General features: G+C 43.0%; 1 protein-coding gene across 1 annotated transcript; it reads right to left on the reverse strand.

Annotated features, from left to right (window-relative positions):
* Nucleotides 1-6,325: 6,325 nt before the first annotated feature.
* TNFSF13B (TNF superfamily member 13b) lies at nucleotides 6,326-45,184 on the reverse strand. The gene is made up of 6 exons (XM_058670512.1): nucleotides 44,545-45,184; nucleotides 44,333-44,423; nucleotides 30,821-30,877; nucleotides 14,670-14,782; nucleotides 14,433-14,583; nucleotides 6,326-7,389 (listed from the first exon to the last, which is right to left on the reverse strand). Exons 1-6 carry the CDS (start codon nucleotides 45,109-45,111, stop codon nucleotides 7,277-7,279), a joined length of 1,092 nt encoding a protein of 363 aa, XP_058526495.1. The 5' UTR covers nucleotides 45,112-45,184; the 3' UTR covers nucleotides 6,326-7,276.
* Nucleotides 45,185-63,996: the final 18,812 nt, after the last annotated feature.

Consider the following 63,996-nt stretch of genomic DNA (forward strand, 5'->3'; position numbering starts at 1 on the left):
TTGCTTAGCATCACATTCCTGCCTATCAGAATGCCAGGGACCTTCCTTTGCTTCCCATCCAGCCTCCTGCTCATGTGAACCCTGGGTGGGAATGAGTAGCAAGGGCTCAAGTAGTCATTGTCCTGACCGCCCGTATGGGAGACCTGGCTCCAAACTTTATCCTAACCCACACTTGGCTGCTGCAGGCCGCCAGCTGGGGAAGTCTTGGAGGGCATTTGGCTATAAGGGCTGGCCATCCACTGCTGCTGATGGCTTTGGGGCTGGAGACGGGCATGTGGTCAGGAGGTGGGTATTTGTCAGCTCAGAAGGGGCTTGGTTCCAGGAGTCCTGCTTCTATCCTGTCTCACATGAGGCTTTACCTGACACCTCAATGGGCTGTCCGCCAGACAAATGTAATGTTCCATTGGGCTGTGCCTTTCAGTCTTTTCTTGTTTCAGTCATGTCTTAGGTGTGATTGTCATTCAAATCACTCTGAATAAAGCTTGGGATTTCCCAGATTTCCTCTTTCTCTTCCTGAATCCTCGTGCCCAGAGAATTGACAAATACTTCGGGCTACACTAACAAACTGACCCAGAATATGGTCATTTTCAACATTCCTGTTGTCCCCACCTATCTGCCATGTCTTTCACTGTTCTGCAGGCTGGCGAGTCATTTCCTCCTCTGCTGTCCCAGGGGCAATCTGTCTCTACCTCTGCCGGCATCTGGGAACGCTTGCTACTCCTCGGCTTTTAGACCCATCTCTGCGATGGCTGCCTGGATGCTCCAGTGCCCCTCCCACTATGTGTGTGTCTGTGAGTCTCAGAGGGATGGCAGTCATTGGATGAGTGGCCCACTTGACTTCAAAGTGACCGACTTTAACATACATCTTATTTACATTTGTGAAGATCCTATTTCCAGATAGGGTCAGCCTGACAGAACCAGGTGTTGGCACCTGAATGCATGTTTTTTCGGAAATGTAGTTCAATAATAACAATAATACACACACACACACACACACACACACACACACAACCTATAAGTGAAAACATGATCAATGTCTCCTACAAACTTGAACAAGGCTTTGGAGCAAGTGAGACACAGAGAAACCCATCACCATGTTCTGTGGGCACCAGGGCTCCACTGCCTCTGCTGCCCGTTGGATCCATCACACAGAGTCAACTATTCTACTTCCACCCATTTGTTTCTGTCTTTGTGCTTAGCTTTACACACTGTGTATGACTGAAGGAGGATCTCAAAAACTAGATGTGATCAAGATTAGGTAAGCAAAACCAATGTGTTGAACATTTACACATGCACAAAAATAATTGTGCAAAAAACCCCACTATTGTATGTTCTAAATATTTGCAAGTATTATACTGGCCTGAGAGAGTAAGCAGACCTAACTAAGCAACTTGTCTGTTAGGATGTTACTGCTAGTATACTTCTATTTTTTATTTTCAAAGTTATGTAAGACATGATTCCATTTCTTGGTTTTAAACGATGGACGATTCAGTCCACTTGCACAGTGGCAGTGACAAAGGTAAGGAAATCAAGACAAACTTCACCCTGAGTCAAACAGAAATATTTGATCCTTGATCACCTGTGACAGGATTCCAGCCCTTCCTCAGCATTTAGAATTCCAACCTGCTTGGGCCAGCCCCTCATTCCTGAGCTTGGATCACAGGACAAGGGGAGTTCTGAAAGGGAAACTGCTCTGAGGGCTCAAGCCCCCTTGTCAACTGTGATTAAGTTATACGGTGAATCCAACTTCCATATGCTTCCAAAATTGATGTAGATAGATTGTGTGTCTGCAATTAATTAGGACTACATTCAACTTGGCAATCCCCTGGAGAAGCAAGCATGGCCCAGATGCTAACAGGTGTACTGGACAGGGCAGCATTCACGTTGTCCCAGATGCTAGCAGGTGTACTGGACAGGGCAGCATTCGCTTGGTTGGAGCTGACTGATGGTGATCTGTCCCTTCAAGTTTGTTCTGCAAAACCTGATTCTATTACATCTTGTACAAACTGATGAGCATTTTTGGCAGTCTTCCCGGAATTTGAACATAAATGCATCTTACGTTGCAGCAATTCTGCTTCCAGATATAAACCTAGCAGAGATATGTGCACAGGTTGGGTTCATCCAGCTATTTTAAGAAAGTACGCATAGCCATATTATCCAGAGTTGTTCCAAACTGGAAACACTTCGGAATCTTTTCAATAGCAAAATGGAGAGATGTGCTGTGATATAGTCAGTGAACAGAAAAGCACTGCAACTCCATTCGACAGCAGGGAAACTTCCACAGATCAACTGCTGTACAAACGAAGGCAGATGTCATGGACAATGGAGCCTTCTCATCTGTGCCAAAAGGGAAACAGGCAAAACTATTGCAGAACAATGGAGGTGCTCCTTAAAGATCCGCAGGAACTTGAATCTATGAGATGCTTTGAGTTTAAGCAAGATTACAGGAGCCTGTTCCCTTAGTAAACACGCAAGAATGCGCATTTAATTTAACTTAGGTTACAGAAGGATGTGTACGTTCTTCTGTCAGTAATGACCAACAGAAGGATGTGTACGTTCTGTCAGTAATGACCAACAGAAGGATGTGTACGTTCTGTCAGTAATGACCAACAGAAGGATGTGTACGTTCTTCCGTCAGTAATGACCAACAGAAGGATGTGTACGTTCTGTCAGTAATGACCGGATCATACCAGGTCGTGCTGGCAAGACCTTCTCTTTCCACAGTCACTCCAGGTGCCAGTTACAACTGCAGATTATGTTATACTGAGTGTTCTGTGAACCTGTTGAGCGACAAAACGGAATGATCTATAGCCTAGAATAGGTATCCACAGCACAACTTTGGATTTGGACTCTAAGTTAATATGGCGTCTGGATTGGGTTCATTCACTTAAGTGCTTTGTTAGAGGAAATTCAAGTATGGTGTCTCTTTCCCTAAAAAGCAAAAACAAAAACACACAACAAAAAAAACCATCGAGGTGTTCAGTGTTGTGGCTTAACAAGCAAGCCGTTGCCTGTAGTGCCAGCATCCCTTATGCATGCCAGTTCAAGTTTTAGTTGGGCTGCTCCATGTCTAATCCAGCTGCCTGCTGATGCACCTGGGAAAGCAGCAGGGACAGACGAAGCAGAAGACGCTGATGCAGCTCCTGGCTCCTGGATTTGGTCTGGCACAGCCTACTGCTGGGGCCATTTGGGGAGTGAGCCAGTGGAGAGAAGATTTCTCTCTCACACATTTGAAGAAATAAGTTATGTCTTTTGAAAAAATCAAGGACATGGGCCCGGCGGCGTGGTCTAGCGGCTAAAGTCCTCGCCTTGAAAGCCCCGGGATCCCATATGGGCGCCGGTTCTAATCCCGGCAGCTCCACTTCCCATCCAGCTCCCTGCTTGTGGCCTGGGAAAGCAGTTGAGGACGGCCCAATGCTTTGGGACACTGCACCCGCGTGGGAGACCCGGAAGAGGTTCCAGGTTCCCGGCATCGGATCGGCGCGCATCGGCCCGTTGCGGCTCACTTGGGGAGTGAATCATCGGATGGAAGATCTTCCTCTCTGTCTCTCCTCCTCTGTGTATATCTGGCTGTAATAAAATGAATAAATCTTTAAAAAAAAAAAAAAAGAAAAAATCAAGGACAAAGTTTACAAAGAAAACTCTGATAACTGGTGTTGCCAGCAGGCATGGTCACATGACTGCTGTATTTCTCTTATCCTACATCTATTTCCAGATATTCAAATACACGTCACTTAAGCAAAGGCTGTTTCCTTCCCTGTCTCACATATAAGGAAATGGGACTCACATTGTAATGCTGATTTAAGTCAACAGTAAATTAAGAGAGTTACATGGCTTTATTCTGTATCTGCTTACAAACACATTAAATAATCTGAAAAGAACTGTTTTGCAAGCTGTACATTATAATAGCTTTGTGTGCCAGGCAGTTTATAATGTGATGATATATGTGTATATATATATACATCTGGTATATATATGGTCATATATACTTACATATATGCGCTTAGTTGATCAAGACGGGAAGGATTGAGGGTCAGTGAAAAGTGGGTGTGATCATTGCTTCCAAGTGTTCCATTTCTTTTTCCTGTATCTGTATCTGGGTGGAGGGGAGACAAGGGGAGAAACCACACCCAGCCTCCCAACTACCCCAGCACCCAGACCTGAGGCTTCAGCAGTTCCGGCTTGCGTCCTGCAACACCCACCCAGCCCAGAGGCACAGCGAGAGGCTGTCGTCATGACGGTGCCCACAGCTGTCAGGGTAGCTGGGAAGCGACATTGGATCCATAACAGCAACTGCAGAAGGACTCCGCCCAGGAACCAGGTGGACAGAGGGCCATCCAGGAACTGATGCCAGACCAGGACCTGCTTCACCTAAAAGATCTATTCTGTTCTCCATGCTTAACTCCCTTGCTCACTGCCCTGGCCACATCTGTTGCCCTGTTCCTGCTGGCCCTCCCTGTATTCTGTAAAAATGACTGATGGTCATTTCCACCAGGTGTGACCCTCTAGACATGGATGAGTCCAAGACTGGACTCTGTAACTAAAACCAGTGGGGAACATGACAGCCTAGACAATAGAAAATGGTGACAGTAAGGCTAGGTCTGCAGAAACCCTTCTGGGACATGTCCATAACCTGACTTGTGAAATAACCTTGGGTTCTTGGAAAGTCCCAAAAGAGAAGTGAGAGGATGAGATCTTTTCTTTTGCAGCTCAGGCGGGAAGCAGGAAGCTGACCGACCAAACTGTTTTCTGGAAACAGAACTGGAAGGATCTGTTAGCTTGCTCCCACTGTTCCTGTGAGGTGGAATGCAGCTCTTACTGACTGCTAAAGTGCATGATGTTTGATGTTTGTGTCTCCAGGTTCTGCACCACTGTTTTTGGTTGAATCCATGAGTCCTCCCATATGCCAACGTTCTCTTCGCTGATTGGATTACTGATGCTTAACTCTTTCAGTTAAACAAAGTACAAACAGAAAAACTTTAGGCTTTAAGAAAGAATATTTTATATAGACAAATATAGACAATAATATATTCCTTTTCAAATATGAAAAAATTCACATATTTGCAAACTCTTTATTATTAAATTCCAGCAGGTATTATTTTATATTTTTTCACATTTCATTGTATGTTTTAAAGATGCATTTATTTGAAAGGCAGTGTTGCAGAGGGAAAGAGAGAGATGGAAATCTTCCATTCGCGGTTTTATCCCTCAATGGCCACAAGTGTTGGGCCTGGGCCAAGCTGAAACCAGAGCCTAGAACTCCATCAGAGTTTCCTCCATGGATCGCAGGGGCCCAAGCACTTGGGCTAACTTCCACTGCTTTCCTGGGTGCATTAAGAGAGCTGGGGGCCTGGCGTGGTAGCCTAGTGGATAAAGTCCTCGCCTTGCATGCACGGGGGTCCCATAAGGGTGCTGGTTCTGCTCCCAGTGGCCCTGTGTCCCATCCAGCTCCCTGCCTGTGGCCTGGGAAACCAGTCAACAACGGTGCAAAGCCTTGGGACTCCGCACCTGCATCGGGAACCAAGAACCAGCCCTGGCTCCTGGTTTTGGATGGGCTCAGCTCTGGTCGTTGTGGCCACTTGGGGAGTGAATCAGAGGACAAAGGCTTTCTTTCTGTCTCTATTCCTCTCTGTATATGTAGCTTTCAATAAAAATAAATAGATGTTTAAAAAGAAAGAGAGCGAGCTGGATTGGAAGCGGAGCAGCTGGGACTGGAGCTCCTACAGGGTTCCGGTGTTGCAGGGAAGCTTAAGACACTGGCTACAACACTGATCCATCAGCAGAGTTTTGAAGTGAGCTTTAATTGTTTACACCAAACCAAAAGATAGGTTGACAGACAAACTCAGACAATGAGGTCAAAGGCACTCTGTTTCTTTATTTGACATTCACATTAGCAGCAACACAAGGAAAAATACTAACCATTCCTTCATTATCCAAACCCCACTGCATCCATTTCGATCCTTTATGTATATCCTTGTAAAACAAAACACATTGCAAAAAATATATTCTATTTGGACTAAAAAGCAAGAATTAGAGAAATCAGAGATTTAAACAAGTTTAATTTTGGATGCAAAATTTAAAGCATGTTCTTTGTTTCGAAAAGTCTATCTTAAAAATGTGTTCGGGTAGACGGGAAAATTAGTGTAGACTGGAGTCTATTCTTGCATCTACCATTTAAGGCCAATCCTGCCGACATGAGCAACGAAGGCAAGCACGTCGAGGAACCCTGAAGGCGTGAGAGGCCAGCACGGCGGCACGCGCAAGTCCAGCTTTTTCAAAAAGGAAATCAGGATACTGTCTTCTGAGACCTCCTGATCTTGGCCTCTGCTATACTTTAGGATGCTATGACGTTGCACTAACCTCAGCGCCTGTCGAGTGAGTACAGAATTCTCTACCAACAGGCTGGGCTATGTGAACTACAATAGCAGCAGTTTGAAACAGAAAAACAGGAAATAAAGCAGAAACCATATTGCCTTCTCATCGGCAGAAGGGCAGTTATAGCTCAGTGTCTGCGTTCTGCGCATGGATCAGAGTTGTCCTGTATGAGCTGTGAGGGCAGCTGGCTTGCATGGCAGAAGTGCACAGAGGCACAGATGAATAAGGAAGACTCTTCCCTCCTGCGAAAATTATTTGGATAAACTCAGACATAAAAATTACAAGTTAAGTCCCAAAAGATGTAAACAATATCCTGCTTGGAGTATAATAGTTAGTATTTAAATTGAAGCCTGCCATTATTGGCTCATGTGGCTGATGTAAGATTCCTAGCATTCTTGTTTCATTTCTGTAATGTTCGCTGAAATGAAAAGGGGCCTGTTTAATAGAAAAGGAAACAGCATAAACCAAAAATTGCCCATCCTGTGCCAGATGCGAACACTCCAGGTGTGGCCAGTCACAGAGCCTCAGGTCTGCAGAAATCCTACCGCCCCGTTGAGCTGTGTGCTTCCTCCAAAGATAGGAAGAGCCAGTTGCTCAATGCGGAATTAGAGTGACACATCTTTCTAATTCCATCTTTCCTTACATGGACTTTATTTCTTGTAATTCACATGATAGTCTGTGGCCGTCTGTTAAATTTCCTGTTTCAGACTAGTTTCAGCAAATGAAAAGAAATAGCTCACAGAGAAGGCCATGGTGACTACTGTTTGTTCCTTTTGCTAAGTGTTTCCCCGGAGAGGTTACACCCGGGGTAGGGAAGAGCCGTGGGTGGTGTAAGCAGCAGGTCAGATTCCCCAGAGAGGTGACCCCGGGGTAGGGAAAAGCCGAGCGTGGTGTAAGCAGGTCACAGCAGCTTCAAGGCACCAAAGAAGGTGCCGTCTCCATCTCGTGAGATCTGCGCATTCTCTCGTGGTATTGCAAGTTGAAGTTCGTCTCCCTCCTCCAACTTCGCAATGCCTAGGAAAGAAGCATTCACAATAATGTAAGTGAATGCTTACAAAATTCTTACAAAAAGCTATGCTGTTTTGGGAAACATTCCACATAGCTCTTCACCCTCCCAAGTATACCCGATGGCCTCTAACACAAGGACAATCCGATTCGGCCAAACCCCAAAGCAGTAAGTAGAGAGTTACAACTGATGTAAGCACTTCTATCACAACTTAAAGTAAACCACAGCCCTTTGTAGAATCTTGCATACTTAAATATTGATTTTGCCTAATTTTATTGACAAGGAGACACTTTACAACAATGGACAACAAAAATGGGAAAAATTATCTACATAATAGCAAAAATACAAAAATTGTACTCATTCCTATATAAAAGTTCCAAAGTGCGGAGCATGACACCCGCACATTGGATAGTCATGGTCCTATCTCACCTATGCACATGGAATGATAAGCACTGAAAGTGAGAGTGACCGCTTAGCAGCCGAGCAATGAGGCAGCCTGTGACCCGCGGCAGAGGACTTGGCTTCCACAGCCACGCCCAGGCCCTGATTCCAGTGTCCCGCCTTTGCAGACCCCGGGAAGTAGCAGGTGACCACTCGGTGACTGGGCTGGATTCCTGACTCCTAGCTGTAGTCTAGCCCAGCTTCAGCTGTTGTAGGTTATCTGGAGCGTAAACCAGCAGGTGGAAGCTCTCCTTCTAGCTCTGTGCCTCTCAAGCAATTTTACAAACATCCTTTATCATCATAGAACAATTTTAAACACAACTGATCGTTGCAATCAGGACTATGGATTTAGGTGTCATGTAGATCGCTTTTTAAAGCCTTTCACATTTTGTTTGCTTAAATGTTTCCTATGATTAAATGTACTGAATTGATTATCTCCTTAAGAATTATCAATGCATGTGTATTAATCTAAAATGAGGGATAAATCTAAGGATCGGGAATATAAAATAGAATTCAACTACACTGAGGAGTCTTAGCTGATTTAGAGGATAATTTGAAGAAAGAAGAGGAGCAAGGGAGAAACACTATCAAATAAAATCACAACTCAACTTACAAAGTAATTGCATTGTTTCTTTCACATGTAACGAAACGTCCTTACGTAAGCCTGTCTATGCCCATCGATGCCTGCTTTATCCAAAAGCCCAAAAGCACCCGGACCTTCTGGGGCCAGAAGCAGCCACAGGTGATGGATTGCACTCGCTGTGTGCGCCAGACACTTCTGGAGACCAGCACACAGGCAAGAACTGGAGCACACAGGATCCTCTCTGCCGCACTGGTGGTTATGCCTAGCTACCCAGAATGGCAACAGACAGAAGGGTATGTTTCAAAGTATTGTTACAGGTAAAGGCTACACTTTCTGTCATTGGCACAGTATCTGAAGACCAACTTCAGTGCTTTTAGAAACCAATATTTGTCTTTATCACAGACATTAAGGCAACCCACTGTTTTAAGAAAAGCTAGAGAATGTAGAGAATCAAGTCATGTTAGTGCTACAAATGAAATGTTTTGAACCTGCTGATTTTATGGGCCATTCCTACTCCGAGTTCCTGGCTCTTTCAACTTTCTCTGTTGACAGGAATCAACAGGAAACAGCTAGAGTGTTCTCTACAGTGAGCAAATCACAGGATTCTGCTCCATGTGCAGCAACTACTCCTTAATTTGTGTACCTTAAAAATGTTTACATATTGGAAATGCAGAGAGAATCAAGATGGCGGAATAGGCTCCCTGCTTGTGGCCTGGGAAAGCAGTAGAGGACGGCCCAAAGCTTTGGGACCCTGCACCCACGTGGGAGACCCGGAAGAGATTCCTGGTTCTCAACTTTGGATCGGCGTGCACTGGCTGTTGCGGCTCACTTGGGGAGTGATTCATCGGACGGAAGATCCTCCTCTCTATCTATCCTCCTCTCTGTATATCTGACTTTGGAATAAAAATAAATAAATCTGGGCCTGGTGGCGTGGCCTAGCGCCTAAAGTCCTCGCCTTGAACACGCCCGGGATCCCATATGGGCGCCGGTTCTAATCCCGGCAGCTCCACTTCCCATCCAGCTCTCTGCTTGTGGCCTGGGAAGGCAGTCGAGGACGGCCCAATGCTTTGGGACCCTGCACCCGCATGGGAGACCCGGAAGAGGTTCCTGGTTCCCAGCATCAGATTGGCGCGCACCGGCCCGTTGCGGCTCACTTGGGGAGTGAAACATTGGATAGAAGATCTTCCTCTCTGTCTCTCCTCCTCTCTGTATATCCGGCTTTCCAATAAAAATAAATAAATAAATAAATAAATCTTTAAAAATAAAAAGAAGATGCTCCAGGACTATCAGCCATGGAAAAGGGAGGCGCATGTTAGGAGCCTGCCCTTTGGAGAATTTGGAACTTTTTCTTTGTCACTGTCATTGTGATTTTTATCTGTCTTCTTTTGAGAAAGGGGAAGTTCCCAAATCAACTGTAAGAAGGTAATGGGATGATAGGCAGTTAGGGTCTCTGGTTCCTGGTAAAACTGACTTGTACACATAGAGCATCTTAGCACTAAGAGACTCTTGAATGTTAGTATTTCCAACAATACTTGTACATTGTTAATTGTATTACTAAGTGCATTAGTAAACCAAAGATTTGATTAGCTATTAGAAAGAGGGGGAATGAAGAACCTACATGTTTTCTGCTTTTGTGATTCTGCATTACCTGCTTGGCTGGGGCTGTGTGAACCCTGGCCTGACACCCACCCTGCAGGACCTGGCAGGTCACGTACATAGACCACACCTCAGGAAGGAGGTTCCCGGACTTTGCTGATGTTGTGTTGTGGCTTTTAATTGATCGAGATGATATTCTGCCGGCTCTACCTTCAGACCAGAGATGGTCTCCCCAAGAAACTGTTGAACTTATCTGGACAATAAGATGCTAGATTCTGTGCTTGGTATATGCTTACAATGAAAGAATCTCAAATGATCTTGAACTGTGGTAATACAACAAGGTGGAGGAATCCACCATGGGGGGAGGGCTTGCGGAGGGATGGGGGAATCCCAGTACCTATAAAGCTATGTCACATAATGCAATGTAATTAATAAAAAATTAAAATTAAAAAGATAAAGGAAAAAAGTGTCATCACAAAAAAAAATTTATGTATTGGAAATGCAGCCAGAGGATGTGATATCCTCCATTTGCTGGTTCTCCTCCCAAGTGGCCACAATAGCTACGCCTGGCCCAGTCTGCAGCCATGAGCCCTGAGCTCCATCTGGGTCCCCTACATGGTGACAAGGGCTGAAGGCCTCCGGCCATTGTCCTCTTCTTTCCTGAGCATGTCAGCAGGACACAAACAAGAGGCAGAGGAGTCAGTATTGGTGCCAGCTGTCCACGATAGGATGCTGGTGTCCCAAATAGTCGCTCAACCACTTCTACTGCAACAATGGCCCAGTATTATTTTAGGCTTCTGAAGTTGGCCACTTAGTTTTCTCAGATTTTTACAGAAACGCTTTGTGCACTTACATGCTAATGTGACTTTTAACGATTTTAAACAAAATTTGTCCCAGATGAATTTGCAGACCTGCAATTTAATTAAGACAGATGGTTCTCACACATGACACTGAATTCTTAAGATCAACTAGGGCTTCTTGAGGAGGAAAGCACCAAGAAAGCTGGCAGGACTCTACTAGGAACCCCATGCGAGGGAGCAGCTGAGCACCAACTTTAACAGGGTTGTGAAACTCTAAGTACACACAATCGGATAAACAGCAGATTGGGGTGGCCATGCCATTTATGAGCATTTTGCAATACCAAATTGCTGGTCAGCACTGGGCTCAAGAAGACTTTCTTTATGAAAATTAGGGAATTCCAGTTTAATGAACTTCCCCCTCATCCCAGTGATTTCCGCAGATCAAGAACGACATCATCTCCTATCATAAACCCGTTGTTTTTATTTCTAGCTGATTCTCTGGGCATGTGTTGATGCAGTGCCTTGGAAACCCAGTGCAGCCCAGTACACGGGCAGCCCCTGGTCCTGAACCAGTACTGCCCAGCACACGGGCAGCCTCTGGTCCTGAGCCAGTACTGCCCAGCACACAGGCAGCCCCTGGTCCTGAACCAGTACTGCCCAGCACACGGGCAGCCCCTGGGCCTGAACCAGTACTGCCCAGCACACAGGCAGCCCCTGGTCCTGAACCAGTACTGCCCAGTACATGGGCAGCCTCTGTTCCTGAGCCAGTACTGCCCATATACAGGCAGCCCCTGGTCCTGAACCAGTACTGCCCAGCACACAGGCAGCTCCTGGTCCTGAACCAGTACTGCCCAGCACACAGGCAGCCTCTGGTCCTGAGCCAGTACTGCCCAGCACACGGGCAGCCCCTGGTCCTGACCCAGTACTGCCCAGCACACGGGCAACTCGTGGTCCTAAGCCAGTACTGCCCAGCACACGGGCAGCCCCTGGGCCTGAGCCAGGGCTGCCCAGCACACAGGCAGCCTCTGTTCCTGAGCCAGTACTGCCCAGCACACGGGTGGCCCCTGGTCCTGACCCAGGGCTCCTCAGCAAACAAGTGGACACTGGCCCTGAGCCAGCGCTGTATAGCACATGGGCAGCCTCTGTTCCTGAGCCAGGGCTGCCCAGCACATGGACGGCCTCTGTTCCTGAGCCAGGGCTGCCCAGCACATGGACAGCCTCTGTTCCTGACCCAGGGCTGCCCGGCACATGGATGGCCTCTGGTCCTGACCCAGGGCTGCCCAGCACACAGGTGACCTCTGGTCCTGACCCAGGGCTGCTCAGCACACAGGTGACCTCTGGTCCTGACCCAGGGCTGCTCAGCACACAAGTGGACCCTGGCCCTGAGCCAGTGCTGCATAGCACACGGGCGGCCTCTGTTCCTGAGCCAGGGCTGCCAAGCACACAGGCGACTCTGATCCTGACCCAGGGCTGCCCAGCACATGGGTGGCCCCTAGTCCTGAGCCAGGGCTGCTCAGCACATGGGTGGCCTCTGGTTCTGAGCCAGGGCTGCTCAGCACACAAATGGACCCTGGCCAGTGCTGCATAACACACGGGCGGCCTCTGGTCCTGAGCCAGTACTGCCCAGCATATGGGCGGCCTCTGGTCAGGACCAGGGCTGCCCAGCACACAGGCGACCTATGATCCTGACCCAGGGCTGCCCAGCACTCGGGTGGCCTCTGGTCCTGAGCCAGTACTGCCCAGCACACAGGCAGCCTCTGTTCCTGAGCCAGGGCTGCCCAGCACACAGGCAACCTATGATCCTGACCCAGGGCTGCCCAGCACACGGGTGGCCTCTGGTCCCGACCCAGGGCTGCTCAGCACACAGGCGGCCTCTGGTCCTGACCCAGGGCAGCTCAGCACATGGGCAGTCCCTTGGTGACTGGAACTGAAGCCATTCCTCAGGGTTCCAAAAAGATTTGCCAGAATTCCCAGAGAAAAAAATATGCTAAGACAAGCATATCCTTCTGAGATTGGTCTTAACTCATTTGCCATTGCTCTCCAAATAACTAACTAAATAAATAAGATGAAGGGATGTTGGCAGTTTAGCTACCATGACCTGCTCTTGCTGCTCTCTGCTCACTGTGTCATGCCCTGGGTCAGTGTTGGGTGCCTCTCTGCACCTGCTATCATCTCTGTGAATGAGGGAGGAGCCTTTCTCCCGCATCTTGCCCTGCAGCATGGGGAAGAGAGCGAGAGGACCACGCTGCACGACTGGGTGAGAAACAAGTTCTTTTTATTATTATTATTATTATTATTTTTATTAATGATTTTGCATTATGTGACAGTTTCATAGGCTCTGCGAATCCCCCCACCCCTCCCCACGCCCCTCCTCCCTGGTAGGTTCCTCCACCTTATTGCAGCATTACAGTTTGAATTCAGTCAGGATTCTTTCTTTGCAAACATATACCAAGCATAGAGTCCAGCTACCCATTGTCCAGAAGAATTGAACAGTTTCTTGGGGAGACCATTTCTGGTCTGAAGTTAGAGCTGGTAGAATATCATCCCAATCGATCAAGAGTCCCAATATAACATCAACAGCAATTTACAACATTATGGAATTGACATGGTTTTGAGTAACCAGTATGTTAAAAGAAAAATTGCAAGTTCTTAACCACATCCTATGATTAGCTCATTGACTTTTCAATTTTAGTTTATATACAGGACCGGCTGCTATACACTTTAAAATGGCTATAGGGTACCATTCAGCTGTCTCATGTGCATTTCATTTTAGTATTTAGCCGTTTGTTGTGTTGAAGTATAATTTTGCTGGGCTTGTCAGATTTTAGGATAATCTAGACTGGCTTGTAACTGTAACAAGACATTTGTCGACAATTAAGGCGCAGAACATTTTTTTTGTTTTTTTGGGGGGGTGTGCAGGAAAATCCCCAACACCATGGTGAGGAGTGACTAATCTTTGTGTCCCACTCAGCGAGGCATGAGCCAATCCACACCAGCTCTTGCCTGTCAGATTCCAAGCTCTACTTTTTGTTGTCTATTTATTTTAGTTTTTTTTTTTTTTTTTAGTTTGTATGTTTGCTTGTTTGCTATGAGGGGTTTCCGGAGCGATCCCGATGGTCATTGCGAGGGAGGGTGGGGGTCCAGAGCCTGAGCCAGGCTAGGACCAGACAAAGCTCTCCTCCCTGGGCCCGGGGTGCAGAAAAACAAGTTCTTGAACTCAGTAGCTGCACCCGTGGGCAACTATGTGCTGGCTCTGTCTCAGATTCCACATCACTTACATGGGAAGAGTGAGCAAGTGAGTCTAGTGGGAAAAGCACCTGACAGACTGGACTCCGTCTGCGGATGTTTGCTTGTATTATTGCTGCTGATGCAGATGGAGGAAGAGATCTCTCATGATTGGTCTCAATGTAGAATGCCAAGCACCTGCTTCCCTCTTTGCAAACTTACAGAAGATCAGTCTGTGACAATTAAAACACAGCTGCTGATCACTAAGAGTGCAACACACACAAGACAGGAGGAGTGTCTTTCTAATTGCATCTCAGGCACCATTCTTCCCGGCCTGCAAATGGCAGCTCACTTTCAGGAGCCCCGCTCCATTTGACACCGAACAAGCCTAGGAGCTGTTACTCACCAGCGGAATAGCATGAGTTATTGGGCAGTGTCTCAGGCATGTTTTGAATGCATCGGAACAAAGTCACTAGACTCAGTTCATCTCCAAAGACGTGGACTTTTTTCCTCTGAATCAGGTGTCCCATGGCAAAGGTGTTGTCGGTGTACAAGACCTGAGGGACAAGCCGAAGAGCGTGGTCAGGAGGGTGTGCAAGGGCCGAGGCATGGGCTGTGAAGGTGGACAGGGGTGTGAACCTACCTGACCATATATAAAGAAGTAACCAGTCTCTTTGACCAATATTTTATTCTCCTTTTCTTCCAGGGCTCTTCCTCTTTTAAAGCTGAGAAGCCATGGAACGAATGTGTAAGATCCTACAAGGAAGAGCATGATGTGTAAGAAAAGAAACAGAAAACTCAGCTTCATTACTTAACCAAATCTGAAACTTTGAGGAGAAATTCATCTTTAGAAAACAGAAGACAGGGAGGGAGACCACGCACTGTGTTCCCTTTGGCCTCCCGGCCGCCAGGCTGCAGGGGCCTGTGTCAGCACACCTTGGAGTGTTTGGGTTTCCTCTCGTTGCTGAGAGTTGCAGCCAGTTGATAGGAAACCCTGGTATGGAAGGGAAAGCTTGAAGCCAACCTCTGAGAGCACTGGGGGTGACTCCCCTTGGGCTGCCAGTGGGGAGATCAGGAACAAGTCAGTCCCCCACAACAAAACCCCTGAGCAGAGGCCAGGCGGAAGGACATGCCAAGACATGCCCTTCCCTGGGAAAGTCAAGAGCCGCTATAACCTGGGTCTGAAACAGCCACAGGGTTGCCGTACAGGACACAGGTCCTCCTGCGTTTGTCCCCGGTGTGTCCCCGCAGAGGCCCAGGGTCAGTTAAAGGAGCAGAGAGAGAACAACAGGTGCGGAGAGGGGTGAAAGGCAAGACCAAACCACAGACGCTGTGCTTCTGGACAGCAACACACTGAGGAACATTAACACGCTCCTTCCACACCTGTGCAGTTCGAGTCACTGGGTTTTTCCCTTGCATTGTGTAAGGACTGGAGCAAGGGTGAGCTCCAAGGACAAAGACTGAGAAATCCGAGGTACACAAAGAACATGGTGTAACACAAGTGAATAGAGATTAGGCAAATGGCAAAATAAGGAAAGAACACAAAGCAAGGTGATGTTGGTGTCAATCACATCGCAACGCTCCTGACGAGTTGGCAATGGCGGCTGCTGAGGCCTGGACTGTTCCCCACCAGAACTCATGATGAACCTTGGCTTCCGATGGAGTGGCACTGAAGGTGGAGTGTTTAAGGAATGGATGAATGCCATCCAACTGCTCATGTTATAACCGCGTTGCTTATTCTCGAGCAGATGTGGCCCTGAATTTTTAACTTTCTTGCCTCAAAAATTCTGAGTTAAAATAAACTTCTTCTATTTACAATTAAATACTCTTGGGTATTTTGTTATAGCAACACAAAGTACTGGTAATAAGATGATATGACATAGGCATCTCCTAATTTTTCCTTGGCACAAGAAAGGTGACAAAGGTAAAATTAAAACCAAAATCGGTGGGACCGACATGATGGCATGGCAAGCTAATCCTTCATTTGTGATGTTGGCATCCCATATGGGCATGGGTTCAGGCTGTATCTTGTTTAATGCAGTAGCGAACTTAAGACCCCAGAAAGTATCAGAGAATGGCCCAAGCCTTGAGACTCTGTACCCACATGAGAGCTAGGAAGAGGCTCCTGCCTCCTAGCATTGGATCAGCTCAGTTCTGGCCATATGGCCATTTGGGGAGTTTACCAATGGTTGGAAGAGTTCTCTCCATCTTTCCTGCTCTCTCTGTAAGTCAACCTTTCCAATTAAAATAACAATGATAATATTAAAGATAAAACCTCTGAATCTGCCAGACACAACATGACAAAGGCTCAGAAGGCTGGCTTTCCTGGGACTGAGGAGGCAGGAAGTCTTTTGTGCAATCCCCCACAGAGGCACAATAAGACATGCACCCAACGACGATTCTCCTACTCCACAAGTGCAACCGCAAGCGTACTTATCTGTTTTGGACAACATTCTTGAGGCAAATGAAACATATCTGAAATGTTTCCAGATTTAGTTCCTGAGGGAAGAACAACAAACCAGAACCATACATCTTCTGAGTATTTCTAGGGAGCTGAGAGCTCCAGGTGATCAAAAAAATTGCTCCACAAATACAAGTTAGAGTGAGCATGAGAGTCTTCAGGCTTAGGGGAGTATAGGGAGAAGGGAGGGAAGACCAAGGAGGAAGGAAGTGGGTGACAAATGACAAAGGTGACAGGCTCTCCATTGCTGTGTCTCCCTGGACATGCGTGCTGACCCGGAGCAGGTCACCCCAAAGAAAGGCGTCCAGGAGCCTTTTCCTCCGGTACATGATGGAACCCCTGTCACTAATGGCTTCAGTGGTTTCATCTTCGCCTATCTGCACTTTATTTCATTGAAAAGATTCCAGCCACAGTGCTCTTCATTGCTGAAATAAGATAACACAGTCAACATGCTGAGAACCACTAGGAAGAATTAGCCTTAATGACTGTTAGAACTGCACAATGCAGGCTCAGACATTAAAGGTGATGACTTCTGGGAGTTCAACGAGATTCCAAGGATGCTCTCTTGTCCCCCCAGCCCACACCAGCGGCTGTCTTAGTTACTGTTATCTATGGATTTAAGCTCTATTTACACACTGCTTCCTTGTGCTTCCCTGGAGCTTCAAATGGTCACAGCACTCACAGCAGGCTTGCAGCAAGTGGATATTCACTTAACAATTCAACTTGAGACATAAAACAATCCAAAACAACACAATATGACAGTTTATCCAAAACATTTAATGGTTTTGTGAAAAGCAGTTTTATGACTAATTGCTGAAATTCTGGGAAGTGAAATAGCCTCCGTCAGACACCCATGAGTTGGAACGAAACATCTTTCCCTGAGAGTTTGTTTATTTTCTGGCTAGAGACATTGATTTGCTAAAGTTTCTTCTGTAATAATTCAAACCAAGTTCTGTTTCTTTATACCATAGCTGTATGGATTGAACTAATAACCCAATTCTTTGTAAAGTTCTTGACATTGTCAGAATGGGAAAGAAAAGTCACGATGAGATCTGCCTTCTTATTTTCTCTTGATATTTCTTTTTGGCATTTCACTGTACCTTTCTGGGACTAAGTCTGTCACACACACACACACACACACACACACACACACACACACACACATACACTCTCTCTCAGGGATTCTCCTGCATGAAATGCCAGTTTGTGACAGTCAGAGCTGAACACTAAAAACACAGTGAAGCAAGGGAGAAACATGTGCTGTTGAAATTCTAAGCACTTTAAGAAACAGATTAAACAACAAACTTAAGACTATGGCCCCTTAAACAAAACAAAAAACTATAGCAAGTTTCTACATCTTAAAATTATCTCGGATTTTTAAACTTGCTAATGAGACAACAGATAAATGCAGATAAGACAATATGCATTAATGCCCAATTAGTAGTGATGTTTTCTGAACTTTCATTTGACACTGCTTAAAGTAGATATTTAAGAATTTTGGACTAAATTTCCAGCACATTGGCACTTATTGTAAGTAAACAGCTAAAACGTTTATATGCCCTCATATAAATGCAACTCCATATATTTGAAATACTTCATTACTGACATGCCTTTAAAAATTGAGCAAATTAATATATACATTAAATTCCAAAAGTAAATAAAAAGTAAGTTCAGTATTAATATGTGAGAGCAATTGTAAACATTTCTGAAATCATCTGCCCTTCAACTTCAGAATGAGAAGTTTTATAGCAAATAAATGGTTATCTTAAGAATTCCTTTTTATTCTACTGTCTAGAGAGTACATGTCCCCCCAAATTGGCACTTGCAGCACTGTCTCCCTCAAAGACCGAAAATAAACACTACACACAGCAGCCATCATTCAAAGCTATTGTCTTGGGCAATTTGTCTTGAATTTCCATTTTGTTATCTTAAAAGTGTTTGAAATACTTTTTTTTTAAAGATATATTTTATTTTTATTACAAAGCCAGATACACCGAGAGGAGGAGAGACAGAGAGGAAGCGGAGCTGCCGGGATTAGAACCAGCGGCCATATGGGATCAAGGCGAGGACCTTAGCCACTAGGCCACGCTGCTGAGCCCCTGAAATACTTTTTAAGACAGAAGTTTTATTGATGAGATTTTTCAAAACTAGCTAAGAAAAATCAATTCAAGCAATAGCATTTTTGCTACACAAAGCAGACATTGCTTGGCATTGTGATGAGATGAAGCTCAGAAAATCAACAGACAAACTTCTGGGAGATTTGGAAGCAACTTGAATATTAGCGAATAGATGACAGATGGCACTTGAGACTCTTTAAGGATGGCAAAGAAATAAGAATGAAAGGAGAGTGGGATGAAGCGAGAGGTCTGAAAAGTGCCCATATTTACACTCGACATGTAAGAACAAATTGTGAAAACATTAAAAAGGAATGTCCCCAGGTTCAGGAAAGTGTGTTTGCGAATCACGAAGGCAAGCATGCTTCAGAAGCAAGGGCGTCCCAGGCAGCACACCGTGAGAGGTGAGCAAGTCCCAGCACTACACCCTTGAAAGAATGATGCGAAAAGTCAAAACAAGAGACGACAACTGCACACGCGGCTGCAGAAACCCTCCTTCTCTGCCTCCGCGGTGTATGGGACGGGCAGTTGTAAATGCCAGCACAACTCACTGAGATCACAGTAAAGTGAAGACTATTAGCAACGGGGGGAGGAGGGGTCAGCTGCCTCCCAAAGGGCCACAAAGCCTCCCACACCAGATCCTGCTCCGCACACACACTCCAGAAAGTTGCAATGTTAGCTGCAAGAATGGGAGGAATTAAAAGAAAACAAAATTCATTTAACTAAAAGTAGAAATTTTAGAAAGGAAAATAAATCTGATACTAAACAAAATGGCATGGAAATAAAGAGTGCAGGGGCTGAATAAGAATCTGGAGTCAGGAAACAATATAAAGGTAAGGACTTGGCATCATACACAGAATTGCAACTGTACAAGGCAAACCAACCAGCCAATCAGCCACACAAGACAAAGCTGAGCAATCTCCTGGGTCTAACACAAGCTGCAGGCCCAGTGTCTGAGGGCTCCACTAGATCCCTGGTACTACTATAACCAACTGCTGCAAATCTAGTAGCTTCAAAAACCAAATATTGGGCCAATGCGGGAGCCTAGTGACTAAATCTTTGCTTTGATTGCATTGGGGTCTCATATGGGAACTGGTTTGTATTCCAGCTGCTCCACTTCCCATTCAGCTCCTGGCCTGGGAAAGCAGCCAACAACAGCCCAAAGTCTTGGGACCCTGTACTTATGTGGGAGACCAGGAAGAAGCTCCTGGATTCTGGCTTCAGATCAGCTCAGCTCTGGCTGTTGTCCACTTGGGGAATAAACCAGCAGATGGAAGATCTTTCTCTCTGTCTATCCCTCTCTCTGTAAGTCTGACTTTCCAATAAAAATAAATAGATCTTTTAAAAAAAACCCACACAAATGCTTTTTATCTCACAAATTTGCACATCAGATGTCTCACTGGACTAATAGCAAGGGGCATGCAGGGCTCCATGTCTTCCAGAAGCTTCTGGGAAGAATATGCTTTCTTGCTTTCTTCACCTACTAGGGCTTTTCTGAACTCCTTGATGAATAGCTGTCTTCTTATTTCACAGCCAGCAATCATACACTTACCTAGAGTTGAGGACTTCAACCCATACAAAAGCCTGCACTAGATGTTTACAGTTTAGTTTTATTAATCATTACCAAACCTTATATTCCCAGATATCCTGCAATAAGTGAAGGGGTACACTGTTGTACACATCAAACAAAAGGATATCATTCAGCACTATGAGGAAATGAATCACCAAGCCATAACAGGGGACATAAAGAAAACTTGAAAGCATATTACTCAGTGAGCAAAGTCAACCTTGAAAAGCTTACATGTTGTGTAATCACAGCTATATCACACTCTGGGAAGGTCAAAACTATGCAGACAGTAAGAAGAGCAATGATAGTCCAAGGTTAAGGTGAGGGAGGGAAAGCGTAATCAGAACAAAGGGAGTTGAGAGCAGGGAGAACATTTTACACAATAACATAATGGTAAATACATGTCACTGTAGATTTGTGGTATCCTGCAGAACATACAGTAAGAGTGAATTCTGATGTAAGTCATGCGCTGTGGGTGAAAAGGTGTATAACTCACTTATGTAGATGTGGCACTCTGATGAGGGACCGTGGTAACAGAAGTTATGCATGCATATGGCTTAGAAGGATTTTGGATAGTTGTAGCTTCATCTGAATTTTCCTAATAGTCCTGTGAATCCAAAGCTATCCTAAAAAATAAAGTTAAATACAAGAATTAAGCAACGTGAATAAATCACAAATGAGTTCTAGGATACCACTGAGCAGATTAACCTACAATTTATGGGAATCCAAATTGGACAAGGAAGGAGAGACTGCATAATAGTAACTGGAGAAATAGTGACCAAATTCCTCCCATTCTTGAGAGAGAAATGAACGGACACATCTTGAAAGTGCAGTTAGAACAAAGACTGAGATCCATGACGAGACTCACTAGGATTAAGCTACTTAAGGACAAAGAGAGAATTTGGAAAACAGCAAGAAGAAACTCCTCAAACACAATGGATTAACAAGATGAGCAGCCGATTTCTTGTCAGAAACCACAGATGCCTGGAGACGATGAGGTGGTCTATTAAATTTGATAAATGAAAAAGATGTCAACCAAATATTACGTATCTGAGAAAAATTATTCAAATGTGAAGGAAAAATTAACATACTACTAAAGAAATAAAACCTAAGCAATTCATCAGTAGTAAATGTAGCTTCTAGGAAATGTTAAAGGAGATCCTACAGCTCAGAAAAAAATGACCCTGAATAATTATGGAAAGGTATGTGAGGAAATAAAGATCACTGATAAAGATATCTAACTAAACACACATAAAATCTATTGCTGGGGCTGGTGTGGTGGCATAGCAGGCTGATCCTCTACTTGCAGTGCCACTATCTCATATGAGCACCAACTCATGTCCTGTTACTCCACCTCAAGTCCAACTCCTTGCTTATGGTCTGAGAAAGCAGCAGAGAATGGCTCAAGTCTTTGGATCGCTGCACCTGTGTGGGAGATTCAGAAGAAACTCCTGGATCTTAGCTTCGGATAGGCCCAGCTTCAGCTGTTGTGGCCATTTGGAGAGTGAACCAATGCATGAACAATCTCTCTGTCTCTCCTTCTCTATATAAATTTTCCTCCCAAAAGAAAAAAATTTTGTTTTTTGCTATTTGTTTTTGAGTTTCATTTTATCTTGTTTTGCTTTCTATGTGATTAAAAAGATCAATATGAAAAAATGTTATTATTATTTTAAGTGACACTTCATGTATGCATCTATATTTTCTGACAGCAACTAATAAAGAAATTTTAAAAGGGAGAAATTAAGTTTACAGCAATTAAAATCACACTTTGTAGAATGTTTCTTGCAATAGCCAGTAGCAACTATGATTACTAAACAAATATACAGCAAAGGAAATGGGGAAGAATGGAAATGCAAAGCATGTAAGTCCAGAACTAAGAACAAAACTCGCCCAAGAATAAAGCAAAAGCATAAACACTGAAACGGCAGAAATAATTATCTCCTTATCAGTAACAGCTCTGCATATAAAACTTGCTAACTAAAGCAACTACAGAGGTTTGCAAAACAAATATAGAGAATATACATAAAATATACATAAAAATCTCAAGATCCGCCCATATGCTGCTTAAAGGATTTGTGCTTCAAGTTCAAAGGCACAGATGGGTTGAAGGTAAAAGCGTGGAGAATGTGTATCCTTGTAACTAGTAACCAAAGAGTGGTCATACTAATGGTATTATGTATTGGTAATGGATCAGTTTACAAAGACCTAAAAATTGCAAGCACATTCATATCACTCAACAGAATCTCAAAATCTAAATAGAGATTAAATAGAAGAGATAAATATATTTTAATGGATAATTGGCCGAATTTCAGTAATAACTGGGCAATCTAATAGATCAGTAAGCCAGTAGAAAACTTGAACAAAGCCTTGTGATAACCAGTACCAAACACAAACAGGACATAATGCACCTATCAGAATACAAATTTTTCTCAGATGTGCTTGGATAATTCTTCAGGATGGGTCATGTTACGCAACAAAACCACTCTCAATAAGTTTAAAAGGCTAGTTTCTACACAGTAACTCTAAACACAAAGGGAATGAAGCTAGAAACCAACAACAAAAAGAAAAAACAGAAAATGGTACATTGCCAGTAGATTCTTAAATATTTAGTAAATCTACAAAAATACTTCGAGATAAATGGAAATCAAAGCACAATATACCAAAACTCACGGAAATAAGCAAATATACTGCTTGGGGAAACACTTATACACATTTTTAACAGAAGTTCTCAGCCCATCCTAACTTTACACTTAAAAAAAGAAAGAAAAGAACTAAGTTAGCTCAAACCTGGAGGAAGGAAAGTAACACTAAAGATCAGAGTGAGGGTGGGCCAGCATTGTGGTATATCAGACTACTCCTCCACCTGCAGTGCCAGCAACCATATGAGCAGTGGTTCAAATCCTAGCTGCTCCACTGCTGATTCAGTACCCTGCATTCATGTTCTAACATCAGGTAGAAGACAACGCTCATTTTTACCACCACTAATTATCATTATGCTAGAAGTTCCAACAAAGAGCAACTAGAAAGAGATGAAAGGCATTAAGTGGAAGGTGAGACATAAACTTGTTTCTATTTTCAGAGATCATGAAACTACATACAAAGAACTTTAGAGAATCCATGAGATAACTGCCAGAACTAATAAATGACTTAAGTTGCAGAAAACAGGATTAAACTTGAAAGCCAACTGTGTTTTGGAAATCTATAATCAGAAAGCAAGAAAAATAATTCCCCTCACAATAGTGTCTATTGCAGACTCAATGTTTTTGTAAACCCAAAACTCATGTGATGGAATGTTAACTCCAGCGTGATGGAATCAGAAGAAGGGATCCTGGGGCTGTATGGGGTGAGTTTTGGAAGAGGAGACTTAGCAGAGCTGGCTACTGCCTCTGGTTTCTGCCAAGTGTGGCCACTGCGGAAAGATGACTATTTACAAGCTATTGGATTTTCCAGCCACCAGAACTGTGAGAAATAATGTTCCATTTTTTTGAAGATTTATTTTATTTTTATTGGGAAATCAGATGTACAGATGGAAAGAAACGCAGAGAGCAAGATCTTCCATCATTGAATCACTCCTCAAGCAGCCACAATGGCCGGAACTGAGCCAATCTGAAGCCAGGAGTTTGGAGCTTCTTACAGGTCTCCCATGTCGGTGCAGGGTCCCAAGGTTTGGACTGTCTTCGACTGCTTTCCCAGGCCACAAACAGGGAGTTGCATGGGAAGCGGGGCTAATGGGATTAGAACCAGCAGCCATATGAGATCCCAGTGTGTACAAGATGAGGACTTTAGCTGCTAGGCTATTGCACAGGGCCCAATTTGCATTCTTTAACCCAGCTTTTGGTAATGTGTTAAAAACACTCTGAACCAACTAAGACACAGTTTAAAAAATGCCTGGAATAAATTTACACAAAGAAGTCAAAAATTTTTAGAGAATCAAGATGGTGGAGTAGGGTAAGGACATGTTTAAACAGACAGAGAAACATTAGCTAGGGTGAAGTAGAGAAGGCACATTCTGGGAAATAGGAGAGGACAGAACAACAGCAGAGGGATACCTGGAGACTGACAGACATGGGGAAGCAGCGGAGACAAAAGTGTGATGTTTCAGTGACCGATATGCCAGTGGCATTCATCAAGCAGTGATCTAGACACTGACTGCTGGAGCTTCACCAGCAGCCCTGTGGGAAGGGGAGCTCACTGGGAACTCAGGAGGTGAAATCAGACAAAGAACTGCCCTTCCTGCTGGCTTTTTTATTTGACCAGCAGCAGAAGATTTCAAATAGGTTGTTCAGGAATGGGGTAGATTTCACAGCTCAGATTCCACGAGAGCTGAATCAGGTGCCATTTTTTGTAGGGAGGCAAAGGCCTTGGGACAGGACTCCACATGCACTAAGCTGGGAAGAAACACATTTCAGGCTCAGTGCATTGCAGTGACATTGCCTCTTACAGATTACACACAAAATAGGTCCAGGTAGCCCCCAGACGTAATGGCCAGCTGATCCAGAACTCCAGAGTAGCACATCAGGTACCATTTTGTATGGGATGGCAAAGGCTTTGAGACTAAAGGCACAACAGGGAGCTGCAAAATGCACTGAGCTAGGAGCAAACTCACTGATCTCAGTGCATTGAGCTGGTCCCACATTGAAAATAATACCGACTTTGGATTTTACATTTCAATAGGTCCAGGATTTAATGGCCAACAGGTTCTGGCAAGATCAACACCAACAACCACCTAGCTATTTAGGACATTTGGTTTCTCCCTCATTCTGGGAACTGCTCAAATCGAAAGTGGGAGAAAGCTTGCACAGACAATAGTGAGGCCTCAGAACGGGATCACAGGAGGTCAAGAGTGGTGAGCCAGGAGCTGGGGCTACAGAGACAGTGGTGGAAGTGTAACACAAGAGCCCAGTACTAAAATTCACTGGAGAGAGTGGCAAGTGATTGCAAACAAAGAACAGTGTACCAACTGCAACAAACAAAATTGAATTGCAGATGTGTGGGTGACACAGCTTAGAAACCTGCCCTAAGAAGAAGAATCTGATAAACAGAAGTACATTGACCAATAACAAAAGAAGAGACAAAGGTGCAATATTACTGAAGACTCTCCTGCAAAGAAGCAAAAACCCTTTGCCAAACTCAGAGTTCACTGAAGAAGACATCGAGAAAATGGGGGATACAGAATTCAGAAAATTCATTATAAAACTTCTTATCAACAACAGGAGTTCAAGGAATTTAAGGAGTATGTCACACAGGAAAGAACAACACTGAAACAAACTCAAGCCAAATTATTGGGAATGAAGGGTGCAATTGGGCTAATTTAAAAATCAGTGGAAAGTGTGTATAATAGAATAAATAAGGCAGAAAAAAGAAACTCAGAATTGGAAGATATTTCTTGTCACAATGGGAAGCAATCAAAAAACTGGAAGCAGAGCTGGGTCAAGCTAAAAAAAAGTATTCAAAAATTAAGAGACACTATTAAACATAAGAGTTATTGGAGTCTCAGGAGGTGCAGAAAGAGAAGCTGGGTTTAAAAACGCATTCAATGAAATAATAAAGGAAAACTTCCCTAATCTGGAGAAAGAATTGGGAAACAATACCCAGAAGAGCACAGAACTCCCAACAGGCTTGACCAAAAGCAATCTTCTCCACAACACGTGATAATCAAGATCTCTTCAATCAAACAAAAGGAAAAGATCCTTAAATGTGCTTGTGAAAAAAAATCAGCTGACATATAGAGGAATGGCAATTAAATTAATGCTGATCTCTCACAGGAAACTGTACAGGCCAGAAGAGAATGGAGCAACATATTCTAGATTTTAAAAGCAAAAATTGTTGACCCAGAATGATATACCCCAAAAAGCTTTCCTTGGACTTTGGAAAGAAATAAAAGTTAAAAGAATATGCTTGTTTCACACCTGCCCTACAAATGTTCTAAAGATGTTCTCAAAGCACTCACCAAAACCAAAGGCAAATGGGAAGAACATCCCAGTAAAATAACAACAGAAGACTAAATCAATGAGCAACCCATTGCTAAAATGACAGGACCAAATTACCACCTATTCATATTACCTCTGAATGTAAATAACTTAAAATCCATCCATCAAATGTCATAAATTATTAGGATGGGTTAAAAAACAAAATCCATCTATTAATTGCCTACAGGAGACAGATTTCACCAACTAAGATCAGCAGAATCTGTATCTCAAGGATTTTGTTTTTTTTTTAGTTTCATTTCTTTAAAGCAGTTTTCTTCTTATTAAATTCTTTACTGATTCATACATTACACAGTTGCATCATTTTCTTCAAGAAGGTTTTTGATTTTCCTTGGCATTTCTTCAGCTGCACATTAGTAATTCAGTACCATGTTATTTAACTTCATGACATTGTAGATTTCTATTTTTTCTTCCTATTATTGATTTAGTTTTGTGGCTTTTCATTTAAGGGGATGTATAGTAACTGTGCAATGGAGACTGTCATATCCAGATGTGAGGATACAATGCAGTGTGCATCTCTACTTCCAGACAAAGATGGACTCCCAATGAGTATTTACTATATCTTGACAATATGAAGCTGGATTCTCTGCCATTGTCTATTGCAGGCCCCGGTCTCCCAAGGATTAACTCCACAGCTTAGCTTGTTTCTCAGAGGGTAACAGGATGGGCAATTTTGGCCTGATACATCTAGCCACTGGCTTAACCACAAGTTCCTGCTTCCTATTTGTCAAGTTATCTGCCAAGGGATTGGATAAACACTGGGAGGAACTCAAGGGATTTAGGGTGGCCACTACTGGGAGGAACTTGAAGGATTTAGGGTGGCCACTTGAGGACTGGATAAACACTGGGAGGAGCTAGGCAGAGTATAAAAGAAAGCCTGGAGTTTCAATAAAGATCAATCTATCATCGATCGGCATTCTGTGTACTGCGTGTTATCTTGTGTTGTCTCACTGCGTTGTAACCCTAGTCCCTCCGCTCAGCTAGGGGTACGGGGCAACGCGGGCGTTGCCAACAGTCTATGCCTACAATGGTGGACTTATGACTGATTAAGAAGAACTATACTATTGTAATAATATAGGGGAACTCAGTAGGATGGAAGGGTGTTTGGGGAGAGGGGAAAGGGAAAATTCCAGAATATATGGAACTGTACATAAAATGATAATAATAATAGATAAAAATTGAAAGTGTGAAAAAAGAAGCCAAAAATTTGTACTCGAACATTTTAAGACAAGTGTGCCAAACACCATTCAATTGGGTGAAAATTGATAGTAAATGATGTTGCAACAACTAAATGTCCATAGGAAAAGTAAAATATATTGGCACCATGCTCTATACTACATACAAAAATGAGCTGACAATAGATGAATGATCTAGTATAAAACATAAAGTCATAAGACTAAACAAAAACATGTGAATAAATCATGTTAGACATGGTAACACATTCTTTGATAATGATGCCCAAAGTACTGGAAACAAATGCAAAAACCGGATGTGTTGGCTTCATCAGAATGAACACTTTGCTTTCATCACAAGGTAGCCTCCAGCAAAGGAAGAATACTTCTGAATCAGGTATTTCATAAGGGTCTAGTATTCACAATATAAAAAGAACTACTCTCAGCAGGCCAGCCATAATGAGAGCGCTCTTCAGCCACTACGAGGACAGTGTCGACAGTAATACCAGGGAGGATGTGGAAAAGGAAGAACCTCACATATTGCTAGTGAAAGGTTGTGGCCACTATGGTGGCCAGGTCCTCTGGGGAAGTGCTGGGGTGGGAGTGGAGGGAGACGACTGGAGACTGCCCTAGAGGGTGTGGTGTCCCTTTGTTCCCTGACCCCCCATTTTATCAGGACATGGCTTGATGATCCCTGGGCTACCATCAGTGGGATGTAGGCCTTTAAATATTTAACTTATTTATTTAACAAAGTGGAAAGGAATCCATGCCCAGCTTTGCCAGGTACGCGTCTAGGAGTTGGGGGAATGAGATAGATGCCCCAACTGCTGGATGCCCTGGCCACTATGGTGGCCAGGTCCTCTGGGGAAAGTAAAGAACAAGAAAACCTTGAAAGTGCAAACAAGTGAAGAGGGAATAAGAAATGCCAGGCAACAAGCTTGTACAAGCTCTTATAACCGAACGTCACTGGGGCCAGAGAGGTGATATGAGTATGCAGACAAACCAATATTTAGGGGAGGAAAAATGGAAAAAAGATAAATTTATCCAAATACAGGGATTTAATACCAGGTAAAGCTAATTTGACAAAGAAAACACTAAAAATTACAAGGAAAACAGTAACATAGTAGAAAATTCTTATGATTCACAATGCAAAGAATTTATCTCCTTAAAAAGCTCACTTTTGATTAATTTGCACATGACCAAATATCCTATAGAGAATGGAAAGGATATAAACAGATAATTCAGAGAAAAAATTACAAAAATCGGAGGAATGTAGACAGGAAAATAAGTGCATTTTAAAGTATGTAACAATATCACATGCATTTCTTATTAAAAAAAATAAATTTCAGGGACTTTTGTTTTAGTCACCTATTGTAGAATTACATTTTATAAGTCCTGCAGAACCACTTCACAACTGTTGGGAAAGTTCAAACTATTAAAAAACACAGATTGACCTGAGAAATTATACAAACATACAATTATTCTTTAAAGTACTGTCATTTAAAAGACTGTCACCAAGAACATTAGAATAGGACTGGTTACGCAGATTATAATCTTACCCGGGAATGCTATGCAGATTTTAAAATATAAATAAGAATTCTTTATGTATAGATATAACAGCACCTGTGACATAAAGGCAGCAGCTACAGCCTTGTTTCCCAGTGCTGCGCACTGCAAATGTGGTGCGTCACTTAGCAGCTGTCTTCCCCCAAGTGTCCCGGATCAGAGGCAAGCAGTCAGCACTCCAGGAAGACTACAACACTTCATACAGCTCACACTACTCAGCTTTAAGTTACAGCAGCTGCACCATTTGCATGGTTCACAGCACTTTAAGAGCCAAATTCATAGACTTTTTCCTAGTAAGTATTCAAAATTTTATCTCTGGTCCTTCAGGTCATCTTGTGGTTTCAACTTAATTCTTAGGAAATAGCTTGCTGCTTATTAAAAGCTGAACACAGGATTTTGGAACATGTTGAACCCTAAATCATAACACATATTCAAATAATTTGGTACTTGTGTTGCAGTTATGGTAATTGAAGCCATGGGGAAAAGATGAGCGACCAAACCTAACGCACACTTACGATAGGTGTTGGCTGCATCCTCCCCATCCTGGCCCCATTGCTCACTCTCTTGATAAGCAAGACCACCTTTTGGGCTTCACTTTACCTGAATTCGCTCTGTTTTCTCCTCATCAGGAGGTTAGCTCCATCAAAATAGGAAATGACACATCTTTCATTTACTGTCCCCTCCAGGGACGAGGCTGTATCTAGAAGACTGTGTGTTCTTAACTTGCACAAAATTAAATAGATTAATAAATTTGTGGCTGACTGAATGAATCATTCATTTCTAGTACATTTTTGCTCATTAGGTGTCTTGTGCAGTCAGAAAACTCAACAGAGTGGCAAGTTCCAGATTATTATTTCAGGGAGCTGTTGATGCACATTAGATTGGTAAGCTGCACATGAATGTATGAACAACCAGTTTAACAATTTCCAACAAACATCTTTTATAGAGTAGGACTTTTCAGATCCATTACTTTATTAATGTGCCTTATGACTGTTAAATATAACTAATATCTTCACATCTGCATATGACCTACAATGTCAGCATATAATTAGCAGAATGATGAACTCATTACTGCTGATAAAGGACTATACTATTGTAATAATAAAATAAATAATTTTTAAAAGGTAACTTGATATATGATGCTGCACTTCCAGACTTATCTGATGACAAAGCTTTATTTTGGGGACCCTTTTTCTGGGTCAAGGCTCTAGATGCTAACATATGGGGAGGTGACAATGAAGCCTTAGTCCCCATGAACCCAGTTTCAGGCAACAATCTAGAAAATGCTCTATCTAGATACTATATCGTCCCAGTGTCCTACTTACAAGATGATCTGTATTTTTTGTTCTTAGCAATAATAAAGGGCATATAAGCTCTAGATTATGGCTTTCATTCTAGTGAACCTGCATCAATCTCATTAAAATATTCATAGAACTGAAAATTTGGAACTTACTGGGTTAAAGCTAACAAAAGCTTCAAATAGCCAAAACATTCAAATCATTTTTTCTTTGAGAAAGTGGTAATTATCAAGTAATAATTTGGTAAATCTTTATAATATATTCAGTTTGAACTGCATGCTGTTATTATTTCCAGAACTTAATCTAGCAGAAGAACTAATATTTGTGAGTTATAGAAGGGAAATTAATTCTGTCAGTTAAATCTGATTTAGTATGGTTTTATAGTATTTTATTCTAATTCTTCAAAATTTCTAAAAGTGCTTTAAGCTGCTCTGTCTGCAGGAGTATTAGTAGACAATGTTTTACAGTGATTTTGAATACATAGAAGGTTATTACGTTGGTTCTGATGTTAAGGCTTGAGGTGTATGGCTGACCTGAGAAGCAGTTCAAACAGAATCTTCAGGTGTGACACAAGCATTAGTACTGCACTATTTCCAACGTAATACAAAGTACCATTGCCATTTTATTACCTTTTCGTATAGTTGGTGTGTCACTGTCTGCAATCAGTTGTAAGCAATCTTGAATGGCTAAAAGGAAAAGATAATATTTTAATCACTGAAATAGAAATTACATGGGAACTAGGATTGTTGAGAAAGCTGGTAATCCATTTTTTCAGAAACACTAAACCAACTACTTCAAAACATCACTTCAACATTATTATTTCAAAAGCTGCTGCATGAAATTTGCCCATTGATCTTACTAGGTACTTGAAATCTGCATTACTTAAAAAATCTATATGTACTGAAATATAGTAAGTGTGTCATCCATTGAGGCTGGCCCATTTGCTTTGAAATACTATGGCTGCACAGAAATCAAGCTGGGAGATTTTTTTCCCAAGTTCACCAAATATATGAAACATTTGGACATCAGGTCATTCTAAAACTCTTTTATTTTTTAAAAAGAAAAAAAAAAACTAATTTAAAGTAATTATTAGCTGCTACCAGAAAAAAAGCGCTTGTGCTGACACTGGTGAAAATCAGAACAATTGTTCGTGCTTAGAGTACAGATACGGTGGACAATGTACTTGACACCCTTTGCCCTCTTCCACTTGCAGGAAAGTCAGCCACCAGCTCTTCAAAACTGAGACTTCAAAACCATAGATCAGAAGCTTTTCCAGGACCTCAGAGAAAGAAAATGACTCAACCAGGATTCAAAATCAAGTGTTTTGTTTTGTTTGGTAACATATGTTGACCCAGAAGAGATGTCCTTTAAAAAATTAAGCAGAAGATTTCTATGCAGTTTCATAATAAAGTGTTCTGGAAACATCAATTGACATCTTATCACACGTAGAGTTCTCTGAAAGATTTCCAAAGGAAAGAAGTAAAAATCACCCTGAACAGAGAAGTGCCATCTTGCTAGATTTGGTAACAGTACTTGTTAGATTTGTAGGAGTAAGAAAAAACGGGCAAAGTCAAAGTAAGGGTGGGGGAAAAGGTGGGAAAGATCTCCAAGTTGTCATGCTTTCTCTTAAGCAGATATCAACATAGATTACTTTCTAGCAGATTCCTTTATTCAATATCGAAGTAGTTACACTTTTTTCTCGGTTTACACACTCTGAGAATTTGATATAGCAAAGAGTAACAGAAAAGTCTGTTCTTTATTTCTTGGGATAGCAAACATATTTTGATGCTATTCAGATACATACTGCTTAGAAATGCAATCATTTAAGAAAATACATTTTAAAATCCTTTTTATTTTTTAAAGGTAACAATGTTATGTTAAACTACAGTTTCTTCATAACCATGATGCTCTTCTGGTGGATATTGCTACAAATGGGATCACTTGGATAGTAGAGAGGACTGTGGTCTACACTGCAGATTCTCCCACTGATCCTGTACAAACAAAGGCAGCTATGGCCGTGTTGTGGCTGAACGCTTGCTTACTGCGATTACCACGGAGGACCCCTGTCCACTGAAAACACATGAAAAGTCTCACACAGATGAAAAACAGCTGGCTGGCAAGAAGGGAAGACCAAGGCACCCAAGCAGCTTAGGCCAGAGCAAACAGACCCACTTTGAAGACATTCTTAGTTTTCCTACAAACCCTCAGGTCGCTGATTTACAAGCACTGTCATGGGCTCAGTGACCTAAACAAGGAGCAGCCAGGACAGATACAGCTCTACGGCGGAGGGAGAGGACAACGCTCAAAGACTAACTGCCCAGCGGTCAGCCTCTCCCATGTGCGTGTGCACATTGTAGCAATGACCTAACACAACACATGTGACATACGTAACATGCTTAGTTCTATACTCTGCACATAATGATTTTTTTAAAAAGACTTAGTTATTAGTGATCATGAAATTGGCATTTTTCTTGTCATACAGCATCAAGCCAAATACACGTGAAATAGAACACAAAAACACTGTGAAAGCATGAAGCCAGACTAAAGTGCCGAAGCCTGGAGAAACACTACAATATGTAACTCTCTGCATCCCTGCCTCTGTTTCCCTGAAGCTTCTGGAGGAGACTGCTTTGGCCCAAGTGTTTCAGCCCAAATTCTTAGACTGCAACTCAGTAAACAGTGTGATAGTTTTAAAGATGGGGCTTTGGGGAGCTGATGAGGACGCAAAGGTAAAGTACTGGCGAGTGGGAATCGTGCCCTTATAAAAGACACTCCAAGAAGGTAGCTTTCCCTATACGCAGGTCCTTGCCTGAGGACATCAGATCTTTGGACTTCCAGACGGGGAGCTGTGAGTACTAAGTCTTTGTGGCCCTACTCATTGGCACTTTCTTCCAGCAGTCCAGTCCTACAGACACGGAGTTCAGACATTCGAGTTAGAAAGAGGCCTCCTTAGTAAGTCATCACTCACTATCAAGCAGGAGAATGCGGGGATTTTAACCTTATAGTCCAACGAAAATTTGGCTACAGCCAACATACTGAAAGACAAACTTCTATGCTGTGATACAGTAGCAAAAATTGATCCTTTTGAAGAAAATGTGCTTTAGAAAGAAAAAGCTTATTCCAGAAAAAACGGACTGTGAAATTGGTAGCTCAACACCAGGGTTTGTTTCTACTTAGCGAAGCTCACGTGCGCTCTCATTTCTCTTCCTCCCAGTCACAGGACTGTTCAAACACAATGTCTTTCAGAGGATCTGATGTCCAACAGCAACTTGAGCTTTTAAACATCTGTTTTTTTCAGCTAATTATCTGCGCCCACATGGAGAGGGCTGGAGAAGATGGTATTTTAATATCTCCCAATAGCACAGATAACCAGTCAGTTTCGAGAAGGCATAGTTACCATTGTAATATTCCTGTTTGGTTCTCAAAATTCTTTCATGCCTCTTTCTCCTACAATTGAAGTAAATTACACAAGGGGTTAAGAATACTTTTTAACCAAACAAGGCAATATCTCATATTAAAATGTTCCTTAGTCTATTGATGGGACATTTGTGAACATATATTTTAAAGATTACTTCATAGCTATGGTAAGACAGTGATGATTATCTTAACAAAACACTTTTGTACAGAATAAGAAAATTCACTCACAATAATAAAACTTGTATACTACAAAATGAATTGCTGACCAAAATTAGTTTACAAAAGAAAATTTCTAAAAGAAGAACATAGGAATAAAACTAGTTTGCTACTGGGCAGCTAGATTGAGCCCGTCTGAAGATGAACCCCGCTTCCCGGAGTCTCCCGTTTTATCCCAAACTAGCAAGAACGTCAGAAGCCTGGGAGGGAATGCAAAGGGCCTGTTCCCCAAAAAAGCTATCTTTGACCAGATCCAAGCGTCAACATCGAAAGGTGACTCCCACTTCTCAGGGCTCTCTCAGAGTCCGGGGACCTTTCCAAAAGCTGGACCAAATCAAAAGCTCTCTGACTCTTCAGTTTTATCATAAGCAAGGCGACAGAGCCTGAGGTGTCAGCTTGTCCTGGCAATGCGCAGAGGAGGGTCTCTGTCACACTGTTAGGACAGCTCTCAGTTTTGAGCAAGCTAGTCAGATCACAATTACAACCTGTGTTGTTTGCTGCTGTTCCAGTTCTTTCTTTCTTTATTTTTAATCTCAGAATTGTGTTTAAAGGACATCATTTCCACCATCTCCTTGGGTCTTTCTCTCTTGAAAACCCCCTTCTGATGCTGCAGCAGGAGTTCCATCTTTCATAAATTTCGCTTTGCTTACTGAAATTGTCCACATGAAAACTCTCCTTTCGTGTAAGACAAGAACCAAGGTGGAATTCCCCCATAACAGTGTGAAGGTTTAGTGTATATTAAGACCTGTTGTATTAAAAAAAAAACAGAATTTGGTTTATTGACATTGTTTCAACCAACCTAGATCTAACATACACTGATGGGACTATTGCACATTGCACACAGCCCCTTGAGAAACGTCACTCAGTTTTTTCCCATCTTGTCTATACTGTCTCAACTGTGTATACCTACACACGTTTTTCTTATAGGTTCAATTGTGTATTTGAAAGTCTGTTACAAAGAAGAGAGAGAGCATGAGAGAGAGAGAGAGAAACCTTTCGTCTACTAGTCAATGCCCCAGATAGTTGGGACAGCTAGGGGTGGGCCAGGCCAAAGCCAGAAGCTTCTTCTACTTCTGTCACATGGGTGGCATGGGCCATGCTCTACTGCTTTTCCAAACAGGAAGTTGGGTTGGAAGTAGAACAGCTGGGATCTGAACCAGTGCCCATCCTGCATGCCAGCATTGCAGGCAGTAGCTTCATCCTCTAGGCTGCAGTACCGGCTCCTACCAGTACTTCCCAGCGCTGTGCCAGATCTCCATCAGGCAGCCTCTTCGGCTCTACCATGATATGTGCTGTCTGTGGTTTGCCTTCCTGGTCACTCCCTGCCATCTTAGGTTTTGAAACACATGTCCACACAGACGGAGGACTCTGGAGGCAATGCCCACCTCCCTTTTGGCACAGCTTATCCTTGGGCACATTAACTCAGAACAGATACAGTAGAAGTTTTTTGTTTGTTTGTTTTTGTTTTTTTCTTGAAGGAGCCCTGAATAATTTAGTGTCAGGAAAATGTGAATGAAGGGAAACCACTTAAATCAAATCTTAACCTAATGTTTGATGTTGACTTATTAAGAAGTAGAACAAACAGAATTTTGGATAAACTAAATTATGTCTTATTTGCTCAAAGCTATGTAGTTTGCCTTGAGTGGTTACTTACAAAAGCAATAAAAGTTGAGAGTTTATGAAGGATTTCTAGAGAGCTGGATGGAGTGGTGTGTGTGTGGCTCCTTCAGGCATGTGAAAACAGTGCTAAGAACTCCTCTCACAAGCAGCCCATCCACTGGCTACGTGTGAAAGCAGCTGCTGCCAAGGCAGAAGGGAGGCAAATTCTGACCGAGTGGCTGCTAACCAGCGCACGGTGAGGGAGACATGGGCTGAAACACAGTTACTGAAATGGAGAATCCAAAGTGAATCGCAAAAACAAATTAAGAAGTTGTGATTGACAGTTATATATATTCAGAGGAGAATTGAAAATTACTAACATTAGTACATTTTTATTTCAGGGAGTTAGGAGAAATGGTGACATTAAAATGGCCCACTGGAAGGAAGGGTTACTGGGTTTATTACCAGAGGAATTACAGAGGAACTGACAGGACAGAGATAACACGAGCAGACAGACTGGTGATAATTCCAGCCGCCAGGAGTGATGTAAAATATTGACATGACTTTTCCATCTTGTATATGTGTATATGTGTGTGGACAGCGACAGAGAGAGAGAGAGAGAGAGAGAGAGAGAGAGAGAGAGAGAAACTAATCGGTCATTATCATGCTTCCCCCTCATAATTTAATTACATCATATGCTTAAAGCAACATAGAAGACACAAAACTACATTCTTCTGCATTGCTTCATGGGCATTAAGCTAAAAAAAATACTCCATGTAATGTTGATTCAATTAAACACTGTTCAAATATTTTAATATAAAGTTGTTGGTTTTATACTTGGGAAATCATCTGTGGTTTACAGGTTGGAATCTTTTAGTTCATTAATAGTGTACACTTAGAAGGCTCTGAACAGCAGAAAATCCATGAAGAACAAGTTTCAAGATTCCATGCGCCACCAACCTGTAGTAGAGGAAGATGTGAACGCCAGAAGCAGAAACACGCCTGAGTGCAGGTAAGAAGTGACCCACTGATGCATCTCTGGCTCATACAGACTCAACTACCCTGGGATATATCTGTGTGAAATCCATACTGATGTCAAACTCAGCATACCCCAAATTTCTTTCTTTAGCTCTCTCTTGAATTCTCATCTCCTTTCCCAGTCTTTTACGGCAGCGTCCCTCTGTATAGCCCAGATTAGACGTTCCCAGTCTTTTACGGCAGCGTCCCTCTGTATAGCCCAGATTAGACGTTTTACAAACATGCTTGATCCCTCTCTCCTCAGTTTTGAAATACAGCTAAAAATCAAGATTAAGTAGTTTTAATTCTTCTGTTTGTTTTAGATGCTACATCTCATTCATCTCACTTGACGAATTTACAGTTGAATTTATGTCAGACATTGTGTTAAAGTTACCAAACTCAAACACAATCCTTCACCCTAATGAGTTTAAATTTAGTGGAAGAAATGGGCTTTGTGCACACTCACACAAGCAGACTTAAGTTGCTGTTGTAACATTCAAGTGGTTGCTCCACCAAAGCTACAGTGCAGGAACGAGGAGTTCTTGTGTCCTACTGCATAGTGGATGGCTTCGGCTAACAGTAACTTACTATGTCAAATAAGAGAATCCTGAATGTCTGTGTGAGGTGATGCGTAGGCACAATACCTTGATTTGATCATTACATGAGCTATACAAGTATCAAAACATTATCCCAGACATCATAAATATGTATGATTATTATGAATCAGTTAAATGGAAATTGTATAAAATTAATTAGGTTCAGAGGGGCGGGTAGGGACATTCCACATAGAGCAGACAACTTGGTATGATGTTGGGACGGGCACACAGAGAAAACCATGAACGCTGCACTCTGCCCTTCCTGGAGTTAGCTGCCAAGTGCAGCTCTCCTCTTCTCGATGCCCAGACCATCGTTTGCATTTCCTCCACAATGATCTTCCCAAACGCAGAGTTGATCCTCCCATTGCAGTGTTTATATTCCTTTAACTGTGTCTCTGGCAAGCAGTACTCACGTCTTCCAAGGCCCCAGCCTCCTCTCTCAGCTTCATGCATGCCACCCACTCACTTCCAGCTGTACTTAATCACACTTTAGAACAAAAAGGCCATCATGTCTGCTTGCATAACTGCCCCTTGTACTGCTCTTCTGACATATTCTTTCCCCTCCAGCTGGTGAGCTCCACTCAGCCTCGGGTGAGATCATTCCCCAGTGCTTTTTGCTGAATATTTGACCCCATTACATTTTGGACATCCACCTACTGAAGTGAAATTTACGGTGCTTAGTAATTATCTCTACACAGTGATTCTCTCCTAGCTTGTTATCAATTAACACTAAGGGTCATCATTCACAAATTGCCACAGGGTCTGGTTTACAATCTGCTGTAAAGTAGCAAGCCTGTGGGACAATTTGAGAAAGAAAAGAAGCATGAAAGTTCTTAGACACCGAGACCTTATATCCTAATTTTGGATGCAAGTTAAATCAAGATAAATGAATGCTTCGGGGGAATGGAGTTGTATAAAATAAAATCATTTGCATAATTTGTGGACTCTATAAGAACAAAGCCTTGAGTTCTCAGTTATAAAGGAAACATTTTGTAACAAAAACCTTTAAGTCTTGATTGTTCATCCATATAGTCACAATACTCAAATTTAAAATAAAAATAAAGGTTTGCTCCAGAGCAGCAGATCAAAAAAGAAAAGGCACGGCTACAGCGATCCTTCCCAGAGTGGTCAGATTCGACGGAGTAGGAGTGACATCCCCTTGTGGGTCATCCCGGCTGAGCGGAAGGGGACAGGAGAGGAGAGCAGAGAGCACAGCGCAGTGTGCAACACTGGAGCAGGTAAGCTTCAGGTGGAGTCCACGACGGGAGGACAGTAACCACACAGATGAAAGCTGCTTGCGCCAGCTGTGTCTCTGTCCACACAGGCAAAGCTCCTAGAAGGTTTTTGTTTCCTGTTTGATTACTGTTTTCCCACAGCCTGAGGTTTCAAAGTCTACTAAAATCTACTCAGTGTTCTCAAAAATCTCATCTTTAAACCCACCTCACTTTTTCTTGGCCACCTTTTTCCAGTGTTCCACTGCTAATAGAATTCTCTAATTCTGCAACCTGATCTCTCCCTCTGTGATAATAATAGTAACACCTCAACCCCCTCCAGAAGCCACTCATTTTTCACAAATCTAGTATTTTACTTGAAAGTTAAGCATGTAAACTTTCACAGTTGAAAAGGAAATTAAAATTTATAATCCACAGAAAACGAAACCAAACTTTGCCACTCTGTCAATGAGTTAGTAGCCATAAGTTCAATAATTTTGAACTTTAGTTCATGAGAGCAATGTCTGTTTCACTGTTCTCAAATTAGCTGCACACATTCAGATGCACACTTATTTATTTTACTATTACTTAAAATTGTTAAGAATGTTTAATTCCTATCACTAGATGGTTCTCTCGCTTCTCTCACGAACTGTGTTGCTTACTGAGAAGGTGGGAGACCTGGTGAGTCTGCACATATGTGAGACCCGCTTAGGGACTGTTGGCTCTTCTCGCTCTGCTCTCCTGGGCAGAGCAGCCTATGTGTTCCCTGGGTGTTTGCACACACAGTGGGTGAGAAATCTGTAACGAGAGAAACCTGTGCTTTTACTTTTCTCCTTCTCTAACTCTTCAGAAATGGGAATTTCCTAGCAAAAAAAAAAGGACCACAGCAGGATTGCCACTGCCAAGTTCACTTATACAGAGAATAATTAGACATCAAAATGAAAACATAGAATTATCTGTAAGGACACATTCCAAATTTAGTTTAAAAAAAAACACCTACACATGTTGGCCAAAAAAAAAAAAAAATGAAGAATAAAGAGACTTTGGTGTTTGGATTCCCTGGTGTAAAATAGAAACACATCCCACTTTCCACGTTCTGTAATGCATGACCTTTCAATGCACTGATCACTTTCTAGTATTACAATTCCTCTTGTCATGTGTGTGTTATCTCCGTGTCATGTAAGAGTCTTCAGGAAAGGCACACATTTCTTCTCTATTGAGTTGGTTGATTTGTTTCCTGTTTCTTCTGTTTCCCAAAATTTCAAGCTTAACGAGAAAAAGGTTCAAAGATTTTTTTTTCTTTTCTTTTTGGAAACTCACCAGAACTCAGCTCTTGCAACATTGAAAAATAGTGTCCTTATTGAAGCAGAGGAAGAAAAACCTAACGCCCAGTCAAGCCTGCGGTCAAAGAGCAGCAGGACAGCAGCCAGCTGGCTGAGCCCCAGGAAGGAGTGCGTCCTTGCTGGTAAGAGGCGCATGCTCGTCCCGCTCTCCCACCAGACGAAGGCACGTTCTCCGCACCTTGTGTTCTGCACTCGCAGAGCCGGGAATGTTAGTGCAGTCAAGGCTGGGTGTGATAGCACTCAGCTCGTCTCTGCAGAGCTCAGGGAAGAGGACTCAAAGGCAGCTGGGATGTTTTTACTTGAAGCACTTTTAAAAAGTGCATCATACAGAGATACCCAAGTTCCAATATTAGGTGCTACTTTATATGTACAGTGTTCAAAATCTTAGTTTGAAACCATGTTCAACGGAATCTGGTATCCTGGACAATTTCTGAAACATGTAAAAGACACTGGTGGAAAAACTAATCAAATTCAAGTCAAGTATGCAGTTTAGCGAATAATTCAATCCCAACGCTGATGTCTGTTTTGCCCAGACATCAAGGTCATGTAAGATAGTATCATTAGGAAAAGAGAGTGAAGCGCCAAACAGGACCCGAACACTGTATGCCACTTTACTGTGAACTCTAAAACTCTAGGTTTTCTATCTTTAGATACTTAAAATGGAGAAAAAGAACTTGAAGTATATCGGCAAGAAAATCTTACAATAATTATTTGGAAAAGAACATGTGAGCAATCTTTCCCATTCTTATTCACACATGTTTAAGCTACTCATCATCTCATCATGAAATGGATAAAAGTATAAGCAAGTGTGTGTTCAAAATACAGACAAATTATGATCAATTCGGAAAGAAAATGTACTATGTACTATTTTAGAAGTCATATTGCTTTAATTGTTTCTCTTCAACTGGGAATACCTCCAAATACATTTACACACTTAAAAGTGAATTTTTGGTTAATATGGCTTATTTTGCAATTTTTATTCTGGATTTCCCCACATTTCTGTTTATTGTACTGTAATCAAAAGCAACCTTACGAAACACATTAAGCGTAGCAAGGCTTTAGTTGAAGCATTTTATAATTAAGAAAAACAAAACTGAAGCCAAGTACTAAACTGTTAAAATTAAGTGAGGTTCGTGTTTACCCTTGGGAGAGCTGGGAGGGAGTGTCCAGTAGCATGTCGCGATGGTCATGTCTGCTCTTTGATCTACGGCTTCTATGCAATTCCACTAGAAAAGCCAGTGCTTCTAAGCTACAGACAGCAGCGACGGACACGACTGTGTAATCCTAAGGGGCGATGCAAGACTCTGAGTCTTCCTTAAAGTAAGTTAAGCAACAAAGCTGCACAGATTTGTGCCACATAGAACTCTCTCAGTTCCAAAAATGACCCTGGTGAGCAGTAAAAAAAATATCACTGAAGTTCAGACAATTTTGGAGCAGTGTTAAGCAAATTAAGTGTTGTTTCTACCAAAGGATAGCATCTAGAACAACATTCAAGATAATTTCATTGACAAGGAATCAAGGTTACTACCTGTCACTAAAACTGTTTTCAAATGTTGCATCTTGAATTTGTGAATGTGATACCTATGTATATCATGCAATAATACTAAGATATAATATGCTACATTAAGGGTTTGCAAAGCATCTAAGGTAATAATGGCACTGACAACAGGATTCAAATCTGAGCAAATCAGTACATTTAGATTGCTTTTGTTGCAATTTCTTGTTATTCCCCAAACTTTCTACCAATTAAAAATTATTTGCAGAACACGTTGCACCATTATAAAATTTAGGGAATGCCATAAAACCACATACATGTATAATATGTACATAAAAGCACTTTTTAGACACTCATAGAGAATATCTGGAGAAAGTTTGAGTTGGGGAGTAATCTCTTACTGTATTATTTTTTTATGAAATCCACAGAAATGAGCCCACACCTCATTTAGAACGGTAAGGTCAAGATTCAAAGCAAGAGAATATTGACCAAGAAAGCTAAAGAAGATTACAGAAGCTTGGCTGCACTAGATACTGAAGGGCGTCATTGCTTAACCTAGTTTATTTGAAAAAGAGAAATAGAATAAATCAACGAAAGAAAGTTCTTCAAATAGTCACTCATATGAAGAACTCAATGTAATTCAGTAATTTTTTCCTAACACAGAGGCTTTACAAGAATTATCTATTATATTTGGTTGTGATAGAAGTTTAATAGGGAAAATAATGGAAAAGGGGGAAATTAAAGACAGTATGAAGTGATTCCCAAAAGTCAATGCAAATAGTATTAAGAAATTAAAATAAAATATTGAACTTTGAGTCAAAATACTAGAATCTAGAGTGGGTCAGCTAAGAGATTACAAGCAAGAATTGGCTTGGTTTTGATTTATTAAAGAAAACTTTTTAAAAAAGTAAGTTGGTCACATTAATATAAACAAAGGCAGAAGCTGTACAGCCAAAGTTCCATGGAAACATTCACATTAGATTTGGATAAGCAGGGTTAGGTATTTGCTGCAGCAGATACAGTATCATCTGAAATTTTCACAACCCAGTATCTGGGGTTAAGACCCAGCTCTGCTTCCAATACCAGCTCCCACAACAGGTGCCTAAGAGTCAGCAGGGCCCGGGTCTGGAATTTGGGATACCAGGAGTGTCTGGCTTCACTTGGGGGTTTCTGCTTTCAGCATGGCCCAGCCTGAGCTGTGGCGGGCATCTGGAGAGTGACACAATAAGAGGAAGGTCTCTCTCTGTCTCTGGTGTTTATTTTTCAAAATGAAAAAAACATTGTTTTGATAAAAAAGCAATATGTCTAAATAGAGCTTACTCAAAATTATGTAAAATTATAGAATACACATCTGGGAGAAGTCAGACCAAGTTCAGAGTGCAGAGTGTTAGGCTGCCCCTGCGATGCCAACATTTTGATGGGGCACTGGTTCAGGTCCTGGCTGCGGCACTGACGCAGCCGGCCGCCCACAGAGCAGAGCAGGCGAGGCCCAGGACCCAGGCTTCAGCCGCACCCAGTTTGGCTGTCGGGCCATTGAGGGAGTGAACCAACTGATGGAAAATGTCTCTCTCCATGCCCCCTACTCTGTGTCAGCCCACCATGCAATCAACAAATCAATCTTTAAAACTAAGAATTAACAGAAGATAGAATAACTCAAAATAAGAAGTTCATTCTTATATTAGTAACATGTAACACATGAAGATAAATATTAGAAATTGTTTTACAACTGCTATATAAAAATAAAATTTTAAAAACAAAATGTTAGTAAGAAGGTGGAGAACTGATACACTATCTTTTGTATTGCATATATTTACAAGCTGTTTTGAGAAAACATGCCACTAAGTTAGCAAGTGTATAAAAGTATTCATTCTTTCTTAGCTCAGAAATTTTATGGATTTATATTGAATATATAATTCTTCAGACACAAAAGACACATGCACAAAAATTTGCATGTTCTATTTTAGGCAAAAATAGAAGTAACCATGTGAAACAATGGTGTGAAAACAAATTGACACATTTTGGAGTTACTTACAAATATAGGAAGTATTTGCCTCTATGAGTAAAAACACATAACAGTATATGTTATACTATTATCAATTATGTCTAAAACACAAAATGCAAAATAGAAACCTAATTATAATAAAGTATGTTTATTTTAAATGCTTTTAAAATGTTTACATCCAGTTTCTCCTAAACACAAAGATAAGGGAACCAGTTATAACAAAGGATGAGTTCACAGAATAAAGGATGTTTCCTTTTTCTGAACCTACAGGTAGTAAGAAGACCAGAGAGCAGCTAGTGCGTATCTGTGTAGTGGAACCTGGTGCGGCGCCCAGGACCACACACACTACTCTGCAGAAGGAAAACTGCGAGAGACAAGGTCGTGTGGTCTGAGGGCCTCACAGAGTCCCTGCCAAGTCCCCACAAAACTGTGAAAATCCCTGTCCTTGTTGGTGTCTGCCTGCCGCAGTCCACACACTCAAGCACGCTCTTCGATAAAAAGGAATGACACGGAGGGGCTTTGAGCTGCACAGCTCGTCCACACAGCCCGAGCACCCTCCTTTCACCTTCACGCTGAGTTAGCAAGTGGGAATCAGAACTGATTATTCTGATAGCTCTGGCGAACGCCATGGGACTCTGAGGAAGAAACGCCGAAGTCACTGAAGAGCTACTGCAAGAAGAGTGGAAGCTCACGGATCTCCTGGAAAAGTGTGCACTAACAGAGGCTTGGAAGTGTGTGTGTGTGTGTGTGTGTGTGTGTGTGTAAAATACTCCTTTTAGCAAAGAAACAAAAACGAGGAACACTCATTCGTTGGTTCTCACTGTTCTTTCGCCTGCTGGCAGGACGCGCGCAGCACTCCCTGGCTAATACCCGAGGCCCGTTCCTGCTCTCTCCCTGCAGGAATGGGTTGTGCTCTCACATAGGGATGCACTCTCTGAGGACAATGTGTGTCCCTGTCTTCTCTCTAGGCTTCTTTCACAGCAGATAAATATTTACTGATGCTCAGATAAATACTTAGTGCCAACACTCTGCTCATGGCGGGACAGCGCGTCCAGTGCCACCATGGACGCTGCCCATGCTCAGGCTTTGCTTGAAACCGCTCTGGCTTGCAGAGCAGTGCCGTGGGCTCTCCCGAAGGATTCCCCGAGGCTGTGTTCCCTGCTTGCTCCCCCAAAACAGGCGCTTTGGGTGATACCTGTGAACATTGTCCCCTCACTCCTCAATGCTTCCGTGTCCCAGACATACCTGTTTCGTCTACACCCTCCATGGCACGCTTCCTCCTGCTGCTCCGGCTGGAGTTGCTTTCTCTCAGAGCTGCTGCTGGTGCCAAAAGACCCTAGGAAGAGAAAAATCTCCAGGTTACTGGACACAGCATACAGCAGCAGGGCGGAGGACCGAGGACGGAGGACGGAGTGGCGAGGAGGCAGGCTGGTGCCTGGGGCTGAAGCTGAACTCACTTTCAGTCCTGTGGTGACAGCCGCAGCTTCCTCCAGGTCGGCCTTGGGGGAAGCTGTGTCTGACCCAGGAAGCTCAGGCAGCTGCTCCGCCTGGTGGCCCCGCACTGCTGCCCGGAGGCTCAACAGATCGGCCTGCAGTGCGGCCACCCGGTAGAGAGACACCACCGAGAGGCTGCAGGACAGCAGGGCCAGCAGCAAGGTCATGGCCAGGAGCTTGCCCTCTCTGGAGAGGCGGGTAGAGGGGCTTTCCTTCTGCAGGAGGAGGGGAACACACTCCCTCAGTTTCATTTCTTCTCTCTCCTTGATGCCAGAGGGAAGGCGGGACTGCTGTCTTTCGGTGGAGTCATCCATTGCAGTACTTGCACTTGGGAGGTTGGGGCCTTTAGAGAAAGTGACCACAAGGGATGCCGGATCATTTCCTGTTATCTGTGTGTGCCCTGCACTGACTACATCGCCGGGCCAGGCTCTGCCCCTCAGGAGAGTTCTCCTCGATTCTCTTCTTTCTGCCCCTCTGCATCTCTGCCACGACCAGCCGTGCAGCCGCTGCACTGGCGCTCGCCCTTCCATTGATTGCTCAATCGGCCTTCCTCATTTCACTTTCAGTTTTTGCAAGAATTGTAATGCCATCTCAAACACTCCTGCTCAAGGAGATTTAAGGCTGCTGCTGTCTGCTGAAAACCTTGGAGCTGGGGAGAAGTTGGAGCACCTGCCCGGGCTTAAGCACTTATCCCTTAGGGTTAAGACAGAACTGAGTCTACTCGCCAGACCACATGACTGCGCAAGGACAGGGCAAGAGAGCGTTAAAAGTCCTGCTAGGGCAATAAAAATAATGAATGTGAAGGTCAGATAAGCTAAGTGCTTCAGCATCAGGGCATCTGTGTAGCCAGGAGAGTGGTATTTCCGCGGTCCTTAAAGAGGCAAGCTTGTCCAGTGGGAGCTATTCTTGGTATCTTAGGATGGTGAATAAGAAATGGTTGGGTTAAATGTCAGGGGCAAAAGCATTTTTAGGTTAACATGTACAGTCTTTTCTCTGGAGACTCCTGGCTGATGGATGAGTCAGTTATGCACCAGGGGCACCAGGCGCACCAGGCTGCGGTGTCCCATGTCACTTTTGCTCACCACGCTGCCTTCCGAGGCTTCCAGCCCCTGCTCAGCCATATGCTGTTAAGAGAATCGGCCACACCTCCAACCCCAGAGGCTGCTCTCACTTGGCTTATCCCCATTTCAGTCCCACATGGCATTACCTGTACCTAGACCCAGCAGCTGGGCAACCAAAGCATCTTGACCATGCTGTGTTACTGGAGATGCAAGAGGGACTGGAATATTTCCATGATCCCCAGAACCCAAATACTGACTCATGTTTCACGAGTGTTTCTGAGCCTTGCCAGTCCCCTTTGGGGGCTGGTCTCTTGTACACACTGTCTGCCCTCCCCAAACATGAGCTCTAGCTCATGCCACATTCTGTGCAGTCTTAATAAAGTTACAAGAATAACATAATGCAGAGGCAAGGACTCGAGGCTGGCTCCCTGACTCTGTGATGTGGTTCCTCATCTGTAACATGTGAGGGGGAGAGCGACCGTCCCTGAGCTGATCTGAAGGCTTCCAGGAAGGATGATTTCATCTCGGCGTTTCTTCCATTCGTTAACATTCCTGCTGTGTCAAACCAGTGCACATTATGGAATGCCAAGGTAGGGTGAGCCATACCAGACGTGGTTGCAGCGCCGAAACAGCACACGTGAGAACCACGGCGGGGGGCAAAGCTGGCAGGGGGAATGTGGGCTCCCCTGCTGGACAACCGCTCCCACTGGAGAACATGAGTTGGGATGGGGGCAGACCAGACCAGGCAGGGCTGCAACATCTGTGGGCCTCATGTGAGCTAAATTAGGGAAAAGCCAGGCTGGGCTGACTGTTCCTACTGGTGCAAGCAAAAGTTAGAGAGGATGAGGATTGGTTGGGCTTTGCCACAGCATCAGTTGGCAGAGGCTGGCACTGGGGGCTTAATCTGTCAAGTTAAACTCCAGAACCACCTGGAGAGTGCATAATCTGGGAGTGGGAGTGGCCTAGTAGGGAGATAGTGGGCACCTCACTCATGGGTTATCACTCCCACTGAAGAGCATGAAAACCAGGACAGGGGCAGGGGTGGCTAGACAGAAAGGCACCTGCCAGTATGTGTGTGGGCTGGGTTGTACGGTTGGTTGGGTTGAACTAGGCTTCAATGCCCATTGACATGTATGAGAGCTAAATGGGATGTGGGACAGACTGAATACGTCTGCGGTACATACTGGCATGCATGGGAACCAGGGTAGGGGCAGGTCTGGTGGGTATTATGGGGAGTCGCCCCAACTGGGCTGCAGCTCCCACTGGTTTGTGTGAGGACCGAGTATGAAGTGGGTAGCATCGAGCTGGACTACAACACCCATCGGTTTATGTGGAAGACAGGGCTGGAAACAGAACTGACCCAGTAATTGCAACCACCAGCATATATATCAGCTGATTGGGGTGACGGACTGTGCCAGGCCCTGTACTGGCAAGCACACATAAGAATCAGGTTTGGGATCACCTCAGATGAAGTTTCTTTGGGGATCCCTCCAACTGAACTGCTGACCTCAGAGCCCCAACCATGAAGAGACTATGTCAGCCAATGGATTCTGAATAGATTTTATCATGCTTAGAATGGCGAGATTGGCAGCAATTCAGAACTGTTGAACTATCAAAACTGCTTGAGCAGGACCCTCGGAGTATGCCTCACAACGAGTACCTGGGATGGGTGGGAGGCTGGGTGGGGCTTCTCCCTTTGTTTCTCCCCTGACCCCAGATACAGGGGGAAAAAGTGATGATATTAGTGTGGAAACAATGGCATAACCCACTTTCCTGTAGCCCTTGACCCTTTGTGCCCTAATCAACTAAGTAAGATTATTTAAAACAAACAAAAAACATTCCCAGTGTGTTCCAATAGACCCTTTGTAATATCTGGGGGTCATCGCTGAAACGTGACCAGCTGAGGGTCAGGCACCCCATCCTCACTTTGTACAGATTTCACTGGCGCCCTCCCTTTCTTATCATCTCCTTAGACACAGCCATTGTCATCCTTGAGAAATCTGTTTTTTTCCCTTTCTGCCCACATGCTTCGATGCCCTTTCCTGCAGGAGTTGGCGCTTTCCTGCCCCACACTCTGCCGCACGATCTGTTCTCTCTGGGGAGGGTCTGCTGTTTCGGGCGTCAGTCTTGCTCCAGGTCAGTAAGGCATCCCGGGCAATCTTGCCATGAAAAATAATAATGATTCGGAGAACTTACCAAGTCTGGGAGCAACTGAGACTCTCTCAGATTCTGTGTGTGTGTGTGTGTGCACGCGCGCGTGTACCTTACCTAGCTACAGAAAAACGCCAAGGATTCAAGGCAATGTGGAAGCCAGTGCCTCTATGTGCAAGGCGCACGACGCTGAGCGCTTGGTGAGGCAGAGCATCCAGCACTCCTGCTGGGCCTCCTGCGTGTTCCTCCCGGGTGGAAAGCACCCAGCGGGCATGACAAGTCTGTCCTAGGAGATGCTTGTCCCGCTGGGCCTCCTGCGTGTTCCTCCGGGTGGAAAGCACCCAGCGGGCATGACAAGTCTGTCCTAGGAGATGCTTGTCCCGCTGGGCCTCCTGCGTGTTCCTCCCGGGTGGAAAGCACCCAGCAGGCATGACAAGTCTGTCCTAGGAGATGCTTGTGTTTCCCTGCTTTGTTGGGCTGAGATCTCCCTGCCGGCCACCTCCATGCAGAAACACTGAGCAGCCCATGTGCAGCCCAAACATGAGCCCTTGGTGCATGCAGTGAGCAGTGCTGGGCCCAGTGGATCAGCTGGGTGGCAGCATGGCCTGCTCTGGGTCTTCCCCAGGGATCACATGAGGGAATTTTTCTCTAAAGGCAGGTAGAAAACCAAGAAGCACTTCTGAGTCTTGAATTTCCTATTGGGAGGACAAACAGAAGTTATTATACCATAAATCAAGGACTAGTTTCCTGCAGAGGAAATAGTTTGGGGATAATATAACTGAAGTTTTGATAAACAAAGGGTATATTCATGCGTCTTGAACAACACACCATGTCATAGGCTTACTCAGGGAGCAAACCACGGTGCATGAGCCACAGATCATGCGGTGAAGTTTAAGGCAGAGCCAGGGTTCATTTCTCGGGTGCTTTTGTGCAGCTTGTTTCTCAACATAAGGATAAAGTCTTCTGTGATAAAAGCATATTGCACTAGAAATAAAACAGATGCCAGGCCCTTGGCACTGTCCAGACTGTTCCCTCCCATGGAGTGTACTCACGGGACTGAAAAGAACAGAAGCTGTGTTTCCAAGGCCCAGAACCAGCAAGCAAAACATGCTTTCACCTGCTGACCGTTCGCTTCCAACACTGAGGACTTCACACCTATTCAGAAAGGCCAGTTACAGATCTGTGCCTCCAGAGTCCCTCAAGAATGAAGGTTTGGAGGCTCTTGCACACCCCTTTCCTGGAGCCAAGAGGCAGCCTTCATGAGAGCTGGGGGCACAACTCTGCTGCACAGGACATCCACAAAACAGACACTGTGCCAATCAGCTTTCAAAAGCACTCGCAATCCAGGAGCACTGCATACAGATGACCATGACCGTCAGAGAGAATAGTGCTGCTGCCAAAGGCTGAGTCTTGTAGTCACACTTAATTTGGAAGCCAACTGCTGCTTGTGTCGTTCAACCAAAGAGTAACAGCAATGGGCCTGGCACGGTAGCCTAGTGGCTAATGTCCTTGCCTTGTACATGCCGGAATTCCATATGCACGCTGGTTCGTATCCTGGCTCTTCCAGTTTCCATCCAGCTCCCTGCTTGTGGCATGAGAAAGCAGTCAGGGATGGCCCAAAGCTTTGGGAAGCTGCACCCACATGGGAGACCACAAGAAACTCCTGACTCCTGGCTTCAGATGAATCAGCTCAGCCCCAGCCATTATGGCCACTTGGAAAGTGAATCAGCAAGTGGAAAATCTTTCTGTCTCTCCTTCTCTCTGTAAATCTGACTTTCCACTAAAAAACAAACAAATCTTTTTTAAAAAGAAGCAATGATATTATTCAAAACAGACGACTGATGATTTCTTACATTGAAAGCTAACACCAATGCCTAAAGTTGATTTTTTCTATTTCCTAATAAATATACTAAATAGAGGCACATGCAGGAATGCGTTTGAGCAGTAAGATGCCAGCTGGGGTGTAAGCATTCCACATTTTTCTAAAGACCTCAGCGCCAATGCCAAGCTTGGTTCCCGACCCCAGAGTCCTGCTGGTGCAGACACGGCAGGCAGCGGGTGAAGGATCCGTAACTGAGTTCCTGCCACGGAAGCGGGAGACTGACACTGGCTTCTTGACCTGCACAGGTGCCTGTTAGTGCAGGGGGTGCAGACACCTTCCTGAGGCAGCCCAGGGGACCCACGCATCTCACATCAACGTTCTCTGCTCAGTCACAGAAACACCGTCCCTCCGTAGTTGATTCTGGGACAGATGGCAAAAAGGCTTCGTCGCATTCGAGGCATTGTACGGGGCTCCTCACCTGCAAAGAGCATCTTCTCTTTGGCTGAACTTGGTGAGTTTGTATGAAAACCTGGACCTGCCATCCCAGGAAGTTCTGACTGAGGGCATGATCCTGGCAGGTGCATGGGTCTTCAAGGACGCGACTGTGCTGTGGAATTAGCCAACTTTGCCGTTCCTTATTTGGGTCTTGTCTGTTTTTTGTTTGTATGTTTAGGTCACCTTAAGACAAGACATCCAGAAACATCCTAACCTACAACTTTGAGGATGCTACTCTTAGGAGCAAATAACTTTATAAAAGCTGTTTTGGAAATTTTCCAAATGCCCACAGTTTTAAAAGGTTGGAGAAAAGGTTGGTGTCCGTGGGTTAGCAGAAGGAGACGCCTTCTGCAGCACCGGCGTCCCGCCTCGGAGCGCCAGTTCAGGTAGTTCAGGTCTCAGCTTCCCTGCTCCAGCTCCCTGCTAGCGCACCGTGGAAGACAGCAGGTGACGGCCCGAAGGCTCGCACCTCTGTACCCACGTGAGAGGCTACTGAGGTCAGATCCCGCCCTGGCCATTAAAGCCAATTGCAAGAAAAATCTGGATAGAAGGTATCTTTCGCTCTCTGTCTTTATCATCCTGCCTTTCAAACAAATGAATAAATAAAAATAATTCTCTTGTTTTTTAAGAGAACATTGTTAAAGTATTTCTAAAAAGGAAAAATCAAAGTGTTCATCAAGCGTGCCATTTCCAGGTCTACCACACAGAACTAGCAACATTGTTTAATAGAATCAGGAAACTAAAGAGAATGACCTCTTCACTACTGCTCCTATGTCAAGACATATTTAATGAATCTGTCTTTTCTACATGGAGCAGGAATAAATTTCATCACTTTCAGGAAGGAAGTGATGAAATCGTGAATTTTCATGTAAGAAAAGGAAGAAGAACCAGGGAGGCCAGGGTGTTCCAAGAGGCACATACAGCTGGTCTCCTCACTTTCTCCTGGGAGCTAACCTGCAGCCGAGCCTGGCAGGAGTGGCGCTCAGGCGGGCCTTCTGCAACAACTCATCCCAGAGGTAGGGAGACCAAGTGCAAGAAGCAGTCTTAGAGACTGAAAGCGAGTCTTCCAATTTTCCCATTAAACAATTTCACACATTGGTGAAAGAGTGGATGGCCACTTTGGAGCCATAAATTATTGGACTGCATTCTTAAGAAGTGAAATCTCAAACGTTGTGCCTTTTTTTAATGTATTACTCATGTGAAAGAGTTGCAACAGGAGAGACGGCAGGACAGAGGTTTTCCACCTGCTGCCGGCTGACTTTCCAAATGCCCACAGAAGCAGTGCTGAGCCATGCTGAAGCTTCATCAAGGTATCCCACTTGGAGGCAGGGGCCCAAGCACGTGGGCCAGCTCTGCCACTCTTCCCATATGTGTTATCAGGGAATTGGATCTGAAGTGGAACAGGAAGTAGCTTAACTTGCTGTGCTGTAAAGCTGGTCCCTAAAACTTATTTTTGCTGTTAAAGGGATGTTAGAGATTAAAGAAAAACAATGATACAAAAACCTATAGGGAAAACACATCCTTCTTAATCAATAAAAGCCCTAAGACTATAGTTTGGAAACAAGTCCCAGATTGCAATGTTGAGGAAAAAAATGCATTCAGACATGGTTTAATGAAATTCTGACTAGAGCAAGGTTTATGAGATACATTGAAGGTGATCCATCGGGATGTGTAAGATACATGCAAAGCAGGCCCAGCACAGTAGCCTATTGGTTACAGGCATTGCCTGCATCTGCCAGAATCCCATGTGGTGCTGGTTCATATCCTGGTTGCTCTATTTCTCTTCTAGCTCCGTGCTTGTGGCCAGGAAAGCAGTAGAGGATGGCCACAAGCCTTGGGACCGTGTACCTGCATTGGGGACCTGGAAGAAGCTCCTGGATCCTGGCTTCAGGTTGGCTGCACTTGGGGAGTGAGCCAGGGGATGGAAGATTTTTCTCTCTGTCTCTCCTTCTCTCTGTTCTAATAAAAATAAATAATTGTTTCAAAAAGACGCTTGCAAAAGCTACTTAGGAGGAACTGATAACTTCATTTTATATTTTAGAATACATAACAATGAGTGGAGTATACATTAATAAAAATTAAAGACAAAGATAAACTTAATGAGTGAAATTAAAAAACATTTTAAAAGATAAGAAATAAATGAAATGGAAGACAATGTTATAATAGATTTCAAAGTTTCTGGTTATTTGACATAACGAATAAAACATAATTTGTAAAAGTACAACATAAAGAAAGAATAACGTTTCTATTATAAATAAAAATATATTTCTAGATCTTTTATAAAAGATAAACAGATATTTCAAGGGTATTATGAACACATTGTGCAGTAAAAACAAGAACTTTTAACATATTGAATACTCAATACCATGTCAATCAATTTCATAATGTTGTAAATTGTTGTTGATGTTGTGTTGGGGTTTTCAATTGATTGAGATGATGTTCTGCCAGTCCTACCTTCAGACCAGAGGTGGTTTCCCCAAGAAACCGTTGACTTTATCTGGACAATAAGAAGCTGGACTCTATTCTTGGTATATGTATTCAAAGAAAGAATCTTGACTTAATTGGAACTGTAATACTGTGACAAGATGCAGTAATCCACCATAGAGGGAGGGCATGGGGAGGGGCTGGGGGAATCCCAGAGCCTATGAAACTGTCACATAACGCAACGTAATTAATAATAATAATAAAAAACAAGGAGAGCCGTAGCATGCACACAATTTTTCTTGAGAATAAGAAAATGGTGAAATAAAACATGTAAAGCAATTATCAGAAGAAAGATGTTCAGCACTCATTCACTGAATCATGTTCTCAGTATTGGGAACACCAGAGGGCACATGAAGGAAGGCCTGTTAGAGCTTCATTTCTGTCGTACCAGAACACAAGAGCTAGGGTTGGGGACAGGCCTGGTAGGGGAACTGTAAGTACTCCCCTGCTGGGCTGCTCCAACATGTGAGCATGAGAGCCAGAGTTGGGGGTAGGAGTTGGGGAGTGGCCCAGGCTGGGGTCAAGGTGGCAGTACCTCTCAGTAAATGTGTGAGCTGGGTCTGGTGATGAGTTGGGCTGAGCTAAGCTTCAGAACGCATGGGTTTGCATGAGAGTTGGATGGGATGCAGTTTGGATCGGGCTAGGCCCACAGCACATGCTGGGCTGGAGGTGGCCCTCATGGGGGTTACTGCAGGTTTCCCTGACTAGGCCACTGCATCTGCTGGTGTGCATGAAGACAGGGCCTGTGGAGGCCTGGGCTGGGTAGTGGCACCCATCAGTTCCCATGAGATGGGGCTGGGGCAGAACTGACCAGGCAACTGCATCCACTGTTACGTGCAATGACTGGTACAGGAGACAAACTGAACCTGACCCTGAAATGGCTGGTGCACACAGAAGTCAAATCTGAGGTCCACCCATGTGAGACTTCTTAGGAAGCTTCCCAGATAGACTGCTGAGTTCAAACCCCAGCAATAGGGAAAATCACTGTGTGTGGTTCCTGGAGTATGCATGAGGACTGGGCCTCCTCAGTTACTAATGCCTGTGTACTGGACAGCATGTCCAGATGCGTACGTTGGGGAGCTGGGGGAGGAGGAGAGGGCATGACAGCAAGCTCATCTAGCCCAGCAGAGGACATGGAGCTCCTTGGCAGAGGATGGAAAGCAGAACAGGCTGGACAGTTCTGGCCAAGCTTTGCTGGGCCCATGTCTGTGTTTGATTCCTGGGTCTGTGGATGCACTAAGGCGCACTTGGTCAGCCAGAAGATCCTGGGAATAATGTCTCCACCTTGGAGCAGTAAAGCTGACAACGTCTCAGGCTTTCAAACCCACTTAAGTAACACCGTCAGAACACTCCTCCCCACGCTGGGGTCTCTAATGCATCATCAAAGGACCACCCACCGTCCCCGGGCGCTGATGGAGTCTGACAGCAAAGAGCTTATTGTTTCTATTTACAAAGCTTAACCAGAGTTTCTATAGGGTTTAACAATATTATCATTTATGTGACTATAGCAGAGACTCAAAAAGAAGTTATATCCTCAGAGACTGTTTACTCTGCACAGTCCTTTTTTAAAATTTATGTGAGCTCTCACATACTGAAGGAGGTAGATAAAGTCTCTTACAAGTAATGTTTTTCCTGCGTGTTTCCAATAATTTTCTCCTGGAGGAATCAGCAGTAATTCCTAATTTTATACATAGCTATCACCTCTGGATTTGATAAATTTAAAATAACTTTGCTCTTCTTTTTGTCTACTTCTTTGAGATACAAAACTCTTCATCACTAGTATGAAAAAAAATGAGACGAAGACTAGAATTTTAACCGAAAATACAATCTGTTACCTCATGATCACAGTTGTTTACATATTTAAACTGAGTAATAAGCCTGCAATGATTTCAACATGTAAGCCCCATCCAGGCCCTTGAAACTTCCACACTCAAGGCAAGCAAGTATAATGCAGCCAAAGATGCACGAGACATGCCCATCATCACTTCAAACCCTAAAACCAAAATATGGGAGTCAAGGCAAACAAGTAGTGTGAACTGGACTCTGCTGACTACTAAAATCTATCAACAGCTCGGAACACCGGGTCATGAATTATCTACCCAACCTATCCTTCATTGTTGAAAAATTCATGGTAAGGCAAACATGCATGAAATTCACCAGCTTCGACTACTTTTTAAAGTCACTCTTAAGAGGCCCAATGCAATAGCCTATTGGCCAAATTCTTGCCTTACTTGCGCTGGGATCCCATATCAGCACTGGTTCATATCCTGGCTGATCCACTTTCTATCCATACTGCTTGTGGTCTGAGAAAGCAGTGGAGTTTAGCCCAAAGCGTTGGGATCCTGTACTGTGTGGGAGACCCAGAAGAAGTTCCTGGCTCCTGACTTTGGATCAGCTCAGCTTAGGCTGTTGCAGCCACTTGGGAAGTAAAACAATGGATGGAAGATCTTTGTCTCTGTTACTTCTTCTGTAAATCTGACTTTCCAATAAAAAATAATAAATTAAACCTTTATATTCACTCGTAACAATTTCTCTTTAATATTATGACTTGTGTACTGTTTTAACCCCCTTACCACCACAGTCAAGGTAACTTTTCACTTTGTAGATCTCTGCCGGTTGTGAATGTGGTAAATAAATGAGGATACATACATTGCAACGGTCTGAATATAATATAAATAGCACTATGGATTAAAGGTGTTTGGGAAATGAAGAGTGCTGGAATGATAATTCAGTTGGGATACTTCACTCCTATGACTCAAACATTGTTAGTATATGATCAGAGTTATGGTTTACACATGATTAGGATGTAGATCATGGTATTGTTTCACCTGCGCCATTTTTTATATAGTAAGGATAAACACAGAGCCATGATTCAAATATAATTGGAACGTGCATATTGCTATTCTTTCAATATGATTTGTTCCTACAAAAATTCACTATGAGACTGTCACCAATCTAATAGTTTTGAGAGGAAATGAGCAGTTAAATGATTAGGTTATTCTCAGATTAGTCTTAAGTTAGTTTCAACGTGTTTCTCATGGAAGTATTTCTTTTTCTCTCAGGAATAGATTGGTTGCCATGAGTGTTGGTTACTATAAGGCGATACTAACATCTCATCTGCTTTTTCCTGTTGTGTGTGTGCTCCCCAAGACTGTTACTTCTATACCTGATCTAGTCTCAGGTATTATGTTATAGTCACAGACTAAGACACACGTCATCTGAGAAGCATGAAGGCAGCAGAGTGTGTGATACAATCTGAACGTATCGCCCAGACAGGATTTATAGGAAACCTGATGCCTAATCCCATAGTTGGGAGCTGCAGCGCTAATGAAGTTCTGAGTCATAAGGACTCCACCTTCAGGGATACCAATGTTGATAACAAAAAAGCTTAATGCTGCAGATTGGATCCCTTTTAGCCTTGCGTGGGCTGGGCTCTCTTAACCCCTCATCTTCAATGATGAGATGACAAAGCAAGAAGGTCATCATTGGCTGCAGAAAGTTAATCTTGAATTTCCCAATCTCCACACAAGTAATTTTTTTTCTATACAATTTTTTCTATCCAATGTCTGCTATTCTGTTAGAGCAGCATAGAATGGACCAGGAAGTAAAATGATCTCAGGCAGTATGTTTCTCTGGCACACCTGAATATGGAACTGAATAGGGGGAAGAACTTGGAGAAGCATGCTAGACGAAGCTTGGGTAGCCTTGAGTGAGTTGTTTAGGTAGGGTGGTGCTAATGAGGGCTTCAGGGAAAGCCCAGGTTCTGTAAAGATAGCTCAAGTGGTCATGTTCAGAATGCTTGTAGAATGCTTGTGGCTGATGAGAGCCATCTGGATGAGTTCTTGGGGTGGCAAGGTTCTGACCCTGGAGTAAAGTCCACCTTGCGATACCATGGTAAAAAACCTGGGGAACTATGTCCATGTCTTGGGACGTTGCTGGAAGCAGAACGCAAGGCTAATGGGCAAGGGCACCCAGAGGAAGAATATCCAAGCAGAAAAGCCATCAGGTGCTATGGGGCGTCTTTAGTCTCTCACAGGGAGACAGACGGAAACTGATAGAAAGACACAGCAGACACAGGAAACAAGTTAGAAAATGTTTTCATCATTCCCAAGTAACGAATGAAACCTGTGTTTAAGAAAACAAACCGGCAGGAATAAAGACGGTGGAATAGGGTAAGGACATGTTGAAATGAACGGAGAAGCATTAACTAGCATTAAGTAGAGTGGACACATCCCGGGACACAGGAGAGGACAGAACAACAGCAGAAGGGCACCTGGAGACTGACAGACACAGGAAAGCAGTGGACACAACCAAGTGGCAGTGCAGTGACTGATACCCCAGCAAATTCAGCAAGAGGTGATCAGAACTGCACTGGCAGCCAGAACTCCAACAACAAAGTATGAAGGGACTTTCACTGGGAGCTCAGGAGGTAAACCCAAAGAACTGCCTGTCCTGGTCTGTTTGATTTGATCAAGAGTAGAGACAGAAGAGAAGATTCCAGACAAGCAGTTCAGGAACAGGGTGGATTTCACAGCCCAGTCTGTGTCATAAAGCCAAATCAGGTGCCATTTTGTTTAAGGAGGCATAGGCTAAGGAAACAACTGAGCATATGCTGAGCTGGCAGTGAACTCATTTCTGGCTCAGTGAACTGCAACAACCTGGCATCCAACAGGTTCCACCTAAGACAGGTCCTGGTAGCCCTCAGACCTGACAGCCAGCAGATTAAGAACTCTAGTAGTGGTATGTCAGGTGCCATTCTGTACAGTGTGGCAAAAGTTTCAGGACTGCAGGGACAACAGTGAGATGTGCAAGAGCTGAGCTCATGAGAACTCACTGAGCTCAGTGCATTGCACTGGTCCCACAGGAAAATAACACCGACTACGGCACTGTACAGGTCAAAATAGGTCCAGGTGGCCCTCAGACCTAATGGCCAACAGGTTCCTAAAAGACTACCACCATCAACAACCTAGCTATATAGGACACCTGGAGTCTCCCTAATCCTGGGACCCACTCCAACTGGAAGTGGGAGAAAGGTTGTACAGACAATGGTGAAGCCTCAGCACGGTATCACAGGAGGTAGAGACCGGTGAGCCAGGAGCTGGAGCTATGGAGACCATGGTGGAAATTTAACATAATAACCCAGACCTGGAACTCCCTAGAGGGAGTGGCACAACTGACTGCAAACAAAGAGCCACATACCAACTGCAATAAGTAAAATCAAACTGTAGACCTGTGGGTGACACAGCTTAGAAACCTGCCCCAAGGAGAATAATCTGATAACCAGAAGTACAATGACCAAGAGCAAAAGTGGAGACAAAGACACAGCGAGTATTACTGCAGACTCCCCTGCAAAGGAGCAAACCCTTTCCAACTTCAGAGTTCACTGAGGAAGATATCGAGAAAATGGGGATACAGAATTCAAAACACTTGTTATAAAACTTCTTATCAACCACAAGAAGCATGTAAAACAGGCAACAGGCCTTCAAGGAATTTAAGGAATATGTCACAGTGGAAATTAGTCAAATGAAAGCTGATATATCAGAAATGACGAATTCAGTGGAGCAAAGTAAAAGTACAGTGGAGGGTCTCCAACATAGAATGAAGGAGGCAGAAGAAAGACTCTCAAAATTAGAAGATATTTCCTGTCACCAGGAAGAAACAAACAAAAAGCTGGAAGCAGAGCTGTGTCAAGCTAAAAAAAGTATTCAAGAATTGGAAGACACTATCAAAAGGCCTAATATAACAGTTATGGGAGTCCCAGAAGGTGCAGAAAGAGAAACTGGGATTAAAAGTGTATTCAATAAAATAATAAGGGAGAATTTCCCTAATCTAGAGAAAGAATTGGGAGACAACATTTATGAAGGGGCATAGAACTTCCAACAGGGTTGACCAAAAGCGATCTTCACCACAACACATGATAATCAAGCTTTCTTCAACTGAACATAAGGAAAACATGTGCACATGAAAAAATATCAACTTAAATGTGCACGTGAAAAAATATCAACTGACATACAAAGGAATGAGCCCTCTCACAGGAAACTGTACAGGCCAGAAGAGAATGGAGTGACATATTCCAGATTCTAAAAGCAAAAAATTATCAGCCCAGGATAACATATCCAGCAAAGCTTTCTCTTGTCTGTGAAAATGCAATAAAATTCTATGGAATCTGTATGAAACTACAAAATCTTAAGGAGAATTCAGATTGAAGTGCATTCACTGACAGCTCTGGAGGCCACAGATTAGATTCAATGTTTGCAAGATCATACTGCTGGGCTTGGCAGCGTGGCCTGGTGGCTAAGGTCTTCGCCTTGATCCCATATGGCCGCTGGTTCTGATCCCGGCAGCTCCACTTCCTCTCTGTCTCTCCTCCTCTCAGTATATCTGACTTTGTAATAAAAATAAAATAAATCTTAAAAAAAAAAAAAGCTATAATTAAAAAAAAAAAAAAGATCATACTGCTTTGGGGGTTCTCCTGGAGTCTCTTCCTTGACTCTTCTAAGTTCTGGTGGTTGCCAGTGTCTGATTCCTTACCTCCAACTTCCACATGTTTCTCACTGGCTGCAAATTCCCCGCTAACTACGAAGACAACTGAGCTTAGCTTCAGAAATTAAAAAAAAAAAAAAAAAATACATGGCCTTCATTTAATCAATTTGCGAAGACCTTTCTCTCTTCTAAGGAAGAAGCATACAGATTTCAGGGAATAGGACCTGCTATCTTTGCATTCATTATTCATCAACACACATTTTGGATTGCTGCAGGACCAAGGCACACACACAAAAAAGGAAGACGGCATGTAGAAAAGAACAGAGTCTAACATAATTCAGCATCCAAACAAATGCAGCGAGTACAAGGGTATTCAGCAAGGGCAGTAAATTATTCCAGGAGCTAGAATGAATTTTGAGCCTGTGCTTCAAAGACCTTAAGAGGTGAGGAGGCATTCAAAGTGGAGATTATGGCATAAGACTTGAGTCCATGCACAGCAGAGGGATGTTTCTGATTCAAGAAAGCACGCACCTTTTGCAAGGCTAGACTTACTGTGTAAGCTGAGAAGTGTGACTTTGCCCTATTGAGCAATGCAGTCATACTAAGCCCGTAAGTAGGGAAGAGGGAAGACCACTGGTACAAGTGTGCTGTGGACAGACCCAGTCTGGCCTGCCCTCCAACCTGGCTCAAATGAATGCCAATTAGTGTTTCAGTCTGCTCCCAGCCCCGGCTCTCATGTTCACCAGTGGGATCAACAATTAATTTATAAGCATTTTTCCAATCTCAGTTTATTCATAAAAGGCTGAAGAAAGAGGGTAAGTTTTACATATGTAACTTCTACATTTCCAGCAGGAATACTGGCCTAGTTACTTAGAAGAAAGTGTAGTCTCCGGTGTGATGCTATGGATTTTCAGTTTGCAGCAATTCTTTGGGAAAGACCCTGAAGAAAAGATCCACTTGAATTTCATTTAAACTTTTAAATCGATTCCAACATGAATAAAAATTTACAAAGTATTTACTGACGACATGAGTCAATTCATATTCTTGTCTCAGATTTAGAACTAGACATTGACTCAGATCTGGGCTCCATTCTGGGTAACCTTCAGCACATTACTCAGCCACTCGGAGGCTGTGTCTCGTAAAACAGGACTAACACTACTTACACTGAGGAATTCAATAACACTAGAACACACAACGCCCGGACCTTAGACTCAGGGATTCCAATCCTTCCCCTTTACTTCAACAAGAGAAAGGTGATGCATTCTTCAACCATATAAGGTTGCTCTTACTTTTCAGGCTCTAACAGAATGAGATGGAAGAGCTGGAGAGTGAAACATGCAAGCAAAAGAAGAAACAAAGAATTAACTTTTGAAAATGTTAGTTCCCAAAACTGCATCATTCTGGGATCCAGGTTGTTAATCTTTCAGAGCAGGGCATGTAAGATTCCATTTCCCACCACTTGGGAGGGCCTCCAATAAATTAATCCAATTACATTTGCAGGGTACCCATTTAGGGCTGTTTACACTTGTTACAACTTATTTTGACAGCAAGCTACAGACACTTAAAAGATGACTGAATACTTTACCAGTTTTAATACCTGTAACAGGGGCCCGGCGTGATAGCATAGTGGCTAAAGTCCTCACCTAGAATGTGCCAGGATCCCATATGGGCGCCAGTTCTAGTCCCAGCAGCCCTGCTTCCCATCCAGCTCCCTACTTATGGCCTGGGAAAGTAGTTGAGAACGGCCCAAAGCTTTGGGACCCTGCACCTGTATGGGAGACCCGGAAGAAGCTCTTGGCTTCTGCCTTCAGATTGGCTCAGCCTCAGCTGTTCCGGCAGCTTGGGGAGTGAATGATCAGACAGAAGATCTTCCTCTCTGTATATCTGCCTTTCCAATTAAAAAAAAAAAAATTACCTGTAACAATTATCTAAAACACAAATGGCTGGAGAATTTCTTTAAGATGAACTTTATGAAATCTGAGGACAATGTGATTATGCAGGGTTAAAATCTGTTCACCTGTAGATTAACTAAAAAAATGCTCTGGGGGTTTAGCCAACTACCAATAGTATACAGGCTGAAGATATCTGTCATATCAATCCAAATTAAATGCTTATGGGAGGGTAATACAAATGGAGAAAGGAAACATTAACCTAAATTTTGTCTTTTTTTTTTTTTTAATCTATACTATTACCAGAACAAAATACAGTAATTTCAGGACAAATTCAGGAATTTCATTTAGCAATTAAGGAAACATTAATTTCCTACCACAGAATTTAGGTTAAGAGAAAACTGGAAAAAAAAGATGAATAAAACTATTTTAAGACATTAATCAAACTTTTCATGTATCAATTTATTGCATATGTCAGTACAGAAAAATAGAAAATGTACTTTAAAAGAAATTTACTGTAAAAAAAACAAATGTAAATGCTTGCTATAGTTAGCATACAATGTACTATGACATTCAAATTTGAGTTATAAAACTTTATTATTGTTTCAAATCAAATATGGCAAATAACAAAAATAAACTCACATTATGAAATTGGTTACCTTCTTTTATCCTGAATTTACGTGAATATGCTGAATCTAATGAGTTTTCAGTATTGTCTGTACTGACAGAAATTGTTATAAGTTACGCTAAACACACACCCGTTATATATGTATATCTGGCACTTTTTGTAAAAAAGTGTCTCTTATACATACTATTTTTAAACTGCATTTTAAAGATAGAAAATATAAATGGAGGTATATTGGAGTCATTTGGCAAAATTGCATTGACTTGTAACAGGACAACTGTATTTAATTTGCCAAACAAATACATTATTTCTGATTAGCTAAGCTGATGTGCATATAAGGTAATTAGAACAGAAGTGCCTTTTATTTTCTACCTTATCACTTTAAAAAATAAATACCTGTGCTCTTGCCACTTCCAACTTCACCTGAGTAATAGGGAAATACATAATATTAAATGGATCATTCAAAAAGGCTAGTTACAACTAATTTGTCTTTTACAGTTCTTTTAGAAACGAATCATCAAATGCAGCAGAAAGAGGGAGCTCTGTGGAGGACTGTGGTCCTTTCTCCTGACACTCCTCAGTTGGCCTCATCCACCCCTTCTCCAGCCCTAACCTCAAGGAGGGAAGAAACTGACCCAAGCCACCTTGCACTGTCCGAGTTTGCACATCTTCTGTAAGGCCGGAGATGGCCTGCAGTGTCTGTAAGCTATTCCCACCCAAGCCAAATCATACAAGAAATGAACAGATAAGCACCACAGCACCCCAATTCTCCACAATAAAAACTGCCCTGTAATTTTTCCAATGACTTATTACCAAGCCCGTCACTTACGTGGTTATCATTTTCTATAACTCATCACAGTAAAATAAATTTAAGTCACCATGTAACAAAATTCAGAATTGCATTTAAATGCAAATACCAACTTTATAACCAAAAAATACATTTGCAAAAAACATAGGGCAGTTACAGTATCAGGGACCCCACTTTATTCTTCATAAATGCTTTACATCCAAACTTCGCCAATCTCACAACTGGTCATACTGGAGAACTATGACACATTGCCCTGTTTCTATCCCATTGTTTTTACCTGTCATTGTTTCGCAGTATTTTTTTCCTTATCCAGTTTCCCAAAAAATTCCCCTTTAAAATGGGATTTTGGACTTTATTCCAAACAAACTAACTTGCCATACTTAGAATCATTCTAGGATTGCCAAATTTACAGTAGTTAAAGTTAAAATTGACAACTATCTATGGTTACTCTTGCATAAGTGAACAAGAAATTAACATACAAGATAGACATACTTCCCTTCCTACCAAAAGATAGATCAAAAACGGAACAGTGACTTGCAAGGAAGTCTGCCCACAGAACTAGCAGCTTCCAGATAATGACGCCTTGGGTGTCAGGTTCCCCAGCAGTCAGAGTGTGTTTCACCTCCTTCCCATCCAAGTGAATGAACCCAACAGCTGGCTGAAGCCTAGACACAGCCTCTCTGTAAATCTCAGAGAACAGCACTCCACAAGTTTGAAGCCTAACTCAAAACAACAGCATATATATGTATTTTTTCATACATATATGTATATATACACATATAGGTATGTCTATATATGTATATATTTCTAAAACCCCTATGATTTATAAACCTGTGGAATCACATCCAGAGAAAAAGAAACATAAAAGCATACTGCCTATGAAGAAAAAGCTTTCATACTTCATCAGCATAACATTTAAAACTAAAGTGGACAAACTCGTCCATGTTACACAAGACTAAACGACCACGTGAGAACAAAAGGTTTCTGTAAACTTAAAACATGATCCAAGGACAAGATGTGCCACATAAGCGCATGTCTAAATAGGCTATGCTGTGTATACACTTCTTCCCTAACATGTCACTATTAGGACAGTCATTCTGTGTGGCAAGGATCAAAATGGTGACAAGCAGCCTTTGTGGTGAACTTATAAATACAAAATACACTTTCCAAGATATATACTACCGACTCTTTAAAAATTCAGATTTTTTTATAATTCATAATTTATAGAAAACCTATTTTCCTTACAAACATACTTGCTATCATTCTTTCTCCATAATGCTGGCACCATGTGAGTCAGAGTGCAGCCTGGCAGAAGCACTTCCTGTCCCGCCATTGCCATGGAAAATGTCTGAAATTAAGATCAAGCTGACTATTTTCTGCTCGAGGTGCCTGTGGAAAGACAACGAACAGCTAAAACACTCAAACCCGAATGCTAGCACTGGTCTCCTAACGCACACAACTCAATTCTGTCTAGTCGTTGAGGGCAACCTGGAACCATTTTCCTTTATAGCTAATATTTCTGTTAAACTAAACCCCGCCAAATATTTTAAAGAGTTTTCTTACTCTTCCATATGTCTAAATACTACTTTCCGCCTAC

Source organism: Ochotona princeps, chromosome 12 (assembly GCF_030435755.1).
Source record: "Ochotona princeps isolate mOchPri1 chromosome 12, mOchPri1.hap1, whole genome shotgun sequence".
NCBI classification, from domain to species: Eukaryota; Metazoa; Chordata; class Mammalia; order Lagomorpha; family Ochotonidae; genus Ochotona; species Ochotona princeps.

Coding starts and splice junctions, on each gene's coding strand:
- TNFSF13B (XM_058670512.1), bottom strand. CDS start 45,111: ATGGAAGGGCGAGCGCCAGTGCAGCGGCTGCACGGCTGGTCGTGGCAG. Junction 30,878..44,332: donor GGAGGGTGTAGACGAAACAG/GTATGTCTGGGA, acceptor TTTTCCTTTTAG/CCATTCAAGATTGCTTACAA. Junction 14,584..14,669: donor ACTTCTTTATATATGGTCAG/GTAGGTTCACAC, acceptor CTTGTCCCTCAG/GTCTTGTACACCGACAACAC.